The sequence below is a fragment of the Nannobrachium achirus genome (assembly GCF_963921795.1).
Source record: "Nannobrachium achirus genome assembly, chromosome: 24".
NCBI lineage: Eukaryota > Metazoa > Chordata > Actinopteri > Myctophiformes > Myctophidae > Nannobrachium > Nannobrachium achirus.
Window position 1 is genome coordinate 47,186,938 of NC_137831.1, and position 53,218 is coordinate 47,240,155.

Consider the following 53,218-nt stretch of genomic DNA (forward strand, 5'->3'; position numbering starts at 1 on the left):
AGGGGAGCAAATGCTAATTTCGTGCAGATTTGTCTTAAAGCACCACATTTTGCACAGATGTATCCCAGGGCATGCTCTAATGATTTAGCTAGGGCGCCCGAGTCGGCGACCTTCGGGGTCGCCACAGCGGCCAAATCAAGTTGGGCTCCCATCGACTTTCTATACAGGAGGAAAATACCCAGAAACACATCTTATTTTCTGGGTATTTAAGTAGGATGTCAGGGGTCAAACTAGGGGTTTTTCATGATGCTGAATCCATTGCAAGCATTTGTTTTGCACAAAAAACATTCCTTGGGCTACAAATGGCCCTAGAAAACAGCCACAAAACTGATTGAAAAGTGATGAGTCACTTTTCATCACTAAACTATCGTTTTCTGGTGCCATTTCTAGCCCAAGGAATGCTTTTTTTGTGCAAAAACAAATGCTTGCAATGGATTCAGCATCATGACAAACCCTTAGTCGCAAACTCGAGCGCCCTAGCTAAATCATTAGAGCATGCCCTGGGCTACATCTGTGCAAAATTTGGCGCTTTAAGACAAATTTGCACGAAATTAGTATTTGCTCCACACTAGGATGACTTGATAGGCTTAAAATAATTCACATTAATATATTTGTAAATCTCGAAGGGAAAAATGTATGGCCGATCTATGCCCTGTGGATGCCAGCGTTCATAATGTTATTATTGAAATATTCTTTTGACTGTGAAAGGCGTGTCAATTTTTCTATATTTAGCGTAGTGGAGACTAATTGAATACCATGAATGTAAAAACAGTTATTGTCGATAATTGACTACTGGAAACATTTGAACTTATGTCAAGTTGCATTTGAACTCTGACCATGCCGAGTTTGAGCAGCTCTGATGTTGCACAAGTTGTAAAAAAAAAACACATTTCTGTCCCATTTTAGTTGTGTGCACGCAGTGCCACGCACATACATCCATGGAACTAAATAAAGGCTGAATGAATTGCACTGAAGTTGTCTCTTTCTGAACAATGAACAGTTTTCCATTACCTGGCCCTAATATTTCACTGAAGAGCACGCAAGAGAATGTTCTTTTTTTTATTAACCATGTAGTCTAGTAGGAAAGGGGGGTCCTCCCCACAAAACTGTGAAAAGTGATGTTTTTCGTGCAAAACAAATGCTTGCAATGGATTCAGTATCATGAAAACCTCTTAGTTAGAGCCCTCACATGCTACTTAAGGAAGATTCTTCTGGTGGTCTTTTTTTCCCTGTATTGTAAGTGAATGGGTAGGTGCAAGAAATCATTAAAAAGGAACCCCTTGGGATGATATTTCAGCTTGGTACCTGGCATAATCTTAAAATACCCTTTAAGGATTAAGAAAAAACAGGTGGCAAAAATAAAAAAAATCCACCCTATGCGCGTGGACCCCCCCCCCTTTCCTACTAGAATATTGTGGTTTAGTTAAAATACGAGCCTTACAAACAGAAGATGTTTGGTTCAAACCCAATGTGGATTTTTTTTTTTTACTCTAATCTTTCACTGAAGAGTGCACAAGAGAACACATTTTGAACTATAAGCAGTGCCCTTCCGAGCTCAGGTCTCCGCCAGGTCAGGTGAGATATTGTGGCCTCCTGGTGGCGCTATAATAGTCCAATGTGAAAAGGGTTAGGGCCATGTCTTCCTCAGCCTTTCACTGTAATCTGACACTGCATTCATGATTTGAGGCGTTTTGTTCCAAAGATGTGTGTTGCAAATGTCATGGAAATTGCACCCTGTGTTCATGATTTGAGGCATTTTGTTCAAAACGGACCAATCCTGCAAACTTTGGAAGCCAATAGTAGCCAATTAGATGGAATATGAAATATCGGGACAGATGTGTCTTCATCACATGACTAGAGATGTAACGATTTGCATGATTTTTGGATAAAATCTTAATGGCCAAAAGTGTGTTTTACATAAGTCGGCCTCCTGGTGGCGCTATAAAAGTCAGATGCAGGGCAAAGGTTTTTCCTCGGCCTCTAGGGAGTGTGCATACAACGTTTTACGGCCTGTTATAGCGCCACCATTAGGCTGAATTGAAACAAGTGACATTTCTTCTTCTGCCTAGTGGGAATGTGTGTGCAAAATCTTACAGAAATCACACTGTGTTCATGATTTGAGGCATTTTGTTCAAAAGGGAGCACTCTTGGGAAGCCAATCTTAGCCAATCAGGATGGAATATGAAAAATCTGAAAGACCCGTTTCGTTTATTGACTATAGAGATACTGTGTACCGATTTGCATGATTTTTGGACAAAATCTGTAGGAGTACTGTCCATAAATATGTGGCACAAATCCGCCTCCTGGTGGCGCTAGAACAGGCCAATGTGAAAAATTGGGGGCAGAGATTCTGCTCTGGCACACAGTTTCGCTGCCATCGCTCCAACGGTGCCGGAGATCAGCTGTCCACAGACAAAAGGACGGATGGACACGCGGACGGACGGACGTGGGCGAAAACATAGTCTTAGCCTTGCTTTTCGGCCGGGCGGAGACAATGAACTATGGTGGTGAAGTGGTTAAAATGTGGGCCTTGCAAACAAGAGGTTCTTGGATCAAAACCAACAAGAGACAACTTTAAAGTTTTTACCTGCAGTGGTTGGGTGCTTAGCGTTGTGTGTGTCGCTCTCTACCTCTATGGCAGGGGTAGGCAACCTTAGGCATGGGTGCCAACGTTGGTACAGGGTAGGGTGATCACTGGCACACTGGCAGAAGTGTGGGACAGAGGATTTTTCACTCTCTACCAAATATCTTTGCCAAAAAATAGATACTAAAATGTTTAGTATCTTAAAGGAGTAGTTCACCCCCAAAATGACTTTTTTTCTATTGATTACTCAGGCCATGGAGAGTAGGAGTTCAATAATATTTTTTGGACAAAAATGTGATAACAATAAATTTACCCCCATTGATTCCGGATGGTGACCCGTTTCGAAACGGGTCACCATCCGGAATCAATGGGGGTAAATTTACTCGAATCAAAATTTTGTCTTAGGAATGTGACAAAAACCAAAAAATATTATTGAACTCTACTCTCCATGGCCTGAGTCATCAACAGAAAAAAAGTCATTTTGGGGGTGAACTACTCCTTTAATATAAGTTCCCTCACATCTATATATAAAATTACAGTCTGTGATATAGGTGGGGTTATTACTCTGGTCATTACATCCTGATGTGAGTTTTTTTTATTTATTTTTTATTTTCTAAAGAAGAAAAGAATAAAGGTTATTATAGCCTATCAAACTCAGAAGGAAATATAACATTTTGATGTGATGTCATAATTAAACCTAATGTTAACACACCATCAAGAAAATAAAAACGACCCCTGCTCTATGGAATAAACATGAGAAGATGCAGTGTCTCAGTATCTTTCTCCCTACACAGTCTTGATCATCACAAGCACGTTAACTTTTTTTTTTTTTTTTTTACTTACGTTTATACCTGGCTCTTGTACACTTCATCTTTCAATGAAGAGTATGCAAGAGAACAAGCATTCAATGAAGAGTATGCAAGAGAACAAGCAAAGTGTGAACCATGGTGGTGCAGTGGTTAAACAACATGGCTCAAAAATAAGACATTTTTGGTTCAAATGCAGCAATGCCAATTTTCCTAGTTTTACCTGGCTCTCGGATCTAATCTTTAACTGAAAAACATGAGAACAGTTTTATTCTGGTGTTGCAGTGGCTAAGATTGACAAACAGAATGTTCTTGTTTCAAACCGAGATAGGAAGTTTTAGGGGCGAAAACTAATCAGAAAGTCAACACATTTCAGTTTGTCGTTTTCTTAAAAACAGTGCAGTAGGCCTTTATTTAAACATGGTAGTGCTTGGCTTGCATACATCATTAGTGATCTACAGCACAGGAGTACATTCAATATGGCCACAGATTAAACAATAAAATAAAAAAAGTCGGTAAAACAATAATCAATATCCATCGTGAAGCAGAGATCGCCAATATCTTTTTTACAGATATGAAAATAAACCCAGAAACAAATAACACTGAACTCTCTCTCGCTCTGCATGCACTTCAAATACTGACGGATGAACTCTACTGATATCACACTGAAACAAGAAGCACTATGTACCTTATTCCTCTTTTTCATGCACTTTGAGCCAATTCTTGGATGAAGTTAAATATATTGAGTTAAATATACAAGTTAAAATTGCTCAAGTCTTAGCTGGTACAAGTAATAGAAGTACATCAACCAGATGTGACCTATGTCAAATGAAAGCAGAAGGGTGGAATGCCTAAGAAGAACAAGGACAACCCAATGCTGGTTCTCAACTCCCAGCAAACCTAACAAAACAAAGTGGACCCCACCGCAAGTTGTGCACTTTTTTGCTTCTCCAAACTGAAAGCAGGTAGCTCAATTTATGTGTGAAGTCGGGTGCATGACCTTTTGAAACCCACTGTTGGTGTAACTTAGGGGTGGGCGATATGGAAAAATACAATATCACGACATTTTCCCAAGCTGTATCACGATACACGATCTTATCACGATTCTTTTTTCAAGTTGTTTTTTATGGATATTTTTCAAGTTACTTGATAAAAACTAGACTCTCTGGGTTCCTTTTGGGAGGTCTAACCAAATGGACCCTTACGGGTCCATTTGGTTTCATTTGTATACTGTCACGACTTAAGGGGAGACCTTGACATTTTACATTTTGAGAACTACTGATTTAGACCAAAATGCAGGTTTAAATTGAATTCTGCAATGAATCTCTGTATTAACGATTAAACAGGATTTTTTACAAGGCTCCCTCAATTGTATCACGATATATACGATATCTCTGAAAAGGCATATCGTGGAGACATTGTATTGTCACCATATCGCCCACCCCAGGTGTAACTATAAATGTACACTGGTGTCAAGGGGAAAACAACATTCCTGAAAAAGTTAACATTTCTCAGAGACAGGTTTCAATACATTAACACCTTCTAAGCCTGGCCGTACTCCCTCGGACTTCCTACTGGGTCCCATCAGCCACGCCGTCTATTCCCGGACTTTTGATATAAATTATAATAAAAAAAAAAAAAACATCGGAAATTCTTCTCTGTGTCTTTTTGGAGCGATCTGAAAGGGTTAATATGCTCTGACAGTCATTTTCTGGTGCTGGGTGTGATACTCCTAATATCCAGCAGGCCACGCCGTTGACTCACATTCTGGATGGATGGCTGGCCAGGAGGAGCCTCATCCTCTCCCCAGTGTTGAAACTCAGCAAGAAGCTCAAACAAGATGGCTGGTCTTTGTCTCTGTTCGTGGATCGCGGTTTCAATCACGTTCGGGCGCCGCTTCTCTATCGCTCCTTTCCCTGCTTCGCCGCACGTAAACGAATGGAATTGATCTCCCCTCCGCCTCGCCAAAGTAAGATCGCCGACCTCTGCAGGATGAATATGTACGCTGTGTCGAGCACTCCAGTACGTGTTGTTATCATGTGGGCTTTGTTTTTTTAAAACATGTTTGTAAATAAATGGCTTATTTCTTCGGCGCTACCTCTGTTCAGAGGGTTCTGCCGCGGCTTGCAACGTGTTAAGGTCATTGTGCCAAGAACGATGGATGTGCAACCAAAGTAGAAGTTGGTCGGCAAGTCAGCGAGAATCACATAGAAACTCCATTCTACCAAAGACAGGGTAGAATAAACAAACTAAAGATTCATTTGCGATACATCAAAATATATGGCCCTTTGAATGGAATGGAATGAAATAACATTAAGTTGAAAATTCCAGTGATGAAAAAAGGGAAATATTTAACATTTTCTCTTACACATAAAAGACACACCACACACACACACACACACACACACACACACACACACACACACACACACACACACACACACACACACACACACACACACACACACACACACACACACACACACACACACACACACACACACCCCCCACATAGTTAGACTAAGTTCTACATTCAAGCCCAGGAGCCATTTCAGAAGGTGAAGCTTAAAGGTTCTTTTAAGTGCAAAATATGGCCCCCCATTCAGAGAGGAATAGCTAGTGTGTGGATCTCAATAGAGTATATTTTCAGTGTTCCGTGGTCCAAATGTGTTTTTAGCGCCATCTCCTGGCCAAGTACCATTTCTTAGTGGACACTTTATAGTCAGGGAAAACTTGCAGAATAACTGTCAAATCTGGGAATAAATTCCTTACCAAACAATTTCTTCACCAATGTGTTCGTAAAGGTGTCTAGTAACATATCTAACAAAGATTGAAATTCAACATCCCTAGCAAAATGTTTGACAGCTAGGGTAATTCTGGGTCTCATTCACTTACTATACACTATACTGTAAAGGGAAAAAAATCACTCCCAAAAATATGCTTTAAGTGGGATGTGAGGGGTCTAACTAGGTGTTTTTAATTATTCTGAATCCATTGCAAGCATTTGTTTTGCACGAAAAACATTCCATGGGCCAGAAATGGACCCCATACACCTAGTGAAAAGTGTTTTTTTGTGTCTGTTTTTGGCCCAATGAATGTTTTTTGTGCAAAACAAATGCTTGCAATGGATTCAGAATAATTAAAAACAGATCTAGTTAGACCCCTAACGTGCTATTTAAAGCATATTTTTGGGAGTGATTTTTTCCCTTATAGTAGTGTATAGTAAGTGAATGATACCCAGAATTACCCTAGCTGTCAAACATTTTGCTAGGGATGTTGAATTTCAATCTTTGTTAGATATGTTACTAGACACCTTTACGAACACATTGGCAAATAAATTGTTTGGTAAGGAATTTATTCCCAGGGTTTTATTAAAATTCCCTGACTATTACTCCATGTACAGTTAAACTCCATACATACCTTAAAGTTTAAACCATTCTGATAAGAAGAATTTCATCCATCATGATACACGATAGGGTGCAATCAAAACAAAACATATTGGTTTTTAAAAGTAATATTGCTGAGGTCATGTAAAAACTCCCCCCCCCCCCCCCCCCTTTCCATTTGATAGTCAAGCTCTTAGTATGCAGGTATTACATTAAAATTAAAAACTAATTATAATTAGTGGCTGGTCATGTCTTCTTTCTACAAGCACAGGCCTTTTATGTCTTTTAACTGATTATGCCTGGCAAAAGAACGATTGTGTAAGAAGTGGGACAAACGTGGTACCAATGGACTCCTAAATATTGACTATCTGTGGGTGTAAATTCTGTCAGGGAAGCCAACAGTTAAAAGCGGGAAAACATGTTGCTTCACAACATACTTCTACCCGACTCTTAATCGACTACAGAAACTTTTTTTTTGTTGTTGCCTATGTTGGTGGCATAAACAGGTGTCGTGCAGCGCAAATAGCTGATCTACAATCTTAGAACGTCGCAGCGCGACACAATGTACAACTTAAGCCCCATTTCCACTGTAGGGCCGACCCAGAACTAGAACCAGAATTTTCCAGAACCAAGAACTATCAAGATTAGAACCTGTTAAGTTCTGAGACCTAGTTCTGCTTACGTTTCCGTATAACCAGAACTAACCGGGAAGGTACCAAAAAAGAGCAGCAGCACTGCCGGCCCCTCCCATAGGTTCCCAGAACTCAAGTTTAGTTCTACCTCAGGAGCAAGACCTAAAAAAGGTTCCAGGAACCTCGTCTGGAACCGGGCCGTGCGCTATGAAAAGAAAAAAAATAGGTTCAGGTTCCTGATAGTTCTAGTTCCACCTTGCAGTGGAGAAGGGGCTTATGTATACACTGACCGTTCGTTCACGACTTTCACGGTGCCAGCCAACAATGTTCTAGTCATGGTGTTTCACTCCGGGATCCTCACTAGTCAAATGTTAGCAGACAGTTGCTAATGGGAAATGAGCTGCCGTCACGCGGTCTCATCAGTCCCTCATCAGTTGTAAACGTTTCCCACACACATCCATGTAAAGAACTGTTATTCATCCTTATAGACCAGTCACTGTCTCTCCTTCTTCTCCCGTACCAACACAACGACCGATTCAATTCTGTCTCACATTTGGGAGCCACACTCTTTTCAAATGTGTGTGTCGTTCGTTGTCATTTAAAAAAAAAAACATTCCTATTTTGGTCTCTAGGCCCTAGAGCGGGGGTCTTCAACGTTTTCAGGCCAAGGACCCCTTAGCTGAGAGAGAGATGAAGCAGGGACCCCCCCACTACACATTGTATAAAATGGTGTTGTAGATTAAAAATGTTCCTAGATTTAGACAGTGTGGACTTGTTTGACAGCACTTGTTTGACAGCACTATCATCAGTGTAGGTTGTTGGTTTAATGTGTATTTTTAGACATCGAACCACTTGTCTTGAACCGTCAATACTTATCCTCCTCTTCTTTTCCCTCTACACCAAACCTCTTTGCCAAGAATAGCAGATCTACAAGCTCACAACGCCTCGCAGCGCGAGGCGTTGTGAGCTTGTAGATCGGCTATTCTTGGCCAATGTCTCACACAGAGTAAGGATACCAGGGTTCAAGTGGTTAGTGTAGGAAAAATAAAGTTCTTATCACACAGATTTGGAGGACCCCCTGTAGTAACTCTGAGGACCCCCTAGGGGTCCCGGACCCCCTGTTGAAGACCCCTGCCCTAGAGCTTTCGACCACTGGAGCATTTTTTGAGCAGCAGTCATGCTTTCTCCATTGTCCAGCATGTGCAGACCCAGAAGGCGGGGGCTGCCCATTTGGTTGAACCTAAATTCTTATGGAATGGGAGGCAGCCAGACAGGGATTGGTAAATATAACAATTGTGTTACAGTCTCAAGACGAGGTGCGCTTTATAGTCCATGGGCCATGCAAGATGTCGGTATACGAAAGGTGGCAAAGGTTACCATACATTTTTGAAAAGCTCTATACAGTATCTGTAGATTCTATTTTGGTATGATAACCCTTTCTGAGACACAGCTAAATTGGTGTCCCATTAACTTTACTTTACTTTTAGTAGCATATGAGGGGTCAGGTTTTTTTTATGATTCTGAATCCATTGCAAGCAAAACGGCTAAAACGGCCCCCACAAAAATGTAAAAAGTCATGACTCATCACTTTTCATCACTAAACCATAGTCGTGTAAGTTGTGGGGCTGTTTTTAGACCAAGGAATGATTTTTGTGCAAAACAGATGCTTGCAATGGATTAAGAATCGTGAAAAAAACCCTGGTTTGACCCCTCATATGCTACTAATTTCCTTTTTTCCCCTTTATAGTAAAGTTAATGGTACAAACTCTAGCAGCTGATAACACCAATTTAGCTGTGTCTAAGAAAGGGTTATCATACCAAAATATAATCTACAGATATAGAGCTTTTAAAAAATGCATGGTAACCTTTGCCACCTTTCGGATACCGACATCTCATATGGCCCATGGACTACTATACCAGGGCAGTGCCGTACGTGGAAATATTTCGGGCATTGTAATGTTCAGCAGCATCCGTATTCGTCCCGCTGTATGACATCGTTCGTGCTTTCAGTTGAGACGCAAACCGTTTTCGGTTTGTAGTCATCCCTCAATGTCTTTATATTAAAAAAGAAAGAAGCCGTTAGGAGCTTAGGAGGAAAGCAGGCCACCCTCCATTAGAGAGTTCAGAAAGAACTTACAACAAGGTATATCGGGATAATGTACACAACAACATGAATCCTGTATTCTTTGGCTGTTTGATGTCACAGCCTCTTATCTCGTGGTCATTTCACCTTGGAGCCCATCCAGTGTCCCTGCCTATTTGGTATCGGCTGGACTGGGCGCAAATCAACGGAAAGGAACTGAGCGTCCCGGGCTTTTGACGCGATAACGCAACCCCAGGAAGCATTGTTCAAACCTTTTCCAGAGATTTCCGCCTCGCATTTAATGAAATTCAAAACTACCGCTAGCCTTTTTCAGCCGCCTACATCCCCACGTTTCTCCGGGCACAATCTGGGAGTCCCTGCCCCCCCAATGTTTGGAGTCAAACGCTGCAGTTGAAAGCGGTAATCGTGGTAATCGCGGCGGATTGCGATGGTTAACCCATTTAGGCCTAGCATTATTGAATGCTTTAACCAGTGAAAAATAGCAGATATACAAGCTCACAGCGCGGCACCGAGTGCCGCGCTGCGAGCTTGTAGATCTGCTATTTTTGAAAAAGTCATGAAAATGTGTGCAGATCTTTGAATATTTATATTTTTTAGAGCGAACGTTTGTAACTCAAATGTTGCTTCTGGGTGGTCCCTGGAACTAGATATTTTGAAATGGGGGTCCGTGGCCAAATAAATATCACTTTGGGGGTCCTTCACATGAAAAGGTTTGAGAACCACTGACATAGTAGTCTCTCAAGAACAGACTAGCTGAGCTCCAGTTAAAGTGAAAAGGACCTTTTCTTTGACGACGGCTGGCCAGATTGCTGACATAGTTTTTCCACAAATCTTAGAAGGATTCAAAAGACACTTATAGAATCGGGTCAAAATTCTAATTTTCACGATTTTTCAAAAATAGCAGATCTACAAGCTCGCAGCGCGGCACTCGGTGCCGCGCTGTGAGCTTGTATATCTGCTATTTTTCAATAGTTAAAGCATAAAATATTGCGTCATAATGTGTTCAGGCCTAAATGGGTTAAACTGTTACGGTCGCTCGTGTCAAGGCTGACTTCAACTAGTCTCGGGATCCAGCCTTTTCAAGAAAGAAAAGCTTGGGTAAAGCCCCCAGTAACTGTGGTTCAGAACCGTTCAGCCAATCAGGCGAGTCTGTGTGTATACAAACACATTCCCCCCTCCACTCTATGACGGGCATCAAACAGGTCGTAGTCTTTGATGCTTTCATTGATAAGAGAGATCCCTAACGAGCTATTGACACTTGTATGGCTCAATCACCATTTGAAGTTCAAAGGGAGCAATTAAGAGCTCTGGCCAGCTCAAAAACACAGATCAGTGAGGAAATGCCATTGGCCGACAGGAGCCATCGGCTCGAGTATCCCCTCCCCTTCTGGGTCATAGAATGGCCGGGCTCTTTCAGGCTAGACTTCAACTGACCGCCTGGCAAAGAACCCCGCTCCCCGGGCCTCTTAATTCTGCGGCGTGCAGAGGTAGTTCTGCGACCCGCCGTGGTGGTGGTGGTTCTGGGGAGTGGAGTAGTAGTTGGTCTGGTGGTGCTGATGATGGTGCTGGTGGAGGTTGTTGCTCTGCGGTGTGGAGTAGTAGTTGTGGTGGTGGCTATGGTGGCCGTTCTGGACGTTTCCATAGGCGAACAGCAGGGGGGCCGTGGAGGAGGACGCGGAGGCGACGGGGGGATGGGCGGGGGGATAGGCCACGCCCCCCGTCAAGCTGCCGGCGCGCTGGATGGAGCCGTACCAGCTGGACGGAGTGAGCTGGGGGGCCGTGCAGAGGAAGCTGAGGGGAGACGACGGGAGGAGTAAGTAAGTAAGTAAGTAAGTAAATTGTATTTATATAGCATCTTTTACACAATAAAAACAAGGCAAGTAAGTAAGAAAAAAAAAGTCTATACAGTTAGTTACTAAGAAATACAAAATTAAAATCAAATACCAACAACAAACGCCTGTTCAAACAGTAGCGTTTTGAGGTTGCTTTTAAAAATGTCAACAGAGACTGCGAATCTCAAGGCTTGTGGAAGAGCATTCCAAAGTTTGGGGGCTACAGCTTGAAAAGCCTTGTCACCTTTGGTTTTTAAATGAGTCTTTGGAACCTTTAACAGACCCTGCTCAGCGGACCTTAGGACCCTTTCAGGCTCATAGCGTTCAACCAGATCTTTTAGGATGGGGGATGGGGGAGGAGGGCGCACAAGGACAGGGAAGGACAGAGGTGCACGGAAGGGGGAGGGAAGAAAATCAATCAATCAAAGCAGGGATCTTTTTCAGGCCAAGGACCTCTTAGCTGAGAGAGAGATGAAGCAGGGACCCCCCCCGATACCATATAGTTTGATCGTTTGACAGCACAATCATATTTGTATATTTTGGATTCATATCAATTTGTGTCGTCAGATATGTGACCACTTGAACCGTCAATACTTAATAAACTTAGACCTTTCACTCTGTACTTAGTGTGCTCTCACTAAACCTCTTTGCCGAAAATAGCCGATCTACAAGCTCACAGCGCCTTGTGCTTGTAGATCTGCTATTGTTGGCTAAAGTTCTCAGAATATGGACATTAGGGTTCAAGTGGTTAATATAAAAAAAGGAGAAAAAAGGTTTCTATCACACAAAGATTTGAAGGACCCCCTGTAGTAACTCTGAGGATCCCCTAGGGGTCCCGGACCCCCTGTTGAAGACCCCTGACTTAACCCCTTGAACCCCAGCATCCACATTCTGGGGGAAACATTAGCCAAAAAGAGCAGAGCTATAAGCGCAAACCGCTTCATACGCTTCATGAGATTTGGTGTAGATGGAACTCAATTCCAGTTTATTTTTTATTTTTTAATTAATTTTTATCCCACGATTTTGCAACCCATTTTTTCACCCAGTGCCAATTGCCTATGTAATCCTGGGCTCTGCTCTCCCTCTGCCGCACCTGAGGAGACAACGGACTGACCTCATGCTTCCTTCAATGCATGAGTAGTCCAAGTTGTTTCTTTTCACCTGACAAGGGGGGATTTCCCTGGGATGGACGTAGCGCGTGGAAGGAACACGTTATTCCAACCAGTTCCTTTCCCTTCCATCAGGCACCCCGGCTGGCCAGGGGGAGGCATTATTGAGACCAGGATTACTGCATGTTTTTGTGAGGGTAATCAACCCTAGGAGACACGGGGACAACATGCAAACTCCACACAGAAAGGCCCTATCGCCTACCCCACCTAGGGTGTGGGCGCTGATGACGCGGAGGGAGAAACACGCCGCCAGCACCCACAGCGTCCCCCGGCGGGAATTGAACCCAGGACCTTCTAGCTGTGAGGCAAAGCGCTAACCACTGCGCCACCGTGCCCCCAGTTTACTAAAACAATAGTTTATTTCGATAATAGCTTATCCTCAATCTCACAACTACTTTTGACTAATTAATGGATCTTTTTTAAATGTCCGCCTATGACATGCCCGAGAAATGCAATTTGACAGAAATGCAGAAGTGGCAATAAGTTTTTGTGTGTGTGTGTGTGTGTGTGTGTGTGTGTGTGTGTGTGTGTGTGTGTGTGTGTGTGTGTGTGTGTGTGTGTGTCTAAAAACAGCTCCATGTAGAGAGGAAGTGTGACACGTGTTCAATGTCTTTCCTGTCGTGCAAACATGCAGAGATGCATGCATGTACTGTACTGTTTATGTTTGTGTCATGCATGTTATTAAGTGTTACAAAGAGAGTGTGCGTGTAATGTATTGATTTGTGTACATGTAATCTAATCTGTAACTAGGTGTGTGTGTGTGTGTGTGTGTGTGTGTGTGTGTGTGTGTGTGTACCTAGCTCTATCAGCTCTGCTGGTGATACTCCTGGATAAGTCGTCATCGCTGTCGTAACGTCGGGGGTTGTCAAAGAAATAAGCCCTGGAGCTGAAACTGTGACTGTTGATCATTCCCCCTGAGGTCTAACATACACAGACAGACAGAGAACCAACGGTTATACTAGAAAAGACAATTCCTACAACATTTTAAGTGTGCCTGCAGCTCGCTAAGGGTGTGCATTAGCATTTTTAATATTAGCATTTGTAGCATTAGCATTTTAACATTGGCATTTAGCATTACAATTTTGCAACATTAGCATTAGCATTTTAACATTAGCATTAGCATTTTTAGAATTAGCATTAGCAGAAGTAGCGGTTAGCATTAGGGGTTAGGTCTGTGGGACCACCCACCGAGTTTGAGACCAGTAACATGTTGGGAACTGGAGTTATGGCTGTTTAAAGCCCAGCCAATAGGAAGACAAAGGGGGCATGGCTTATCATTACAGCTCGTCCCTATTGGCCATCTAAGTACTCACACCAAGTTTCGAGACGGTACCATGCTGCAAACTGGAGTTATAGCTGTTTAAAGCTAAGCCAATAGGAAGATAGAGGCGGGGCTTAATACGTCCCTATTGGCCGTTTAAGTCCAGACACCAAGTTTCAAGACGGTACCATGCTGTGAACTGGAGTTTGGCTGTTTAAAGCCATGCCAATATTACAGCTCGTCCCTATTGTATTGTAACTAACTAATTAGTATGGCGGCTTACAATAAGTGTTTTGCCATTACATGGCAGGCACACTTAATTATAGTATCATTAATTTAATGTTTCATTCATTTTTGTTTTTATTTCGTCCCTGTCCCTGATGGTGGTGGAATAGAGCATCGCAGTGGTTTACTGGTCCCACTAAAATAAATCTCCCATTCATTTTCCCCATATACATTTACAAAAATATTTATAGCAATTATGTTAAGCCTAGAACCAAGCAATCCAGGATGGCAGTGAATCATGACCATAAAACCTTTGATCCTATGTGAAAACATATTTTAAAGTGTAATTATTTGATATACTACATTTAATAAATACCCTTTGTTTAGTGATTTTCTAAATGTTCTTTTCATAGAAACAAAGGTTTCATGTTCATGATTCACTGCCATGCTGGATGGCTTGGTTCTAGGCTTAACATAATTGTTGTCTCCACCAGCCGAAGGCTGAGGGAGAGTATGTTTTCCCCTCCGTCCGTCCGTCCGTCCGTCCGTGCGTCCGTGCGTGCGTCCGTGCGTCCTCGCAGTTTGTGAGCAGCTAATCTCCGGCGCCGTTGGCCCGGTCGCTGCCAAAATTAGCACACACACTCCCTGGATGCCAATTTAGAACCTCTGCCCCACATTTTTCAAATCAGCCTCATGGTGGCGCTATAACAGGCCGATTTGTGTGGCCTGGTTGTTACCAGCTAATCTCCGGCGCCGTTGGCCCGATCGCTGCCAAACTGAGCACACACTCCCTGGATGCCAAATCAGAACCTCTGCCCCACATTTTTCAAATCAGCCTCATGGTGGCGCTATAACAGGCCGATTTGTGTGGCCTGGTGGAGACCTGTGCTCGGAAGAGCACTGCTTCTAGTTATAAATATTTTCGTGAAAGTCTATGAAGAAATGAACGGAAGATGTTTTAGTGGGACCAGTAAACCACGCCCACTGTGATTCTCTATACCAGCGGTTTTCAAAGTGGGGCACCCTGGGGTGCCGCGACAGCAGTCCAGGGGTGCCGTGAGATAATTTGATAATATTTGGAATTTATTTGGAAACTTGAAAAAATATTTAGTATCATTTTAAACTTGAAGTACAAAGTTATTTTCAGTCAGTTCTAACCAAAATGGCTATTATCTCAACGTTTTCCTCCCAACATAATCACTAAAATATCATCACTGGCAGAAACCTCGTATCTCCAAGTTTCAAATGTATACGTCTTTTGGTAAAGCAAAACTCTGCTTCATCATACAAGACTGTTGCACAAAAATAGTGAAAACAGCCGATCTACAAGCACGCAACGTGCTTGTAGATCTGCTGTTTTCACTAGTTTAGTACATTTTATAGATGATAAATACAAAACGAACGGTTTTGGACATACAAGGTTTCCACCCGACAACGACGATATGCTATAAATATAAGGTGCTGGGAGTGAAAATTAATAAAAGTATTTACCAGGGTTTGGTTGGGTTTCTGCACTCTGAAGAAGATCACCACTAAACTGGTGGGTAGAAGCTCCCAAAAGAACAGGATGATTCCAAACACGATGTAAGCCTCTCCGCTCACTTCGTGCACATCAGCCTGAATGGAATACACACACAGTTTGTTTAATATACGGTACATCTGTGAGGACTAGGGGTGTAACCATATAGTAACTGAATCGAAAAATAGATTTTAACCCATTCAGAACGGGTACACATTATTGTGTATCATTATTTTATGCTTTATCTATTGAAAAATAACAGATATACAAGCTCACAGCGAGCTTGTAGATCTGCTATTTTTGAAAAATCATGAAAATTAGAATTTTGACCCGATTCTATAAGTGTCTTTTGAATCCTTCTGAGTTTTTTTTCAAAAACCTATGTTTCAATGTCAGCAATCTGGCCAGGTGTAACGATACTTTACATTTTAACAGCGATACGATACGATACGAATCACGATACTCGGTGCCGCGCTGTGAGCTTGTATATCTGCTATTTTTCACTGGTTAAAGCATTCAATAATTCTAGTTAATTTGCAATGATCTACTAGATCGATAAGCAAAAGAAAATGCTGTACCGTCTTGGCTCGTATCGTGTCGTTTTAAAATGCGGTAATCGGTATCGGATTGTTTTGTAATGCAAATAATTGATTGTATGGAAACTAAGTATTTGTGCCTTGTATTTAGCAATTTTAAGAGGGAAAATGAAAAAGAGGGGTCTAATTATTTTTCCATTCCATATAGCTACTCTTGGTCTATCGATAAATGTGTGTAATCGTTGTGTTCATGTCAAGGTGGGTTTGTCCATTAGTGTTGAAATATAATGTCCATGTATTTGCTAGATAATCACAGCGTTTACTTCCATAATAATAGATTTTTTACACGTCTTACACGGATTTAATTTCTTTGCTAAATAGTTACTAAATAGTTACTATATCGATTTAAATCATTGAATCGAATCGTATCGCCATAAATGAACCAACATCGTCCATGTATCGTATCGTTAACCATGTATCAGGATTCGTATCGTATCACTCTTAAAATGTATTGTTACACCCCTAGTGACGACAATTTAGGCCTAGAATTATTGAATGCTTTAACCAGTGAAAAATAGCAGATATACAAGCTCACAGCGCGGCACCGAGTGCCGCGCTGCGAGCTTGTAGATCTGCTATTTTTGAAAAAGTCGTGAAAATGTGTGCAAATCTTTGAATATAATGTATTTTCAAAGCGAACGTTTGTAACTCAAATTTTGCTTCAGGGTGGTCCCTGGAACTAAATATTTTGAGATGGGGGTCTGTGGCCAAATACATATCATTTTGGGGGTCCTTCACATGAAAAGGTTTGAGAACCACTGACATAGTAGTCTCTCAAGAACAGACTAACTGAGCTCCATATAAATGAAAAGGACCTTTTCTTTGATGATGGCTGGCCAGATTGCTGACATAGAAACATAGATTTTCCTTAGAAGGATTCAAAAGACACTTATAGAATCGGGTAAAGATTCTAATTTTCACGATTTTTCAAAAATAGCAGATCTACAAGCTCGCAGCGCGGCACTCGGTGCCGCGCTGTGAGCTTGTATATCTGCTATTTTTCAATAGTTAAAGCATAAAATAACGATACACAATAATGTGTACCCGTTCTGAATGGGTTAGTTTGGCTCATATTCATTTCCTAAACCCTTAGCTTAAACCTCATTACTACATGTTCAAGTAGTTCAAGAACATTGGCTCCTGATGGGGAGCAGATGGTCAGTCATTTAGAATGTACATTTCAGGCAGCTGACAGGGGTTCAACTCCCTTGCTCAAAGACACTTTGATGGCACACTAGTGACTAGGGCATTAACGACTTGTGATTTGTGCAAGTCGACTCGACTCGGTAAAACGTTGAGTTGAAGTCGACTTAATCGTTGGATGACGTCATCACATTACACACGACCCCCCCCCCCCAATGTCCCCAGATGATTAACTCAATCACTCAACTGTAAACAAACCAACACAAAGTTTAATTGTATAGAGGGTATCTTCACATTTCTAAAGTGCCAATTTAAGGACTTTTTAATACTTCTAAAATGACAAATTAAACATTGTCCAAATTGTCAAATATTAGAGGCAGAAATTGTGAAAATAGCAGATCTACATGCTCACAACGCCTCGCATCGCAAGGCGTTGTGAGCATGTAGATCTGCTATGTTCACAATAGAACCATATTATACCAAATGTAATGTAGCACTGTAATATTGGATCATTCCGTCCTTGACAATAAGCAATACTACTGTTTGAATGCTGGACAGATGCACACATGAAGCAAAAATAATGATAGAAAAAAATACAAAGGATTTTTTTTTTTCAACTTCTCTGGTGGGAGTCGACTTGTGTAATTAAGTCGACACAGTCGACTTGTCAACTTTTTCGTTAATGCCCTATGGCACACGCAGTTGAACTTGCGGACGATGGGGATTGAACCTCGGAGCAGTTGTTCTAACATGGCAACACTTGTAGTGGTCATTTTGTTTTTGCTTGCACATTTGATACAAGATTTATTCTTATACTTCTGGGTGGGGTTGCACCACCTCACACTAAGTTCAAACGTAGCCTAGTTGTAACATAAATGGCTTCTAAGTCAAGATTTACGCATTACTAAAATTTCAGCTGTTGCACCACTATAAGCACAAACATTCAATTTATGCAAGAAAAACTGAAAAAGAAAAAAGTAGGAATGTAGATACAGCACAATTTCCTTCTCCTTCTCCTTTCCGACATGTCTCCATTACGACACTAACCCTATCCCTAACCCTAAACTTAACCTCTATGGAAGTGTTGCCACTCCGACAATAAGAAGTCAATGTCGAAATGGAGACATGTCGGAATGGAGAGCAGTCCCCCTTATAGTGACTGACTTATAATTACACTATAGAGAGTATGCGCGTGACATCATTACCTACTGAGTGCAAAAAACTACTTTCTGGCCTCGAAAATCCATACATCCAAACAGAAAAGTCCTATCAGATTGCATTAACCCATTCAGAACGGGAACACATTTTGTGTATCATTATTTTATGATTTAACTATTGAAAAATAGCAGATATACAAGCTCACAGCGCGGCACTGAGTGCCGCGCTGCGAGCTTGTAGATCTGCTATTTTTGAAAAATCGTGAAAATTAGAATTTTGACCCGATTCTATAAGTGTCTTCTAAGGTTTTTTGAAAAACCCATGTTTCTATGTCAGCAATCTGGCCAGCCATCGTCAAAGAAAAGGTCCTTTTCACTTGACTGGAGCTCAGTTAGTCTGTTCTTGAGAGACTACTATGTCAGTGGTTCTCAAACTTTTTCATGTAAAGGACCCCCAAACTGATATGTATTTGGCCACGGACCCCCATTTCAAAACATCTAGTTCCAGGGACCACCCTGAAGCAAAATTTGAGTTACAAACGTTCGCTTTGAAAATACACATATTCAAAGATTTGCACACATTTTCACAACTTTTTCAAAAATAGCAGATCTACAAGCTCGCAGCGCGGCACTCGGTGCATAGTGAAGGGCTAATTCTGAAATGTAATACAACGTTCTCTCTCCCAACAACAGTGGTGGTATCCTTAAAGCAGTGGTTCTCTACCTGTGGGTCGGGACCCCCAGGGGTGTGAAACATTGTTTTCTGACTCAACAGTAAAGTTTAAGTGTATAGAGGCGTTGTGAGCATGTAGATCTGCTATTTTCACAATAGAACCGTGTTATACAAAATGTAATTCCTCAACTCTTAGTGCTCGTCAGGGTGGGGGGTCCCCAGTTAAAATATGATTATTTTGGGGGTCGCGGCCTGGAAAGGTTTAGAACCACTGCCTTAAAGGAACCACAGCACACATCCTGTGGGACAGCTTGTATAGCAAGCAACAGATCTATTAATCTGTAATTCATTGTTGGGATTACACACACACACACACACACACACACACACACACACACACACACACACACACACACACACACACACACACACACACACACACACACACACACACACACACACACACACACACACACACACACACACACACACACACACACACACACACACACTTTGACTGGGTTGTCTCAAAGGTTGAACCCTGATGTAGGACACACACACACACACACACACACACACACACACACACACACACACACACACACACACACACACACACACACACACACACACACACACACACACAGTTATTTATAGACAAACAAAGCCCTTTGCCCCACTGAGCATTGCCTTCCCAAATCCCCTAAGATGGATTGTATGCACATGCATTCAAGCACGCATACGCGCGCGGCCGCGCGCACACACACACACACACACACACACACACACACTAAAGGAAGAGAGCACCCCCACACAGAGAAAGAGTGTACCTGGTCAGAGACGTTGTACCAGCCGTAGTTGAAGGGACTGGGCCGGTCCTGTGGGGACAGTGCCACCACCACCAGGTTATAGCAGGCTCTGGACGTGTACAGCAGGACCACCACAGCTCCTATAGCAGTGGCCTGACATACAGATGTACCCTGCACACGCACGCACACACACACACACACACACACACACACACACACACACACACACACACACACACACACACACACACACACACACACACACACACACACACACACACACACACACACACACACACACACACACACACACACAATTAATTAAATGGTTGAGAATCACTGTGTTAGATGTTCAGGACGCCCAGTAGGGCTGGGCAATATAATCGACATGGCAATACATCGCGATAGTCTATTTGCCAATACTGTATCGATACTTCAGGCCGTAGTATCACGATACTTTTAGGAAAATAAAATATGTTCCCTTGCATAGGAAGGAACCAATGGTATAAGTCTGGTCCTGACACTCCACTGCCTCTAGATGTAGCTGTACAATAAATAGTAGCTACTTTCCCTTCCCATGGTTCAGTGAGTGAGGTCTCTCGAGAAAATGGCTGTGAACGACAAAAACAACAACATTAGAGCAGCGCCTTCAGCTTTTAAAGCTGATTTATCGCAATAGTATCGCATCGCAAAGATTCGCAATATATTGTGATACTATTGCATCGTATGCAAAGATTCGCAATATACGGTATTGTGATACTATTGCATCGTGATCCAAGTATCGTGATAAGTATTGCATCGCGAGATTATTGCCAATATCCACCCCTAACCCCCAGTCTGATATGCATTTGGTGAAGGGGACCGTGTCCACACAAAGCCTTTTAATGATCGGAGGGCCACTTTGGATATCATGTCCACAGCGCTCGCATGCAGTGTTTAGTAACGCCCGCAGTTCAAAACCATCAATAGGGCTGTCACAATTATTACATAATCGTCTAATCGCGATTTTTTTTCATGATCGTTTCCATGTTGACAAATGTTCATGTATTTTCTTAAAGTAAAAAATAGTGGAAATAGCAGATCTACAAGCTCACAGCGCGTCGCGATGCTCATATATATTTTCTAAAGTCAAAAATAGCAGATCTACAAGCTCATAACGCGTCACATATAGATCGGCTATTTCCACTGTCAATGTTCTTCTTGAAGTGACTTGGAGATACAAGGTTTCTGCTCGATAGTGACGTTATGCTTCATTGAGCCGGGGTCACCCTCACATACTAGTTACCCCTTTCCCCTGTACACCAAATATATTCTGCAAAAATGGTGAATGTTCCTTCGAGAATAGGTTGTTGCACACATTGCCCAAAAAAATCGAATCAATTTCATCATTACTTTTATTATTCAAATATTGTCTTTACCTTGGACTCGAGGTAAACATTGGCAGAGGACATCTTGGCAATCTTAAAGAGGCAGACGGCAAGCGAGATGGCACACAGCACGAACAGACTATCATTGACCAGCACCCTGGCCAACACTGCATGCCTGATACCTGCATCACTACAGAGAGAGAGAGAGAGAGAGAGAGAGAGAGAGAGAGAGAGAGAGAGAGAGAGAGAGAGAGAGAGAGAGAGAGAGAGAGAGAGAGAGACTAATAAACAAGTCTGACAAAGGCAAACAGACATTTAGATTAAGTAAATATGAATTGGATGAAATTAGTGGAATATTGGTTGTTTATCCAATTAACCACAGAACCATTTTTGTGAAATAGTCAATCAACAAGCCCACGTGTCGCTGCGAGACTGAGCTTGTAGTTCGGTCTATTTTTGAAATAATCTTCAGCACTTATTTAAAAAGTTTTCATTTGTGTCTATATTTACCACCAAGTATAAAGTGTTTCACAGACAAAAGAAAAGAATAATCATTATGTACTGTATCAGTGGTTCTCAAAGTGGAGTCCAGGGACTCTGTGGGTTCCTTTAGGGGGGGTCTAAATTGACCCATACAAGTCTGAAACACTGACAGTATACAGTGGTGTGATGCCGCGGGCTCGGTTGGGCTCGGCGAGCCCAGACTTATCAAGCTGCACGCACGCGCGCCCCACATGCACGTGCGCTTGTGCACACACGTCGTCAAGATGTGTGACGGCACGGTCAACACTTCAATCCCCTACCTGTCTGCTTTGCATAACAACACTCGGGTAGGCAGGCCTCACCTACGTCCTCATTTACACATATGCGGCCAGCATGACATTCACCTAGCATTCTTTGCAGACTTTATTGTGTGTGGGGTGAGTCTATGTAAAGTCTATGTAAAGTCATTTCATATAAAATTATAGGAAAATACATTAATTGAAACTAAAATAAAAACAAATTAACAAGTAACTAAATAATTAGAAATATAATTACATTAAAGGAGTAGTTCACCCCCAAAATGACTTTTTTTCCCCATTGATTAGTCATGCTATGGAGACTTGAGTTCAATAATTCTTTTTTGTATTTGTCGCATTCCTAAGACAAAAAAAATGGATTATAGTACATTTACCCCCATTGATTCCGGATGGGGACCCAAATGCATGTGGCTCCCCATCCGGAGTCAATGGGGGTACATTTATTGAAAGCAACTTATTGTCTTAGGAATGCGACAAAAAAACTAAAAATATTACTGAACTCTTGTCCCCATGGCCTGAGTAATCAATAGAAAGAAAGTCATTTTGGGGGTGAACTACTCCTTTAAAATGTTGTGTGTTGAATACAGTATATCAACTAGCATCGAGCGTCAGGCTGCGTGTGTTGAATACAGTATATCAACTAGCATCGAGCGTGTGTGCACGTGACGTGCACGTGACGTCATGAATTTAGAGGGCCACCGCTTCAAAATTCCATATCACTCAACTGACAGTATACAAATGGAACCAAATGAACCCACTGTCAGAGTTAAGCCTTGAAATGTGAAAGTTTGAGAAACACTGCACTGTACAATACAAAAACGGAAGCTCTGTGTGAGCTGCCCCTTTACCTTGGTGGCTCAAATCGCTCCAGGGCTCCTTGCACGAGCAGCGCACAGGTTAGATTCACCACCAGGAAGAATATACTGAGACACAGAAAGGCCAAGCGCAACGGGATCCTGATGAGAGAGACACACACAGAGAGAAAAAATAAATCACACCCGTGTGAACTGAGCTTTGGAGGCTGCGTGTGTGTGTGCGCCAGAGATTCCGTTAGCCGGTATTTACCGGCCATTGGCCGGTTAAATGTTTAATTGGCCGGTAATTATAAAGTCCACCGGCCACTGTGGCCGGCTGGGAAAATGCCTCTTAGGCTATTTTATCATTTAATCTTATTATTCACATAATTATTTGTCTAAAGTAGTAAAGCTACAACCATTAAAAAAAAATCATAATTTTAAATTTGTATCATGTTCTGTGAGTCTGTCTGACGACAGCGGAGCTCACCGCCACTGCTGCTGCTTCATGCTGCGCTGTAGAGGTGGGACGTTCGCGAACGAATCGAGTCTTTTGAACGGCTCTTTGAAATGAACGATAGCATTGTGAGCTAGAATGAGCCAGTCTTTTGAACGGCTCTTTGAAAGGAACGGATCCCAGAGATCCGGCTCACTTCAAAGGGCCATAAATCCCATCTCTACTGCGCTGTGCATTGGAAATATCAGAGCTTCAAGCTCACAACAAGGCGAAACGCGCGACGCTGTGAGCTTGTATGTCTGCTATTTTAGACACGCACACGGCCTTACGGAGAAGCACACATCACGTTTCACAGCTGACAGTTCCAGCACCTTGTAACAATCAGCGTGGGTTTAGTGTTCTAATCAGAACAGAACTGGGGTTCTTCCGAGGTAATCAAGCTGGACCCAGTAGCCGATAATGAAAAAGGGACCCGAACTCTGTGGAATCATGGATATTATACAAGCACGCACATGACTTTATGATCGCATGGATGTGATGCCATCGTGGTCAAAGCAACAGAGGCAAGTCAACCTTCCTTGCGCCATCATAACATAACATTAACAAAATAAAACAAATGTGTGTCAAAGGTTTAATGAGACGTGAAGCCAAAATCATATACTATTAACTTATTAATGTGTAGGCCACTGTGTGGCAGGGCGCGCAAACGGTTCGCTTGAGTTGCGCGCCCACTTTAACCTATTCACTTCTTTTTTTTGGCAAGCGATACCTCTACATAAGTAGATAGTTAGGATATTATTTTGTTGGAACATATTGCAATTGCATCTGTGATAAAGAGGAAGGAAGCCCAGCGCAAACATAAAATGGTGTAATTATCAGTTGGGTGCATGGTGCACCATGCAGATACAGTATCTCATCTGCAAACACGTATGTGACGTTCAATATAATATGGCCGATAAATTAATTGATTGGCCGGTAAAATATAATCCTGCCGGCCAACGTGGCCGGCCCCAAAAATGCCTAGCGGAAACCCTGGTGTGCGCGTGTGTGTGTGTGTGTGTGTGTGTGTGTGTGTGTGTGTGACGTGTGTGTGTGTGTGTGTGTGTGTGTGTGTGTGTGTGTGTGTGTGTGTGCGCGCGCGCGCGTGTACGTGTGTGCGTGCATTAGGGCATTCACGAATAGTGACTTTTAGTATTCGAATTATTCGACCCCAAAGTATTCGAATAGTCGAATATTCGACAGGACTGGCCAAACTGTCAAATATTAAGTAAGCAAGAGGCGAACATTGTGAAAATAGCAGATATACATGCTCACAACGCCTCACAACGCGAGGCGTTGTGAGGCGTTGTGAGCATGTATATCTGCTATTTTCACAATATTAATCTGCGGAACCAAATACTTATCAGGGTGGGGGTCCCCAGTTCAAATATGTTTATTTTGGGGTCACGGCCTAAAAAGGTTTGAGAACCCCTGGAATAGAGCATTAACAAATTCATCCACCAGGGGCATTGACAACTCATTCTTATGACTTCCTATCTCGCCAAGCTTTATAAACTATACATTTTTTAAAGAGAAAACAATAAAAAAATAAGCGAATATTCGACTTCGGTGAACAACGTCAAATAGTGACTTTGATATTAGAATATTCAAATATTTGGTAAATGCCCTAGCGTGCATGCGTGCGTGGGTGTCTGCCTGGCCTGCTCAACAATGCCCTTCCCTTAACGTGTGTGTGTGTGTGTGTGTGGTCAACAGAGGTATTGCAGGCTACATACAGACATGCAAGCAGACACGCATACACACACAGCTCTGCTGATGAACAGAAGTCCCAATCCATGTTTTGAGCGGTGGTCACACCACTCCTATACAGAGCTGTCAAAAACAACACTGGTTTTATGGTTGCCAAAGTGTACAAATAGAAACTGTATGCCAACAACGTGATAACTGTCTGGTGAAGAAATGTTAAAACACAGTTTCTCAACAAGTCATCTTCCGTGTCGGGCAATGGATTACATTCCAATTATGGGAAGTGAATTAGAGATGACTAATTACACACCAGCACAGTGTGGGTTATGGCATTTACTGTATGTTGACTCATGTCTAATAATAAGTATGTCTAATTATGTCTAATTATGTTTATTTCCTGCTTAAGATAGTTACGGTTAGGATTTCATTTTAAATTTTCTTTGTTGCAAATAGTGAAGGGAATCATGCATTGTTGTAATTTTGTACTAGGTAGGGTTGGGGTTTTGATAATGAATGAATTTTGAAAATGTGATGTAATATATTTAGAGCAACATTTTGTAACCTGTACGGTTGAATTGTCAAAAAATAATAATCGATTTAAAAAAAGAAAATCGTGAAAAACTGCAAGATCGACTGATTAGCACTAAAACAAAAAACAGACTTACTTGTACTTGGTGAGTTCTGGAGAGTACTTGGCTTTGGCCTTAAACATTACCTGGACAGACAGACAGAGAGAAAGAAAGACAGACAGACAGACAGACAGACAGACAGACAAAGGGACAAAGACACAGCAAGAAATTAAATCACCTTTAGAACAATATAATGTAATAATGTTAAGGCTGTCACAATTATTACATAATCGTCTAATCACAATTATTTGACATAATCGCGATTATTTTTCATAATCGTCATGATCGTTTCCATGTTGAAAACATTTCATATACTCTTTTTAAAGTAAAACATAGTGGAAATAGCAGATCTACAAGCTCACAACGCGTCTCATCGCGACGCGTTTTGAGCTTGTAGATCGGCCATTTCCATTATCAATGTTATTTTTTAAGTATAAAGTTGTCAACTATGTCAGTAATTTCTTTGTATATTTAGGTTATGTGTCATATCTACCATGTGTAACTTCAAAGCCTACAAGCCAAACAGAAATGTAATTGTCAACGACAAAAACACAATCAAATCATTACTCACAATTAGTTGAGGGACAATTAATCATCAAGCAAAATGTCATAATCGTGACAGCCATAAATAATGTGTTTCCTAAGTTCTAAGAAAACACGATTGGTCTCTGAGCTATTTGCAAACTAACCGAGAGTTTGTTCAGCAAATGCTGCCGGGCAAGGCAAATAAACACATTCATTGGTTCCACTTGGGAGGAGAGTGTGAACTTAACAGAGCCTGTGACACATTCCTGCCTATCAGTTCAAATCACAGACCAGACACACACACAGACTATGTGTGTTGCATCCATCTACACAAGGTTGTGTTGACAATGACATATGTAATATGGAATGTGTGCTGAACATAAACAAGAGTTGTCAAGAGTCCATGGTATTGACACCACAACAGGTTTGGGTGACGAAACCCAGGAGGGATCTATCGGCACAGAGAGTTGTGGAACTACCCCAAAACATCCCAGAATTCACTCAATTCAACTCACTTCCTACAGCAGTGGTTCTCAACCTTTTTCAGGCCGCGACCCCCAAAATAATCATATATTAACTGGGGACCCCCCACCCTGACGAGCACTAAGAGTTGAGGCATTACATTTTGTATAACACGGTTCTATTGTGAAAATAGCCAATCTACATGCTCACAACGCCTCGGCGTTGTGAGCATGTAGATCTGCTATTTTCACAATTTCTGCCTCTAATATTTGACAATTTGGCCAATGTTTAATTTGTCATTTTAGAGATATTAAAAAGTCCTTAAATTGTCACTTTAGAGATGTGCAGATTCCCTCTACACACTTACGCTTCATTTTGGTTTGTTTACTGTTGAGAGAGAAAACAATGTTGCACGTTAAGCTAATCATCTGGGGGACCCCCCCCCCCCAATATCATTTGGGGACTCCCCTGGGGGTCCGGAACCACAGGTTGAGAACCACTGTCCTACAACTCCATTTTGGGCAGAGACCTTGTATCGCCATATTTCAACTTTTTACGTCTTTTTGTGCTGCCCTACTTCGTCACGAGAGAGTGTTACTCAAAAGTAGCAGAAACAGCCGTTCTCCAATCTCACTAAACCTGGAGATCGGCTATTTCTGCAATGTTTTACACGTGTGAAAATATATACAGTAAAGCAGGGGTCTTCAAAAGGGGTTCCAGGACCCCTAGGGGGTCCTCAGAGTTACTACAGGGGGGCCACCAAATCCTTGTGGAATAATTAGGATAATTCTTTTAAAATTAACAACTTGAACCCTGGCGCGTCCCTATTCCGAGGAGAACTTTAGCCAAAAATAGCAGATCTACAAGCTCTCAACGCCTCGCAGCGCGAGGCGTTGAGAGCTTGTAGATCGGCTATTTTCGGCAAATAGGTTTGATGTAGAGGTAAAAAAGATCAGACCAAGTACAGAGTGAAAGGTCAAGTTTACAAAATATCGACGATTTAAGTGGTTAAATGTCTGAAAAAAACACATTAACATGAATCCAACAGACTGATGACAGTGCTGTCAAAAAGCATATGAATCTATCTATGAAATCGATGAAAATCTGCATCACACATTTATACAATATAGGCCTATGTAGTGGGGGTCCCTGCTTCATCTCTCTCTCAGCTAAGGGGTCCTCGGCCTGAAAACGTTGAAGACCCCTTCAGTAAAGTGAAAGAGGTGGAAGCGTGTCTGTGAATAAATATTGAACCAATGAAAATAACTAACAAAAGCTTGTGACTAAATCATAAACATATTGGATCTTTTGAAACACAAGTTCTTTTTTTCTATTTGCTGAAAAGTAATGGTTGTGGACGCAAGGTTTCCACTCGACCGCGACGATGTGCTTCTAAGCGACATTAGGCTAAACTTGATTAGTCCAAACAGACAGACAGAAAAGGACATGTCATTGCTGACAGATGAAAGGGTTTACCATTCATTAAATGAATGAATGATATAGTCCATGGGCCAGACGAGATGTCGGTATCAAAAAGGTGGCAAAGGTTATCATGCATTTTATAAAAGCTCTATATCAGTAGATTATATTTTGGTATGATAACCCTTTCTTAGACCCAGCTAAATTGGTGTTATCAGCCGCTAGAGTTGTTGTCCCATTAACTTTACATTACAGGAAAAAAAAGCTAAAAATGAATCTGCTTTAATTAGCATAAGAGGGGTCCAACTAGGGGGTTTTCATGATGCTGAATCCATTGCAAGCATCTGTTTTGCACGAAAAACATCCGTGGGGCTAAAACGCCCCCCACAACAGTGTGAAAAGTGATGACTCATCACTAAACCATAGTCTTGTGGGACAGTTTTTAGCCCAATGAATGTTTTTTGTGCATTCAAAGATTCATTTTTAGCTTTTTTTCCCTGTAATGTAAAGTTAATGGGACAACAACTCTAGCGGCTGATAACACCAATTTAGCTGGGTCTAAGAAAGGGTTATCATACCAAAATATAATCTACTGATATAGAGCTTTTATAAAATGCATGATAACCTTTGCCACCTTTTTGATACCGACATCTCGTCTGGCCCATGGACTAATATGGATATGAATGGGTTCAATGGGAGTGAATGGATATTTCACTTGCTCAGTGTAAATATTCAACTTAAAACACACATGCGGGTCTGTCTAGTGCAAATAGCACTGACTGATATGAGGCCATTAGTCAACACCGCACCGCGTGTCTGTGTGTGTGTGTGTGTGTGTGTGTGTGTGTGTGTGTGTGTGTGTGTGTGTATTACTATAATTGTGAGGACTGTGAGATGTCCCCTAGGTATAGCAGAATTTGAGAACTAAGAGAGCTAGGGGTCTTCAACGTTTTTAGGCCGAGGACCCCTTAGTTGAGAGAGAGAGATGAAGCAGGGACCCCCACAACAAAGCAACTATATTCCGCATAGTTTCAATGTTTGACAGCACAATCATCAGTGTATTTTGGATTCATGTCAATGTGTTATATGAGATACTTAAATGGTTTCCTGTGGAAATAAGCTTAGTCTTTTCATGGATCTCCTTTTAGTAGACCTTGTACCAGTGAACTGTACCATCATGAAACTGTACCTTTTCCTATGCAAACTTCTAATAAAGTCTTCAATCAATCAAATGTGTTTTCAGATATTTAACCTCTTGAACCGTCAATACTTAATAAACTTGACCTTTCAGTCTGTACTTAGTCTGCTCTTTTTCTCCTCTACACCAAACCTCTTAGCCGAAAATAGCCGATCTACAAGCTCACAACGCCTCGCGCTGCGAGGCGTTGTGAGCTTGTAGATCTGCTATTTTCGGCTAAAGTTCTCAGAATATGGACAAGTGCTTAATATATTAAAAAAAAAAGTCACAAAGATTTGGAGGACCACCTGTAGTAACTCTGAGGACCCCCTAGGGGTCCCGGACCCCCTGTTGAAGACAACTGAACTAAGACATTGTGAGGACCATTTTCCTGGTACTCATATTGTTATAAAAACACTTGATTGGAGTAAGGTTTAGGATTACGATTACATATTCAGATTTCAAGTTTGGTGGTTATTTCCCCCCGTTTTATACTTTTGTTGTGCGGCGATGTTACAAAAACAATCAGCCAATCTATACAGTAAGCTCACAACCGTAGCATTGTGACATTGTAAATCTGCAAATTTTGGGCTACAGTATGTTCGTCTATTTGCCATCCTGAAATGCTGATGTCCGCACAAGTATAGTACAAACGTATGTGTGTGTTCAAGCAAACTGTGTACACATGCCTCACGTGGCGCGTGCACGCACTCACGTAGGTAGGTTACAGGTATGTTGTCTTTGTGCTTTACTATTTTTCAAATGGCCAAAATGTATATAGGTTTGAAGTGGTTGATGTATGTTGTAAGTAAAGGAAGTATTCTACCACTTTTTGTGGTCACATGTTCAGATACTGGATTCTGATTGGCTTAAAACAGTGGTAAATCAGTCAACAACCTTGAGTTGGCTCATGGACCCCGCCCACTGTTGTGTTGCAGTTGATTGTAACTAAATAACCTTGCAAGTTACAACTGTGTTTTCTTTCATGTATGTGGTAGAAGTGGTAGAACCCTGAAACAGTGGTAAATCAGCCAACAACCCACTCCCTCTCATGGTAAATGGCTTTACTTCGCACATCCACTAGATTCAGATGCAGGTGCGTTGGACAGTGAACACTGAAGCAATCATGAAATACTATTTCATGAACAAAAATCCTGCACTCTGCTCTTGCTCAGCTGCCAGTTTTTATTTCAAATAACAGACGTTTCGGTCAAGATGAAGGTCCGGAGGGACCGAAACGTCTCTGTTAAATTTGTAATAATAATCAAAATCTACAAAGTAAAGCTGGTTGCACACTGCACTGCGTGCTTTCGTTGCGTTTTGGAAATCCGAAATCCAAAAGCCAGGGAGAGAGAGGGGAAAGAGAGAGAGAGCAAGGGACTCAGTGCAACAGCTGCGAAAATCGGAAAAAAATCAACCCTGGTCCGAAAATAAATACGAAACGGGCGGCAGTGTGCACGCGTGATTGACATGATTTTTTTTTATTCACACGCTCCGAAATTCACCCCGATATTCGGCCCGAAAAACGCAGCAGTGTGCAAAGACCTTAACTAGTAACTATTGAAGGTTTCAAATACAAGTGCAAAACTAAAAAGTAGAAGTGAAAGTATTGGAAATACTCAAGTAAAATACAAATACCTCAAAAGTGTACATTACTTGAGAAGTTGAGTAGTTACTTTACACCACTGGGACTTAGGGATTAGTGAAATACTTAATTATTAAAGTACTCTACCTGCCTCTACCCATATACTTTATTACAAAAGAAAAGATGCTTTAATAAAAGGGTTGGTGAGAGAGAGAGGCAGGGACGGAGAGAGCGAGAGATAGAGAGAAACTTAAAGGGGAACTAAATCACATGACACAGCTTGTATCTGACTCATGAAATAAGGCACACAGACACTCTGGGACGCATGAAGGATTTCCACCACCCGTGCGTCCGACGGTGCAGCGTCTCATAACAGCATGATGTTTTATCAGCGGGCACCAAGCACCAGCACCAACAACAACAATGTCACCATGTAAGTTCAGCCCTAATGCAGAGACTTTTGGCCACCATATGATGAGTGTCTGTGACCACACACAAAACAACCTCTGAGGCAAACACTAGGGCTGTCACGATTATGACATTTGACATGGCGATTAGTTGTCACTCAAATAATTGCGATTAGCGATTTAATTGTGTTTTTGTCGTTGACAATCACATTTCTGTTTGGCTTGTAGGCTTTGACATGCACATGGCAAATATGACACATGACCTAAATATACAAAGAAATGACTGACATATTTGACAACTTTACACTTTAAAAAGAACATTGTTAGTGGAAATAGCAGATCTACAAGCATCTACAAGCTATGCTATTTCCAGGTTGGAAGCCATTCAATGGCCCCAGGAAAGAAGGGAAAATAAACCAGTAGTAAACTCAACAGAATAACATCTCATTCAGACTGGGTTTATAGGCTGTGTGTGACTCGCACTACAACAGACCTGCTATTCAGTGATTTGGTATCAGGGTCCCAAGCTAAGAGATCCCTGACACCACGGCACCTTGCCCAGTGGAATTTTTAGGCAATTTAAGCCGCTCATTCACCCCATTAGGCACATAGCTGTCCTTGGAAGTTGTCTCTTTGCATCTATCAGGGTTCCCACACATTTTTACCAATTAATTTCCAAAACTTTTCCAGAATATTTAACCCAATTTCCAGGACAAACAGGTCACTTACTCCTATGCACAATGCCCAAAGACAGGTAGTGTATGCCAGTGGTTCTCAACCTTTTCAGGCCGTGACCCCCGAAATAATCATGTTTTAACTGGGGACCCCGGCACCCTGACGAGCACTAAGAGTTGAGGAATTTTGTATAACACGGTTCTATTCTATTCGAAAATAGCAGATCTACATGCTCACAACGCCTCGCAACACGAGGCGTTGTGAGCATGTAGATCGGCTATTTTCACAACTTCTGCCTATAATATTTGACAATTTGGCCCATGTTTAATTTGTCATTTGTCATTAACAAAATCAATAACCAAAGACAATGCATAGCTATTTTTTCCAGGACCTTCCAGGACCCTTGATAAATTCAAAAACGTTTCCAGTACTGGAAAAATATTTTTCTAATTTCAAAATATTTCCAGGAATTTCATGACCGTGGGAACCCTGATCTATCCTTTAGCCTTTTACCCTCCCATGCTTTTGAGACACACATATGTATTATGGTTCAATCCACTGCTTCGTCCACATTGCAGACTGAAGTGGATCCGGTGTTGATTTCGTCGACTAAAACTATGACGAAAGATTATGGTCGACTGCGTTTTTTTCACTGACGTAAACTAAATAAAAAACGAAATAAAACCTGAGCTGCGATGACTAAAACTAAGACTAAATATATTGACAATTTGGTCAAGACTAAAACGTTAGGGAGGGACTAGTGGGGAAAAGAGTCATTTTATGTTTGGTTGCTCTCAGGAGCGTTGCGACGCGTTGTAGATCTGCTATTTTCAGCACACAACCAAGTGTAAAATCAGCAATTACAATGTCATCAAGACCTGCCAAAATACATTTTAGTTGACTAAATCAACTGTCAATTTAAACGCCTAAAATCTTATCATATTTAGTTGACTAAAATTAGACTGAAACTAAAACTTTTCAGGTGACTAAATTATGACTAAAACTAAATGACATTTTATTCAAAAGACTATGACTAAAACTAAATAAGAATTTGCTGTCAAAAACAACGCTGAGTGGATTGTTGTGTTTTGCGTCCAAAGGCAATCCTGATTTTGGACAGTACTGGACCACTGTTTACCTGAAGTGATGCCTGAGGTTTGTTCAGCTGAATGTCAGAGATTCTGTACCGTCCAGAACCCTTTGTTAGGAATCTGTCAGCCACACTCTACAGCAGGTTTCCCCAATAGGCGGCCCACGGGCCATTTGCGGCCCGCGGGGGACTACTGTCTGGCCCACACCAACCCCGGTAATAATGGTGGTATAAGAGCAGCAACAACACAAGTATATCGTCGTACCGCGAGGCGTTGTGTGCTTGTAGATCGGCTGTTTTCACTAGTTTAAGTAATTTTTTAAATGATAAATGCAAAACGAATGGTTTTGGACATACAAGATTTTCACCCGACAACGACGATATCTGAACTGTCGCAGTCGCTGGAGTAGCGGGAACACAGCCATCGCCCCCTGCAAGCCTCGGCTTGGTAACCTAGACATGATTCGGCCCTTGGGGAAAACTAATTGGGGAACCCTGCTCTACAGTATCAATATGGTTTTTATTTCTTTGAGATTCATATAGCTAGGGTAGTTAGCATTTGCACTTGGCCTGGCTCAAATCACTCTAGCTATTTCCTTAACAACAATATGTGAGTCAAATAACACAGAGATCTGGAGTAGAGCATATCTGTTTGGCTGATACAGTCGACCATTATTAGACGTGTGACGACATCCGTAAAAGCCTGACCTGCCGCTGTCAGCTTTGCAATATTAGTGGTGCGTATCAGAAAAGGTGAAATAAGCCATGTCCCAAAACACAAGCTAAAGGAGTATTGCACAAACGGGTGCGCATGTATTCCCAAACTGCGTTCATGGCGCAATTGTAATAATCAGATGTTGTTTTTTAAAGGCCATCTACTGCTGACCTCAAATGCACAATGATTTCAATGCACATCATGTGTTTCGCTACATGGCGAATGTGTGCATGTTAGCGTTTTAGACACTTCAGAAGTTGCTAAAATTGCCAAATTAAGTTTAAAAAGCAGCTAAATGTGTCCTTCTGTGCTGTTTGGAGGGAAACAAGGGAAAAGAAAGAACGTAGGTAGAGTAGTCTGAAGAGTTGCTAAATCTGGTAACAAAATTGCAAAGTCGGCAACTTTGTGCTTGTGAATGACCCCTGAGTCAAACTTCACATGTGGAGAGTTCCTCATTGTTGACTGATGACAGGTCAGCTGACTCATGTTTGTTCACCAATCACAAGACTCCAGCACAGGGGCGTCACAAGGAGGGAGGGAGTGGGACTGAGTCACTAGGGCCCAAGGTGGAGGGGGCCTTAATTATTTTATGCTTTCGCTATTGAAAAAGTAACAGATATACAAGCTCACAGCGCGCAGCGCGGCACTCGAGCTTGTAGATCTGCTATTTTTGAAAAGTTGTGAAAATGTGTGCAAATCTTTGGATAAATGTATATATTTTAAGAGAACATATTGTCATTTGTAACTCAAATTTTGCTTCTGGGGGGTCCTTCACATGAAAAGGTGTGAGCACCACTGACATAGAAACATAGGTTTTTCAAAAAACCTTAGAAGGATTTGAAATATTCAAAGACTTGCACACGTTTTCACGATTTTTCAAAAATAGCAGATCTACACTCGGTGCCGCGCTGTGAGCTTGTAGATCTGCTATTTTTCAATAGTTAACGCACAAAATGTGAGTGGATCCTTGTACCCGGGGCCCAGAATTTGGTGTGACACCCCTGCTCTAGCAGCCTCATTACCCAACCCCAAATCAGCTAAGTTGATAAACGTGGAGGACAGTTTTGCAATCTAATCTTTTCCTCTGCATCCATTCAGGATGTCTGAATGTGTTTGCCGTGGTGGAAAAAGCACTTAACCCCCAAAATGACTTTTTTTCTATTGATTACGCCATGGAGAGTAGAGTTCAATAATATTTTTAGATTTTTGTCGCATTCCTAAGACAACAATGTGATAACAATACATTTACCCCCATTGATTCCGGATGGGGACCCGTTTCGAAACGGGTCCCCATCCGGAATCAATGGGGGTAAATTTACTTGAATCAAATTTGTCTTAGGAATGTGACAAAAAACAAAAAAATATTATTGAACTCTACTCTCCATGGCGTAATCAATAGAAAAAAAGTCATTTTGGGGGTGAACTACTCCTTTAAGTATAAGTATCAATACTGCAATATAGAAATACTCTGTTACGAGTAAAAGTCTGGAATTCTAAATGTACTTGAGTAAAAGTACGAAAGTATTAACATCAAAATGTACTTAAAGTACCAAAAGTAAAAGTACAAAAATGTTTGAAAATAGCCAAGGTATAAAATAGAGAAATAGTGGATTAATGTAGGTTTTACAATATATTATATAATCATTATATCTGCAAAGTAACTAGTAACTAAAGTTTTCAATAACTGTAGTGTAGTAAAAATACACTATTTTCCTCTGAGATGTAGTGGAGTAGAAGTAAAAGTACTAAAAACTGGAAATACTCAAGTAAAGTACAAAAACCTCAAAACTGTACAGTACTTAAGTAAATGTACTTAGTTACTTTAAGCCACTGTGTGTTTGTGTCTTTCCTTTGCAGTTGCACACAGCGGTTCTATGGGTTCCATTTATAGGACAGCGGTTCTCAAAATGGGGATTCCAGGGGGCCCCCAGCAAAATAACACAAATATTGCACTAAATATTTTCAGAGGGGGGTCCATGGATGAATATATACTAATTTGGGAGTCCTTGACAAAAGGTAGTGGTCTCTGTATGTACACGTCTCCAACACCATAACCTTGTGTAAAATTCATCTAAAACTCCAAAGGCCAGTGAGTTATTGGTCACTGTGTGTATGTTGCAAAACAGTCTTTGATAGTTGGAGAGGGCAGCTGTTACACAACAACTGTGAGTGACCGACTGTCTACCCCATACTCACACACACACACACACACACACACACACACGCACGCACGCACGCACGCACGCACGCACGCACACACACTTTGTGGTTATGTGCATCTGACAGAGACATTTGGCAGTCTTTTCCAGCTGAATAGAGCACTGTTGTTCACATGTATTCAGGACTGTGTTGTTCAGTGCAAAATAGGGCACTATCCAGGTTGAAAGAGTTTAACCCATTTAGGCCTAGGATTATTGACTGCTTTAACTGTTGAAAAATAGCAGATATACAAGCTCACAGCGCGGCACCGAGTGCCGCGCTGCGAGCTTGTAGATCTGCTATTTTTGAAAAATCATGATTTTCTTTGCAAGTCTTTGAATATATCTACTTAAAAGCGAACATTTGTAACTCAAATATTTACTTCTCGGTGGTCCCTGGGACGACATATTTTGAGATGGGGGTCCGTGGCCAAATACCTGTAATTTTGGGGGTCCTTGACATGAAAAGATTTGAGAACAGCAGGATTTAGAGGAAGGATTTAGAAGTCGGGTCAAAGATCGGGTCAAAGATATTCAAAGACTATTCAAAGCTCAAAGCGCGGCACTCGGTGCCGCGCTGTGAGCTTGTATATCTGCTATTTTTCTAAAGTTAAAGCATAAAATAATGGTTAAAGTGGTTAAAATCTAACGCGACTCGGGCGCGTTCCAGGTATTTGAGAGTTAATAAACATTTATATATAACATATCATAAAGTACAGTAAGGGACCCAGAGAGCCTCCCGTGTGAAGGGAACTTAGTCTTTCTCAACACACACAGTCTGGTTTTGGACAAAGAGAAGGAAATCTGTCACCCATTCTCACCACAAGCAATTTAAAACACTAAAAAACATTGCGAAACATCTGTTCACGTTATGTGAATGTTCATCACTGCGGTAGCCTTCCCTCACGTGACAGACAAGCTGCAGTCGGAGATATCGTTCACAACACGTCTGATCAGCCAGGTACAAGTCATCATCACGAATAAGGCTGCAACTATCGATTACTTTCTTTGCAATTATTCAAATAACAATTGAATAGATCTTTTAAATGATCAAATACATCAATTTGTTTGATTAACAGGACTGGTGCCAACCCCGAGTTTCCCGAGTTTGTATTGGTACCACCCCTGTGCCAACCCAGAGTTTCCCGAGTTTGGGCTGTTTTTAAAGAAAAAAATTGCGAAATTGCATGTTTAACCCCCATACCAACCCATTCTTTCAAACATGGCAGCCATGTTTGTTTACATCTGAAGAAAACATAATGGCTGCTAGATCATGAATGCCTGAACGGATTTCCAAGCGGATTTTTTTGTTTGAAAGCTGTGAACAGCCTGCACACACGTGGTGCATGATCTAGGCATGGGCGTGCACGGATCCGTGCACTATGAATTACATGGAAGTCTATGGAGACTCATGGCAGGAATTTACTTCAAAGAGATTTAATGGTGGCAGCTTTGTTGCTGGCGGCCGATGAAGTGTGTAACTAGAGACTCTCATCTTTCATATGGTGCATGGTTTGACATTCTCACACCAACACAGAATTAGGAAAGAAATTGTGGAAAAGAAAAAAAAAAATGGTGGCAGGGAAATGGGTAAGTCGATTGTTTAATGGTGGCGGGGATTGTGTTGTTAACAAGGTATTGGGTACAATGTAACTTCTTCTTTATCAATAAAACTAGCCCTTACCCGTTTAAAGATATGAGCTCCAAAATGATGTGCAGTGTGTGGGTTATGGGATGTGCACTGTGCACACAGTATATGAGGGATGGAAAGTAACTTTAACTGGTGCTTGCATGATGTAGGAGCATCAATGTAAGAAACCCGTTTCGTTTAATGGCTACAGAGATACTGTCCCCCCCCCCCAGCCCCCCCCCCCAGCCCGCCCGCCCGCCCACCCGCCTGCACACCCGCCTGCCCGCCTGCCTGCCTGCCTGCCTGCCTGCCTGCCTGCCTGCCTGCCTGCCTGCCTGCCTGCCTGCACACACACACACACACACACACACACACACACACACACACACACACACACACACACACACACACACACACACACACACACACACACACACACACACACACACACACACACACACACACACACACACACACACACACACACAGAGAGAGCTGGTTAAACATGTTGCCTCATGCTAGATGCAGAATAGATGTGCCTCATGCTAGATGCAGAATAGATAGTAGATACACCATAAAAATGCTAATATACAGTATACGATTTGTGAAAGTGACAAACGGGCTTCACAGTTATGTCAGGTGTGTTCATATGCTAATGGTGATGCGATTTCAGATCAATTGCTCCAGCCACTGAGGAGAAACGCTGTTTCAGACAGACAGACAGACATTCGCAAAATTATAGTATAGATGTAATTTCGTCCAAACCTGTATTGTAGAGAATGTTAATACTAGGCTATATTAGGGAGTCTTACTGGTTCAATTGGGGTGGTTGTATTTTATGTTCTCTTGAGACATTTAGATCATGTGTCTAGGTGAGATATGACCTTTGACCTAATCCTGTTTCTGGTTTAACACAGATTTTGACCTAAAAGGTCAAACATTCAATTCATCCCGGGAGCAAGCAGGCAGGTTCTATTAGCTCAATAGTAAAAATGTCAGCACTAGCGCAGGAGTAGGATGGGACGATACGCGATATTATCATTGTATCGTGGAGATTTAACATATCGTGATATCGTCCTCCGTCATGCACTGGGATCAATTCACCTTTTATTTGTCGAGCTGCATATCCGGTACCACTTAAACCCTCTATTATGGTCAAAGGTACTTATAATATACGTACTTGATACAGTCTTTTTTCACACCATCAAATGTCCTTGCCAAAAAATAGCCGACCTACAAGCTCACAACGCATCGCGTTGGCAAATCTTCTGCCTCAGGATAATGGATTTTGATTATAATATCGCGATCGCAAATCGCGATTTCTTTTGCCACAATAATCGTGATATGATTTTCATATCGTCCCATCCCTACGCAGGAGAGCCAGGTTCAAATCCCGGGTAAAAGAGGACAGCGGTCACTCATTAGCCTGCACTATGACCTTACAAATCAGCCAACTGTGATCAGCATACAAACATTACTCTTACTGTGCGTTTGTCCTTTACTGGGATGCAGGAAATACATCTAAATATACAGCAGCTGTTGTTATATGAAGACTCACAGGACATTAGATTATGACCTGAAATTATTTTATACTTTAACTACTGAAAAATAGCAGATAATACAAGGCTCACAGCGCCGAGAATATTAGGAATGCGACAAAAACTAAATAATCTCCATGAATTCAAGGCTCCATAGGTTGAGTAATCGATAGAAAAAAATATATAAAAATAATGTGTGTCCCCATTTACAATGAGGACACATATAACTGCATATTGGCTGCATATAAGCTATTCAATGACTAACATATCTCATACATGTCAAATAAACAAACAATATCTACTTTTCATTATTATTATTTTGTCACAGTAATTTGAATTGTATGGTGGATTACACATCACTCATTATGTCCCTCTTCATGGCATGCTTTTAAGGTACAACTGATGCAGCCATCTCTTATATTGGTTCCACTTGACTGTCAAGACAATGTACCACAACATTCATTCTAGAGCAGTTATCCCACAATTCACAAAAACAACATTCACTGCATGCCATCTTGAATGGGATGTCAACAAAGGTAAAGATTTGGATACAAGTTGTTCACACATGGCCTGCTAGACAAGTGATATTCAACTCTTTTCATTTAAAGGAACCTTTATTCTATCTTTGAGACCCAAGTCTACACACGCATAATGTAATCTTTACGGGTCCATTTGGTTCCTTTTGTACACTCACTCAGCTACCTACTGTATAACTCCTCAACAACCCCTGGGGGTCACAGAGCTGTCACGATCATGGAATTAATGTTCTTAATTAATTTTCTTACAAATAATTTGCGATTAACGATTTAATTATGATTTTGGAGTTGAACATTGGAACACAATCGTACAAAGCAGATACGACAACATAAGGACACATATTATGACAATCAGGGATGTCACTAACGGTTAATTTAGTAACCGGTTAGCCATCAGCATTAACGTATTTTTATTTATTTTTTGCTGCGCTGTTGAGATGAGGGTGCAAAATGCGCTGCTCGTCCCAAAACATGATCGCCCCGGCCCAAAAAATAGCAGATCTACAAGCTCACAATGTGAGCTCGTAGATAGGCTATTTTTTGGCAAAGACATTTGATAGAGTGGAAAAAAGACTGTATCAAGTAAGTAAATTACAAGTACCTTTTACCAATAGAGAGTTTAAATGGTACCGGATATGCAGCTCAGCAAATAAAAGGTGATTTGATCCCAGTGCATGACGGAGGACGATATCACGTTAAATGAAATCACCACGATACGATTATCGCGAGTGTTTTTTTATCACGATAAACGATAATATCGCGCATCGTCCCATCCCTACTCCTAACCCTCTAAAAACAGAACTAAACGTTTTCCCTTTCACAATGGCCTACTGTCCTAATTGGGCTTAAGCCCAGCCAGGTAAGCATGCATAGATCTGTACCTGCACACAACACACACAAGCAATGCAGTTGTGGCCCATTTTACATCCTGGGCCATAGTTAATCAAGCCAAGCAGTCTATAGTATGACACACACACACACACACACACACACACACACACACACACACACACACACACACACACACACACACACACACACACACACACACACACACACACACACACACACACACACACACACACACACACACACACACACACACACACACACACACACACACACACACACACACACACACACACACAGGGGAGCCGCTTGATACTCTGGATATTACATATTGTTGCTGTTTCGGGCAGGAAACTTGTATCTCCGTATTTTTACTTTTAATGTTTTTCTTGCCCTACTTCGTCATACAACAGTGTCACGAAGATCTATTACGTCTTTTTTTTAAGTGAGAGTGAAAATGGTTGACGGTTTTATACATATTTGAACCAAAGAAACGCATTGACAAGAGCTGACTAAATTAATAATTAATAATGACGATGTTGGAGCCATTTGGAACACAGTTAGGGCTGTCACAATTATTAGACCATCGTCTAACCGCAATTATTTGACATAATCACAATTATTTTGCGATCATAATCGTTTACATGTTGAAAAATGTTTATATATGTTCAAACATTAAAAAGAAATAGTGGAAATAGCAGATCTACAAGCTCACAATGTGTCGCGATGTGACGCGTTGTGAGCTTGTAGGTCGGCTATTTCCACTATCAATGTTCTTTTTAAAGTGTAAAGTTGTCAAATATGTCCTTCATTTCGTTGTATATTTAGGTTATGTGACATATCTGCCATGTACAACTTCAAATCCCAAAAGCCAAACAGAAATCTAATTGTCAACGACAAAAACACAATTAAATCGTTAATCACAATTATTTGAGTGACAATTAATCGTCATGTAAAATGTCACAATCGTGACAGCCCTAAGACACAGCTGTTTGTTTTCCTTTTAATGTCCTGAAAAAGTACGAGGTTTCCATCCGGCAACGGTATCACACTGGAAGCACAATATTTATTGGGCTATAAAACATGCTGTAGGGTAATAGCCTATGGCATCTTTGAAGGACCCTGACCTTGGGAATCGTTCACATGTCTCGATATTATGCACCACTGGCTATGCTGCACACAAGCAATGTTCCCACCAGATGCCAGATGTTTGGGTTCGATTAGGGATGGGACGATATATGAACATTTCATATCGCGATTATTGTGACAAAAGAAATCGCGATTTACGATGTTATCGCGATAGTCAAAATCCATTATCCTGGGGCGGAACATTTGCCAAAAAATGCCATTTGCCTTTTTTTTTTTTTTGCAAGAGTGAAAAAAGACTATCAAGTATGTATATTAGAAGTACCTTTTAGCAATTATATAGGGTTGGAATGGTACCGGATATGCAGCTAAAAGTTGAATTGATCCCAGCTACATGACAGAGGATTCCACAATAAATTAAATCTCCACGATACAATTATCCTGAGTGTTTTTTTTTATCACGATAACGATAATATCGCGTATCGTCCCATCCCTAATGTCAATCCCCAATGCAGAGTCCTATTATCAATGTTATTACCTTTATTTGGTAAAGAAAATCCATTCTAATCCGTTTGAAAAACTTGAACAATTTAAAAAAAAATAGATGATCTCACAATGTGTTGCAACGCGTTGTGAGCTTGTAGATCAGCTATTTTCTTTGAAAGTTTCTGCAGACTTCTTTCAACCTATTTTGGGCATGTCATCTATTCTATGACATGATAGGTTGAAACGGTTTCAAAATCATGACACATCGGCTGAATAATTGCCTAATGGCTATATATCGGTTTGTCTCTCGTTCTGATGTAATTATGAGTAATATTCCATCACCCGAATGGGAACTAGCAGCTGTGATAAACTAGAACACCACACTGCAACAGGGAACACCATTAAAATGAGAAAACATAACAGCTCTACACACCAAGTGTGTGTTTGTGTATGTGAGAGAGAAAGATTATGACTTGTTTATCTTAATATTCCATTAGGCCAGGAGTGGCTACTGGCATAATAGAATATTAAACCCATTCAGAACGGGTACACATTATTGTGTATTATTATTTTATGCTTTAACTATTGAAAAATAGCAGATATACAAGCTCACAGCCGCGCTGCGAGCTTGTAGATCTGCTATTTTTGAAAAATCGTGACAAATTCAATTTTGACCCGATTCTATAAGTGTCTTTTGGATCCTTCTAAGGTTTTTTTTTTTTTGAAAAACCCATGTTTCTATGTCAGCAACCTGGCCAGCCATCATCAAAGAAAAGGTTGTTTTCACTTAAATGGAGCTTAGTCAGTCTGTTCTTGAGAGACTACTATGTCAGTGGTTCTCAAACCTTTTCATGTGAAGGACCCCCAAAATGATATGTATTTGGCCACAGACCCCCATCACAAAATATTTAGTTCCAGGGACCACCCAGAAGCAAAATTTTAGTTACAAATGTTCGCTTTAAAAATACATACAAGTCAAAGATTTGTACACATTTTCTCTACTTTTTCAAAAATAGCAGATCTTCAAGCTCGCAGCGCGGCACTCGGTGCTGCACTGTGAGCTTGTATATCTGCTATTTTTTCTATAGTTAAAGCATTCAATAATCTCATGCCTAAATGGGTTAAGATAAACACACCATTATATTACTAGATGATGCAATAATGAATGAGATGTGTGACCTCTCACAATCTGACTGGCCTATTATAGATTACATTACAGACAACCTAATAGGAAATATATTAAAATGCCTGTCACAGACTGTGACAGGCATTTTATATGACTGTGTACCATCTGGTTCCACTTTAATTTAGTTTAGTTGTAGAAGCCCATTTCTCTCGAAGCAAAACACGATAACAGTACCACCCATACATTTATACTACCTTTTCATGTCAAGGAGCTAGGGGTGGGACGATAAGCGATATTATTGTTTATCGCGATAAAAAACTCTCACGATAATCGTATCTTGGAGATAAAATTCATCGTGATATCGTCCTCCGTCATGCACTGGGTTCAATTCACCTTTTATTTGCTGAGCTACATCCGGTACCACTTAAACCCTCTATAATTGGTAAAAGGTACTTATAATATACGTACTTATTTTTTTCACTCTCTATAAAATGTAAATGCCAAAAAAATGCCGATTTACAAGCTCACAATGCGCCGCGACGCGTTGTTAGCTTGTAGATCTGCTATTTTTTGGCAAATGTTTCGTCCAGGATAATGGATTTTGATTATCGCGATAATATTGATAATTTCTTTTGTCACAATAATCGTGATATGAAATTTTCATATCGTCCCATCCCGACAAGGAGCCCCAATTAAGTTGATATGAATTTGACCCTGGACCCTGTATTTGGAAAAACCCTGCATTTTTTCACATCTGCCTTTTAAAGCGCCACCAGGAGGCCTACTTATTTAAAACATAAATGTGTGTGTTACTCTTTCAGATTGTATCCAAAAATCACGCAAATCGGTACACAGTATCTCTACCTAAGTCATGTGATCAAGACAGATCGGTCCGATATGTCATATTCCATCCTAAATGGCTAAAATTGGCTTCCAAAGTTTGCAGGATGTGTCAGTTTTGAACAAAATGCCTCAAATCATGAACGCAACATGCGATTGCCATGAAAGGCCGAAGAAGACACGTGAGCCTTTTCACATTGGCCTATCATAGCGCCACCAGAAGGCCATAAAAAATTGTGCTGTTCTAGATTATTCATGAAATGACTTTCATGTTTTTGGAAAATGTTTTTAAATAAATAATTAACCCATTTAGTCCTAGAATTATTGAATGCTTTAACCAGTGAAAAATAGCAGATATACAAGCTAACAGGAGCTTGTAGATCTGCTATTTTTGAAAAAGTCGTGAAAATCGGTGCAAATCTTTGAATATATGTGTTTTCAAAGCAAACATTTGTAACTCAAATTTTGCCTCTGGGGGGGGGGGGGGGGGGGGGGGTCCCTGGAACGAAATATTTTAAAATGGGGGTCCGTGGCCAAATAAATATCATTTTGAGGGTCCTTCAAATGAAAAGGTTTGAGAACCACTGACATAGTAGTTTCTCAAGAACAGACTAACTGAGCTCCATTTAAGTGAAAGGACCTTTTCTTTGACGATGGCTGGCCAGATTGCTGACATAGAAACATAGGTTTTTCAAAAACCTTACAATAATGATACACCATATAGTGTACCCGTTCTGAATGGGTTAAAACATAGAAAACGAAAAATAAAGGGACCCATAAGAGTGTGTCCTCGACCCACAGATGGGCCCCGACCCAGTGGAACCACTGCGTTTAGATGACCACGTCCAGCTAGTTGTCTGCGAGTCCTTGAGGCAGGTTGGTGTAAATCAGGTGTGTGCTTATGTCCTTGCTCGGAGGGCACTTCACCAGCTTTGACCAATGTATGTACATAATATACCCCACACGTATTATAGCTTATGTGCACCGCAGGGGCGTCAGTTGGGTAAGGCAGGGGTATGCAGCTGCCATACCCTGGGTCCAGGGGGGAAAATAAAAGTTACTTTTAAATATAAATCCATGAATGTCTCTTTGTCTATCTGTACTGGTTATTATGCTGTTAAATCACAGTAAAATAACTATAAGTGCAAAATTTTACAAAATGGTCACTTTAACAAGGTATTATAATTATATTCTCCACACTTGTATTCTCCCCATCTTGACAAAATGGTAGCCTATATTCCCAGGTTCCGCAGGTCAGCTGCACAGGTGAAATGCATTATTGTTAATTGTGGCACGTTTACTAACATGCCAAGTTTAGCTGCACATGAACAACTGTTCCAGGCTGCCATATTCAGCCCAAGAAACCGTAGAAACCTGTGTAAAAAGCTGACAAAAATCTTTTTTTCAGACATTGTGAAAATAGCCGATCTCGCGCTGCGAGGCGTTGTGAGCATGTAGATCTGCTATGTAAATGTAATGCCTCTTTTCCATGAGGACTCCCATCTTTGCCATACCCTAGCTTTTGCTGAACTGACGCCACTGGTGCACCGGCTATTTTCACTACTTTTCCCCCTAGAGTGACATGCCCAAAACAAGCTTAATAATGAATAAAGTCGTGAGACTTGGAAATAAGGCTCACGACTTTCTTGTGACATCCTCGAATTGCTGTAACAATGTGGTTTTTTAATTGCTTTTCAAATCAAATAATTATTCAATCAATTATTTTATTAACACTTATGTTGCTATGATTTTTTCTCTTCAATGTCCCACGTTGCCATGGTTACCATAGACTTCCATGTAATTGCGCAATTGTGTAAAAAGTGCACGCCCATGCCTAGATGATGCACCACGTGTGTTCACACTGTTCACAGCTTTCAAACAAAAAAATCCGCTTGGAAATCCGTTCAGGCATTCATGATTTATCAGCCATTATGTTTTCTTCAGATGTAAACAAACATGGCTGCCATGTTTGAAAGAATGGGTTGGTATGGGGGTTAAACATGCAATTTCGTGATCGCGATCATGCCTAATACATTTCTGGAGGTCCAAAAAAATGTTTTGAAAAAAAAAAATATATATATGATTTTTTTTTCTTTTTTTTTTCAAAAACGGCCCAAACTCGGGAAACTCGGGGTTGGCACAGCGTTGGTACCAATACAAACTCGGGAAACTCGGGGTTGGCACCAGATGTGTTAAATGATGGCATCATCGATTATTTCTAATCACTGTAGCATCTCTACATGTGCAACAAATCAACCAGAGACGGTAAGGGTCAGCCTATCAGCCTACATTAAGGCAGCGAGCCACCATAACCCAGCTGCAGGGATGAGACGATATGAAAATGTCATATCACGATTATTGTGACAAAAGAAATCGTGATTTACGATAATCAAAATACATTATCGTTGGGTGGAACATTTGCCAAAAAAATTGCAGATCTAAGCTCACAAGCTTGTAGATCGGCTATTTTTTGGCAAAGACGTCTGATAAAGACTGTATCAAGTATATATAAGTACCTTTTACCAATTCTAGAGGGTTTAAGTGGTATGTGCATGACGGAGGACGATATCACGATGAATGAAATCTCCACGATACGATTATCGTGAGTGTTTTTTTTATCACGATAAACGATAATATTGTGTATCGTCCAGGGCAGGAATTTCATGGAGGCCATGAAGGCCATGGCCGCCGTTGTCCCTCAGTTTGGCCTTGTGCCCCTCAAACCAATGGCAAGATCTAAGGCCACAGTGGCCTTAATGCCCCAGCTGACTGTACCACTTTCTGCTCTGTCTCTTTCTTGTCAATATGTAGACAGTATAGACACCGTTGTCTCTTTCTTGTCATGTAGACACTGCAGTGTCCATTGTTGAGATTCTGAAACCTTAACTCCCTCAAGTCCCCATCTTTAAACCAATCCAGTGACTTTGATTGGTGCAGGGCTGAGCATGGACCAGATTGTAAATACCGTAATTTATCTATTTCACTGCAGATTAGGTTATCATCCCTAACCTTTAAATTCAACACATTCTTTCAATGGACTAAAATCTTCTTTTATTCGATGGCCTTCCTGCCCTGGCATTTGGCCTTTGTGCCCTCAAAAAATGGACAACCCCAAAGGCCAAGTGGCCTTGCCCCTAAAGTAGGGGTGGGCGATATGGTGATAATTATCGTTGAGACGATACAATGTCTCCACGATATGCCTTTTCAGAGGTATCATATATATCGTGATATAATTGAGGGAGCCATGTAAGAAATCCTGTTTAATTGTCAATACGGAGATTCATTGCAGAATTCAATTTAAACCTGCATTTTGTTCTAAATCAGTGGTTCTCAAACTTTAAAATGTCAAGGTCTCCCCTTAACTCTGACAGTATACAAATGAAACCAAATGGACCCGTAAGGGTCCATTTGGTTTCATTTGTATACTGTCAGAGTTACATACCGGTACTTGTAAAGTTCAATTTAGACCTCCCAAAAGGAACCCAGAGAGTCTAGTTTTTCTGTTTTTGTCAAGTACCTTGAAAAATAACCATAAAAACCAACGTGAAAAAGAATCGTGATAGAATCGTGTATCGTGATACAGCTTGGGAAAATATTGTGATATTGTATGTTTCCATATCGCCCACCCTTACCCTAAAGTGAGGAAATTCCAGGCTTGGTATCGTCCCATCCCTACCCAGCTGCTACCAATGCCATGATGAAGCAGGGCTGGACCGGGTTCAAGTCTCTACCCATCTGTGTCTATACCACCCAGGCCAAATGCTTACTAGACTAGAATAGACCGTGTGGAGCCGTCTGCTCTGGTAGACGTTATATATTGCAGAACAGGGCAGTGTATATCGATAAAGAGCAAACAGTCGGGGCTGTGATAGCTGCATATTAACATGGAGTATATGAAACAATGGGGGCAAATATTGCAATGTCAGCCGTTTAATGAAATCAGGTCACACATTATGCAGATCTCCCCTCTCCCACTTACTCGCAGACAGACACGCACACACACGCGCACACACGCACACGCACACACACACACACTCACAGGGTTTCCTGCAGGAAAAAGTCTTGACCAGGGGGGGATCTCATGGCGCACGCGCAAAGCAACATTTTTGATAATTAATTAATTAATTCGAGTAATTAATTCACTTAATTTTTTATATTAATTCTTATTTTTGCCCTATAAAAAAACACATGAATGTGCCCATGATGACGGAAAACAGAACTACATCCACATTTATTCAACATTGAATAAATACGTTTTTCACAGGACAGTGTAACTTGTTTTTCCCCCCAGGTTAATCAACCAGCACTTGTGCCATATAAATAGAAGTCTACAGGCACAGTAAAAAAAAAAAAAAAAAAAAAAACATTGGTGTAAAGTAACTAAGTAGATTTACTTAAGTACTGTACTTATACTGTACAAAGGAGATTTTCAGGTATTTGTACTTTACTTGAGTATTTCCTGTTTTCAGTACTTATTTACTCCACTACATCTGGGATCCAAATATTTTACTTTTACTCTTACAAAGTTAACTTTAGTTACTTGTTACTTTGGAGATATAAAACATACATTAATACATTAACATACATAAAAAAATAAGTTGTCCTTTAACTTCTTCGGTGCCATTATGTAAAGTGGGACCTCTTATTTTGCCGGTTCACCACCAAAGGGTTAAAAAAATTGTGTGCACGCTGGTGTACGAATTCGTGCACAGATGATGCACTATGCATGTACACGCTTTTCACAGCTTTCAAACAAAAAAATCTGCTTGGAAATCCGTTCAGGCATTCAGGAGATAGCAGCCCTTATGTTTTCTTCAAATGTAAACAAACATGGCTGCCATGTTTGAAAGATAGGGTTGGTATGGGGGTTAAACATGCAATTTCGCGATCGCGATCATGCCTAGTACATTGTTGGAGGTCCAAAATTTTTTTTTGAAAAAATAAAAAAAAAAAATGTTTTTTTTTTTTTTTTTTTTTAGACCCTTGGGGGGGCGGGGGGGTTTTCTGGCCGGGCGGGGCGCCTGGCCTGTAAAGTGCTGCAGGAAACCCTGACTCACACTCACACACACACACACACACACACACACACACACACACACACACACACACACACACACACACACACAGTGAAATCCTCCACAAATAGAACCAAATAGACCCATATCCATTTGCAACTCTGAGGGTATATCATTTGATCAAGTTTTTTTCTTTTTACAAATATGTTAATACAATGCGATTAAAAACACTCACGATAATCGTATCGTGGAGATTTAATTTATCCTGATATCGTCCTCCGTCATGCACTGGGATCAATTCACCTTTTATTTGCCGAGCTGCATATCCGGTACCACTTAAACCCTCTATAATTGGTATAAGGTACTTATAATATACGTACTTGATAACATTTTTGTATCAAGTACGTAGTGAAAACTCTATCTAATGTCTTTGCCAAGAAATAGCCAATCTACAATCTCACAACGTGTCGCGACGCATTGTGAGCTTGTAGATCTGCAATTTGTTGGCAAAGGTTCCGCCCCAGGATAATTGATTATTATTGCGATAATATCGTAAATCGCGATCTCTTTTGTCACAATAATCGTGCTATGAAATGTTCACATCGTTCCATCCCTAATACACACACACACACACACACACACACACACACACACACACACACACACACACACACACACACACACACACACACACACACACACACACACACACACACACACACAGAGCACATTACCTGTGCGAAGTACAGGTTGAGGAGGCACAGGGTGAAGAACTGCAGGCAGACGGGCAGACAGTAGAGCAGCCAGTAGAGCAGCGGCTGCAGCCGGTTGGCCTGCACCACGTTCTGGAAGTAGAAGGAGAACAGCGTGGTCCTCAGCGCCGCCCACAGCAGGCACAGGAACAGGAAGACGCTCTGGTAGCTGAAGCGCTTGATCGACAGATTGAACACGTTGTTAGAAGTTTGCATAGGAAAAGGTACAGGACGCTAGCCTGGTATAACCAGCCTAGATACTAATGCAGCTAGCTAACTAACTGCAGTATCTCCTCCTTGTTTTAACATGGGTGGATGGTATAGCTGAGCTAGGCTAACAGGACGCCACAGCTCACTGGGAGCTCTCCCCTCCAGGTAAGATTGCATCCAGCTCACTGTTGCCCTATCAAATTCGAGTGCTCTTAGTTTATCAATCAACATAGAGCGATTCACGGCATCAAAGCTGTAAATCGTGTTGTATCGTGGGTCCAGCATGACCATGCCTCAATATTTGCCCAAGTCCACCTAATGTTTGATGTGGAATTGGTAAATCAGTGTACTCCCCTCAAGATACTTTGCAACCTCTTCGTAGACTATTTTTCCATGACTTTTGAAATGGAACTAAGAATTGAAATGGGGCGTAGCCGGTAGGTAGCTGCCAGGATCTAGTTCGCTATGCCTTTCTTTACCTTGTGTCCGTAGTGCAGGATAAGCCACAGCTGCAGGTAGACGAAGACGAAGAGGAAGGAGTACAGGGCGGTGTAGATGATGGTGATGGTGAGCTCCAGGGTAGGGGAGATCATCAGCGTCTGGCTGCCGGTACCTAGGGATGGGACGATATGAGCATTTCATATCACGATTATTGTGACAAAAGAAATCGCGATTTACGATATCATCGCAATAATCAAAATCCATTATCCTGGGGCCGAACATTTGCCAAAACATAGCAGATCTACAAGCTCACAATGTGTCGCGACACGTTGTGAGCTTGTAGATCGGCTATTTTTTGGCAAAGACATTTGATAGAGAGTGAAAAAAGACTGTATCATGTACATGTATATTATTAAAAAAGTACCTTTTACCAATTATAGAGGGTTTAAGTGGTACCGGATATGCAGCTCGACAAATAAAAGGTGAATTGATCCCAGTGCATGACGGAGGACAATATCGCGATAAATTTAATCTCCACGATACGATTATCGTGAGTGTTTTTTATCACGATAAACGATAATATCGTGTATCGCCCCATCCCTAGCTGCACCGTGCACTGTGGTGGGAAAAGAACTCAAATGTTTTACTTGAGTAAAAGTATCAGTACTGCAACGCAAAAATACCCTGTTACAAATAATAGTCCGGAATTCTAAATGTACTCGAGTAAAAGTGCGAAAGTGTTGGCAACAAAATGTACTTAAAGCACCAAGAGGAAAAATGTTTGAAAATAGCAGATCTACAAATATGGGCTTGTAGATCTGCAATTTTCAAAGATTAAAATAGGACTAAAGTGGTTAATGTGTGTTTTGTAATATTATAATTTATATCTGCAGAAGTAACTAAAGTTTTCAACGACAACACAAAAACAATTGTGGAGGTACATATTTGGATCCAAGGTGTAGTGGAGTAGAAGTAAAAGTATTGGAAATTGGAAGTACTTAAGTAAAGTACAAATACCTAAAAAATGTATTTACCTACTGTATGTTTTTTTTATGTTTTCCCCTTTTTTTCTTTTCCTGACTATATCTACTGCATAGTACTGTGTTCTATTCGTCTGTCATTCAATGTAATATGAGATACTTTAATGGTTTCCTATGAAATAAGCTTAGTCTTTTCTAGGATCTCCTTTTAGTAGACCTTGTACCAGTGAACTGTACCGTCATGAAACTGTACCTTTTCCTATGCAAACTTCTAATAAAGTCTTCAATCAATCAACCAATCAATCAATCAAAATTGTACTTAAAGGAGTAGTTCACTGACTTCACTCCCAAAATGACTTTTTTTGTATTGATTACTCATGCCATGGAGACTTGAGTTCAATAATATTTTTTGGTTTTTGTAGCATTCCTAACAAAAAACTGATTATAGTAAACTTACCCTAATGCTTTCCCCATCCAGGACCATGCATTTGGGTCCCCATCCAGGGCCATGCATTCAGGTCCACATCCAGAATCATTGGGGGTAAATTTACTATAATCACATGTTTGTCTTAGGAATTCGACAAATACAAAAAAATATTATTGAACTCAAGTCTCCATGGCATGAGTAATCAATAGAAAAAAAGGAATTTTGGGGGTGAACTACTCCTTTACGTACAGTACTTGAGTAAATGTACTCATACAGTAGTTAATTTACACCAGTGTTTCTCAAAGTGGATTCCAAGGACTCTGCGGGTTCCTTTACGGGGGGTCTAAATGGACCCATACCAATCTGTAACTCTGACAGTGTACAAATGGAACCAAGGGTCCATTTGGATCCATTTTTTACACTGTCAGAGTTAGGGAGAGACCTTGAAATGTAAAAGTTTGCACCACTGACCGTGCAGGGTCTCCCTTGTTGTTGAAGAGGTGAACATACTGCTACTGCTGCTGCTGCTGCTGCTGCTGCGAGGGTTGACCTCATTTTCGTGCGAAAACATCTCGAGATCTGGGTGATCAACAACACAAAAAAAGCGACGGGCTGCCACTGACTCGGGGTCTAGTGTGCGTGGACCAACACTGGAATCATTCCATGTATTAAAACGGCCCAAACTTGTGGGCTTCTGTTGGTTTTCGTCACCCGTGCATTAGGAAGGAAAAGGCGATGGTAAACAACATAGTCTCCCCCGTGCCAAAAAAGATGCAACAACAAAACAGCAGTTTATTCCAAAAAGGAGAGGAGGCATTGTTGTTGAAAAGCCACCACCACACTCACTGGTGTTTTAGATCCCCGCGTGTGTTTGAAGAAAGGAGATGTTTAAAACGCTGGCATGATAAAAAACATCCTGACAAAAAAAATCTTCCAGAAAGACAGACAGAGAGCTACAGTATTATACCCCTCTGAGAAGAATCTCTGCAAAGCTGCTCTCTCTCTGTCTCTCTGCAAAAAAACAACTTGGGTAAAAAAAAAAAAGACAGCAGATCAGCTGTGATGCAGGTTTGGACACGCCCCCCTCATTCTCTCCACTGATACGGAAACTGGCTGTCGGTGAGCCGCCATCTTGGCTCAAAGTATTATACATCTTGCTTGTCAACAACTGTACTTCCACTTTACATGAGCATTTCTATTTTTTTATGACTCAATGTTTATTAAGCTTAACATGTTAAAAATGTTCACACAGATATCAACAAACAAAATTAAATACAAGATAAATGTCTTCTTACTTGTAACAGAGTATTTATTTTTTATATTTAATATGTTAATGCATGCTTGCCCCCCATTGCAATGC

General features: G+C 41.1%; 1 protein-coding gene across 1 annotated transcript; it reads right to left on the reverse strand.

The window, feature by feature from the left end:
* Nucleotides 1-8,420: 8,420 nt before the first annotated feature.
* On the reverse strand, nt 8,421-52,851 carry gpr137c (G protein-coupled receptor 137c). The gene is made up of 10 exons (XM_080720741.1): nt 52,330-52,851; nt 50,490-50,623; nt 49,783-49,977; nt 25,726-25,775; nt 22,912-23,019; nt 21,315-21,453; nt 19,918-20,067; nt 15,491-15,616; nt 13,310-13,434; nt 8,421-11,303 (listed from the first exon to the last, which is right to left on the reverse strand). Exons 1-10 carry the CDS (start codon nt 52,427-52,429, stop codon nt 10,979-10,981), a joined length of 1,452 nt encoding a protein of 483 aa, XP_080576867.1. The 5' UTR covers nt 52,430-52,851; the 3' UTR covers nt 8,421-10,978.
* Between the last annotated feature and the right edge of the window lie 367 nt (nt 52,852-53,218).

Bases quoted from the DNA above. Each gene is read 5' to 3' on its own strand.
- gpr137c (XM_080720741.1), bottom strand. From the start codon at position 52,429: ATGTTTTCGCACGAAAATGAGGTCAACCCTCGCAGCAGCAGCAGCAGC. The intron at 49,978-50,489 runs GTAAAGAAAGGC...CTGTCGATCAAG, and splicing joins TCCTGCACTACGGACACAAG to CGCTTCAGCTACCAGAGCGT. The intron at 13,435-15,490 runs GTAAATACTTTT...TGTGTATGTTAG, and splicing joins AGAAACCCAACCAAACCCTG to ACCTCAGGGGGAATGATCAA.